Here is a 72089-nt window from a genome sequence, read left to right as displayed (position 1 = left end):
ATCCTGCTAATTTGAAACCCCACCAGTTTAAAGACAAATCCCCAGACTCCACGTAGCTGCTGATGAGCACGGGGACAGAGATGGACTTGAAGGTTCCGATTTCTGCCTCTACCAAATACGAGCAGGTAGATCTTTTTCTCTCCTGACTCTCCTTCCTCTTCATATTCTAATTGTAGCCTCTGTGCAAAGCAGGCATATTTATTGCCTTCCAAATACATATTGTTGCCCAAAGTAGTTACTAGCCAAATTTAATTTAAATTCAGTGAAAAGACAGAGTGTTACAGATGTGAAATGCAGAGACTTTGTGGGGCACACATGCTCAGACTAATTAACAGCCATATGCATTCCTGGACAATTGACTGGGAAGTCAAAAGACCCAGGAGTTAAGGTCTAAGCCCAAGCAGGTTGGAAAAAAATGGTTCACTGCCCAAAGACAGGCAAATGTGTCTTCCGAGAAAGTGAGGAACATAGGCAGAGATCGAAGCTTACTATAGGTGAAGGCAGTCTTTTGGACTCAGATTTGTCCAGATCCAGGGTAGCTCTGCCCACTCACAATCTTGGTAGCTTTTTAAAATGGGATGGTTGCCTCAACTCATGGCATAGTTCCTTCTCATAGTGGAGTGAGCCTAGCAGAGGGCCACCGAGATGATGAGGAACTAGAAATATATGACATACAGAGAGGCTGAGAGAGTTGGGTTTGTTCTGCCTTAAAAAGAGAAGGGTTGGGGTGGGATCTTATTTTTTCCTTGAATCACCTGATGGAAGGATGATGCCAGACTCTTCTCAGAGGATCACAATGAAAAGATGAGATGTGATGGACACAAGCTGGGTAAAAGGAAAATTAGATGTAGAAATTAGATATAAAGAAAAACTTTTTCAGCATGAAAAGCCTCAAACTCTAGGACAAGGTCCCAAAGAGGTTGTGAGATCTCCATCTTTGAAGATACTCAAAACTCAGTTGGACAGGGCCTGGAGCAGACATCTCTGAGTTAGTCCTGCTTTGAGGAGTGGCTGGAGCAGAGACCTCCAGAGATTCCTTGCACCTTTTTTATTCTACAATTTTAAGATGCAAGCTAAGACTCTCCACTCTTGATCTTCTGGCATCTTCCCACAGTTCCTCCCCATTGGCACAGCAGAACAGAAAAATTCTTCTCCAGCTTTTGGGAAAAAGTCCTAGAGCAGCTGAGTGACCTGTAGTACAGAAGACACATGATGACTGCCAAGAGAGGACAAACTGCGAACACCTGGTCCGGCAGGCTGTTTGCTTACAGCTAGCTGCTGATTACATTAACTCAACAGTGAAGCCAATCTCATACTTTGATGCCCTAGGACATTCTTCCTTGTTAATAGCCTCAGGTGACGATAGCAATGAAGGTAATAAAATATGTGTTAAATTAGTTGAGTTTGTAGGTAACTTCTGTCCTCCATATTTTTTGGCATATTTATGCTCTTCAGATTTTCTCCATGGTGCATTTGCAGTAGCAAAACAACAACAGCTTCCGGCTTCTTTAAGGAAAGCATTCTGACAATTTTGGGGTATTGCATGCAACAGGTTAAGCAGTCCAAGTCTCCCACAGGTAGGTAGAAGCCAAACAATCACTGTTGTGCTTAGGGTGCAATGTCCATGCAGGGAAATAGATAATACATGGGGAATTACAGACAGAAGGGCAGTTCATTTGCTAAATACCACAAAGAATTTGTACAGCCAGAGGTGGAAGTACATTATGATCAGAAAGGTATCTACTGCACAACTGAATGACAGCAAAGGGGTACCAGAGCAGAAGAAGGAAAGAAGCATTATTTTTATTACAGCAACATCATGATGTCCAGCTCTGTGTCATATCTTACTGCTTCATGTGAATCTCATCTCAGTAAAACTTCTGATGTCTTTCAAGGGTAAGAGCTGTTGAGGAAAGAGGGGTTGCTGGAGACAGAGCTGCTGGTGGGGCAGACTGCAGGACACATAAACCGTATCTCTGACCTACAGAGGATGTACACTGCAGGACTGGATTCAGTTCTTCTTGACCAGAAAGTAGATGAGATGACACAAGCTCATAGGAGCTGACGAGATGTATGAAAGTTTACATATGCAGAGAAACCAGCGATCACAAAGCTGTACCATCAATCATAGCATCTAGAAAATGGGATGAAGTAGAGCAGCAGGTGAACTGTTATTGGGGATCAGGTACTCCTTCCAGTGGGAGGCTCAGCACAAGGCAAGATGTTGTTCAGGGCTTCTTTAATCAGGTCCCAGTTCCACTGAGGAAGCGTGTCTGGTTAAGACTCCAGGATAGCACTGCAGGTATATGTCCTGGGAAAACCACATCCAACCAACAGGCAGAAGCCAATTTTAGGCTGCTAATGTCCAAAAAATGCCTGAGGGAGGAAGTCAAGTGGGTAATTTCCTTTGCAAAGGGTGGTAAGTCCCTCTTACCAGTTCAAGACCCAAATCTGTCATCCTAATAGAAAAGGTAGAGTGGGTCAGTGAAAGACTAAATCAGGCTAATACAGGGTCATCTTCAGCACCAGACTTCAGCTTTAATGAAATAAGAGACAATGATTTGGAGTCCAGAGGTACTGCCAACACCAGCCTATGTTTTAATTTATAAGATATAAAAAGAAATATTAAATAGATAACAATTTTTCACCATGCATAACAGCTTGATGCTGCCCACTGAGCTATTTGAAATGTCCCTGTTATACATGAGCATAGAGATCTTACATTTTTCAGGCATACTAATAAGGCAGTTGCTCTGCACAGAGTAACATGCAGGTTTACAGCACAATTTGAAATTGTGTCATTGGACTGAAAAGCTATTGAGGTCTTCTTTCCCCCTCAGAGACAAAATGTTCTGTTCCCATAGCCAGATGAATGTGCTGGCTGATGGCAGCTCTGTAGCCCAGGTAGTTAAATGGGTGCTTGTTTAGTCGTAGCCTCTGATACTGTCAAATGCCACTTGCAAACACCGATGTTTGGAGCCTGCTGTTCATAATTAGGACTGAAAAGTAACCTGATGCATTATTGATTGGTTGAGTTTACAGAGAGGCTTTTGTTTCCCAGTCCTCTTAAAGAAGAGTGACTTAAATGTTTTGGGATTTGGTTTTGGTTTGGTTTGGTTTTTTAATCCATTTAACAGAGTGATGCTTCTGTGGTTTTAATTTGCAACTAATAGTTAATTAGACTAAACTTCAATGGACATTTATTTTGTCTATTTATTTTGCGATTTTTTTGCTTATTTTGCTTATTTGTTCAAGTGTGTGCATGTGTGTGTGAGTTGCTGCTTTTCTGTTGGTATTGTGATCAATTCACAACCTACCCCTGGTGCCTTATGGGCCATCTCTCCACCACAGACTGCTACTCAAGAAAGACCAGCTGTTCTGTCCTCCCATTGCTTTTAGTTTTTGGACATCTCAGAGTCTAATAATGATACTTTATATGTCAGCTTTCATGACTTAACTTGCGAATCATTTTAGTGAAAGCTGAAGGAGCCTGTAAGAGTCAGAAGTATGAGTTGCTGGAGGGATGTGAGAGCAGGAGCGAGGGATGAATAGCATAGAGGGGAACACAGGAGCACTACAAGGGTATTGCCCCCAAGACAATGGTGGATAATATGGAAAAGTCATCAGCAAATGTAGCTGGCCCTGAGGGGCCCCTTGAGTTCACCATGGCCTAGGAATGAAAGAGAGTTGCTGAATGGTTCCAGTAAGGAAGAAGTGAATATGTAAATATTTAAATATTGCAATAAATATATAAATACTGAAGAAGACTGGTAAACATGAAAAAAATCCTGAGGAATTGCTTGCAAAAATCTCTTTTAGGTCCAGGTAAAGACTGCTAACAAAGGAACTCCTTTGGCACATTTTTCTGCCTTCATTTATGAGTATGTGTGAATCTCTCTAAGGTTTGTATGAATTAAATGATTGAGGGATCACTGCTCAGGCATGTATTTTGAAAGTGTCATGGACTAGAACCTTTCGACTGATGCTTCCCACTGCTCTTGATTCTGATGTCTGTGTCCATGCTATGTCTGAATACTAACCCTTTTCTTTTGTCACATGTGTCTTCTTGCAGGCATATATGCTGAAGTCATTTGAAATGAATGATCTGCCCAAGGCAGTGCCTTTCGGTTTGCCTTATCAAGACTTCAGAAAAGATATGTCGGACTACTGGGAAAAGCCTAAGGTATCCCAGTGGATAAAGAAAGTTGATTTCTCAAATGTTGTTTTGACTGCCCCTTGCAAACCTCTGGAATCTTATCTGGAAATAAATGGAAAAGAGGAGGAGGAGGAAGAAGACAATGAGGAAGAAGACGAGGAGGAGGAAGAGGAGGAAGGGGATGAGACTGATATGCACAATGGTTCCAGCAGTGGCCTGAGTCAAAAAAGCACAGAGCACAGCCAGGAGTGTGCACCCTCCACATTCCTGGCTGATGACCAGAAGGGATCCAAGGGTCGCGCTTCCACTGCTGGTGGGGACCTGGAGCTGGAGGAAGGCTCCAAAACACTAGTGCTATTTTCGCCAGGTGATCTGAAAGAGTCTCCAGAGACCACAGACTTGGTTCCAGAAGTTGATCTGGGCACTCTTGCTGCACTGACTCCTCAGAGTGAGCGGCCACAGCCTATGGGTAGCCAACTGGATGTATCCAAGCCAGGGACCCTCTCTTCAGTCCTTAAATCTGAACCAAAGCCCCCCGTGACAGTGGCTACAGCTTCCTCCCCCTTTACCAAAGTTGAGTGCACATTTGTTCATATTGCTGAAAAGACCCACTTACATGTCATGTCTTCCAGTGGCGAGCTGGTGAGGCATGAGGAGAACTGCCCTCCGGGCCAGTTTGAGGAGGTCATTATTGAAGAAGAGCTGGAGGACAACCTGGTGCAGATAGAGAATGAAAGTATACATTCAGGACTGGAAGGGGCACAGACAGAGAGCTCTGCGCTTTCAGCTAATCACATTGAAACCACCTCAGAAACAGCAGAGGAGCAGCTGGCCCTTCCCAATGCTGAAGCAAAGCCTCTCAAAGACAAGCCAGAGCTCTCTGACAAAGTGTCACTCTCGCTGGATTTGGATGAGCCTGGTAAGGTGGTGACAAGGGATCCTGACCTTGAGAAGTCAGCACTGGTGGCAGAACACCAGAAACGAGCAGAGATCCTCTTCAACACACAGCATAAAGGCCCCAGGAGGCCTCTTGGTTCCAGGTATAGAAGTCGAATACCCATTTTGTTCTCTGAGGAGGACACTGGCTCAGACCTTTCAACATCGCTTTCTGCCAAAGAGAGGCTTTATAAGAGGGCAAAGCAACCTGACTTGGCTCGCTTCGTGATGGAGAGGAGGCAAAACCGCCTTTTTCGGCTGGCCTCAGGGGCCTCCTCCTCAGCGTCCTCCAGCGATGAGAGGCAGCGGGCTTCAGAAACCCTCTCAGCCACTGGTTCTGAGGAGGACACACATGACTCTGATGACTCAGTCCCAAGGAAGGCTGGGAAAGAGAAGGCTGCCCCCCTGTGGAAAGAAGAAAGACCCATAAGCACAAAGAGCAGAATTCCTCGGCCCATCACACCAGTGAAAACAACGCTAGAGGCGGCAAAGTCTGAGAGCTCCATGGCTTTTGCAATGGCCATGCTATGTAGCTCCCCACAGGATGCAGCTCTTGCCTACAGGTAAGACCAAAATGCTGAGCAATGCAAAATGTTGGACTTGTTAAGGAGGTGCAGCCAGGACTTTGCTCACCTCCTACTGTTTTACCTTTCACTTGGGTTGAATGAGTGGTCCATCCCTGTTTCCTACAGTAATTTCAGCTCACTGATGTGTGAAATTGCCACCTCTCTGCCTTCTTTGGCTCAGTCTGGCCAAAGGGCCAAAGCCCTCTTCTCTTGCCCTGGCTTTGAGACCTTCTTCCATTCCACAAGCTCGTTCATTTGGTCTGATCCTGCTAATAGCAGAGCCCTCCCATGTTGAGCTCTCAGTTTTGCAGCATACTTGGCACAGTTGTGACTGACCTGGCTATTGTGATTAGAGCTCCAAGGGCTGCAAGGTTGCCAGTTGTGATTGCCTCAGAAGATGGCCAGCATGCAAAGAGGTGGAGAGAGGGAGATGTACGTGCATGGGCTCTGTCAGTGACCCAGAACAGCGCGGACCACCTCCACATGGTCTGAGTTCCTACATATCCCTGTGTCTTGGGATTTTTTTGTAGGTACTTTGTTCTCTATCACGTAAGCACAGACATATAAGGGGAAGTGGGCCTTCTGAATTCTACAGTGTTTGGTTTTTCTTCCTGAACTTGGGTCTGGAGGTCCAGCCCAGGAGCAGAGATGTTGATGTGGCTCTGCCACAGGTCCAGCAAATTCTGCTCTTTCAGAGGTGTGGGGTGAAAGGCGGGCATCCCTGTGGGTTGGTTTATCTACCAGTAGTTACTGTCAGAGGCCAGCTGGTGCAATCCAGCTCATCCCCACATTCCCAGATTGTACCTCCTACCTTGAAAGAAGTTGCTACATCCATGCTGCATGTCAAGAAGAGTCACAGATATGTGCTATTGGCCAAACCATGCCTGTGCATTGTCTCAGGGAGCACTAGAGCATCGGGGCCAACACTAGTTAACAGCACGAGTGTTCAAACCAGTGCCCTGTCTTGTCCACAGCAAAACTCCTGTCATCCTGGTGCTGGAGACTTCTTATAATTGCTCAGCAACATTCATGCCGAACTTACCAGGAGCCCTAAGCCCCTTGCAGAAATTCCCTTTCATCCTCCCTTTTCTCTTCCTCTGCAGGCTTCAGGCACAGAGACCACCTGGAAGTGTCCCAAACCAGCGGCGAACTACACAGACACAAAGTCGGCTTCCTCCTTCGCTGAGCTCCACTTCTCTTCCTCCACGGAGCAGCTCATGGAGGTCCAGCTGTGGATCTCCCCTCAGAGCCCCTCAGAGCCCTGTCCTTCCTTCAAGAAACCCCAGTGCTTTCTCCCAGAAGCCTGCTGCCACCTTGGAGGGAAAATCCTTCTCCCTGCCAAAAGCATAAGCCAGGGACTGCTCTCCAGCGCGTTTCTCCTTCCCCCTCAGCGTGCAGCTCAGGCCCTGGGGCTGACAGGGGATTCCCTGACCTCTCCTGGTGTGGCCAAAAAGCAACAAAGAGCAAAAACCCAGACTCAGAGTCCAGCAACCAAAGGAAAGCAAGTGTCCCTGGAGAGTAAGGCTGCTGCCAGATAATGGTCTTCTTCTACCAGCCCTGGGTAACTTCAGCATATAGTATACAGCTGAGATGCTGCAGCACAGCCTTCCGTGCTGGACCCACGAGTGTATAGCAGTAGCTGTAGTTCAATGCTTCACCCTGTTATACATGAGCATAGAGATCTTATATTTTTCAGGCTGTCGAGGGTTAAGATTGCGAGGTGACAGTAAAACCCTGGCAGATGTATTTTGCCATTCACTGAATACTTAAACCTTATCAATACAATCTATCAACACAATCTAATTAATCACTACTACTATATATATGTACACATATGTACATATATACACAGGAGTAATTAATCTTAATCAGTGGACCATCCTTTGAAAAGTTCATTAAGTTCATTTTGTCACAACAGTCTCCCAGGGCAGGAAAAATGGTACAAGTGCATTTCATGACCACTGTTTATGGGTTAAAGACATCAACTTCGAGGAAGTTGTCAGGCGCCACTCGAAGAAGCTAGCTCTTGTTTCATCATCACTGTCTTGATCTGAAAGACACTTATTAAATACTGTTAGTACGACAATTCACATCATGCAGTTCAGTATTGCATATTTTCACCTAAACTCAAATCCCCTTGAGGTACACACCGAACTTCTCCATCCTTAAGCATCACCCATCAGGTGCTGCCAGGTCCCTGGGCAAAAAAAATCCCACTAATGGGCTTGCCTTTGCCTGAGGCAGGAGTAACCCAGACTGCCTTTCCTAACAAATTTTTCATGTGTACTACAGGGACTTTATCTCCTTCTACAGTCCGTAGAATTTCTGACTGGGCAGGCCCGGCTCGATTGGTTGATCCCCTGGTGTTGACCAACCAAGTGGCTTTTGCTAAATGTGAATCCCAGTTTTTAAAGGTTCCACCACCAAGTGCCTTTAGTGTAGTTTTTAGCAAACCATTGTACCTTTCAATTTTCCCAGAGGCTGGTGCATGATATGGAATATGATATACCCACTCAATACCATGTTCTTTGGCCCAATTGTCTATAAGACTGTTTTTGAAATGAGTACCATTGTCTAATTCAATTCTTTCTGGCGTACCATGTCGCCAAAGGACTTGCTTTTCAAGGCCCAAGATAGTATTTCGGGCTGTAGCATGAGGTACGGCATATGTTTCCAACCATCCAGTGGTTGCTTCCACCATTGTAAGTACATAACACTTACCTTGACGTGTTTGTGGAAGTGTAATATAATCAATTTGCCAAGCTTCTCCATACTTATACTTTAACCATCGCCCCCCATACCATACAGGCTTTAACCGTTTTGCTTGTTTGATTTTGGCGCAAGTTTCACATTCATGAATAACCTGTGAAATAGTGTCCATAGTTAAATCCACCCCTCGATCGCGAGCCCATTTATATGTTGCATCTCTACCTTGATGCCCTGAAGCATCATGGGCCCACCGAGCTAGGAAAAGTTCACCTTTATGTTGCCAGTCCAAGTCCACCTCAGCTACTTTAATTTTAGCAGCTTGATCTGCTTGTTGGTTGTTTAGGTGTTCCTCGGTGGCTCGACTTTTAGGCACATGAGCATCTACATGCCGAACTTTCACAGGCAGGCTCTCTAGCCGAGCAGCAATGTCTTGCCACAGTGTGGCAGCCCAAATGGGTTTACCTCTGTGCTGCCAGTTGTTTTTCTTCCATTGCTGTAGCCACCCCCACAAGGCATTTGCTACCATCCATGAGTCAGTATAGAGATAAAGTATTGGCCACTTCTCTCGTTCAGCAATGTCCAAAGCCAGCTGGATGGCTTTCACTTCTGCAAACTGACTAGATTCACCTTGTCCTTCAGTGGCTTCTGTAACTTGTCGTGTGGGACTCCACACAGCAGCTTTCCACCTTCGATGTTTTCCTACAAGACGACAGGATCCATCTGTGAACAGTGCATACTGCTTATCAGTCTCTGAAAGAGTATTATACGGTGGTGCTTCTTCAGCACGTTTTACTTCCTCCTCATCTGGAGACATCCCAAAGTCTTTGCTTTCTGGCCAGTCTGTAATCACTTCTAAGATCCCTGGGCGATTGGGACTTCCAATTCGAGCTCGTTGCGTGATCAATGCAATCCATTTACTCCACGTAACTTCGGTTGCATGATGTGGAGAGGGAACCGTCCCTTTGAACATCCAGCTCAGCACCGGCAGTTGAGGTGCTAGGAGGAGCTGTGCTTCAGTACCAATCACTTCTGAAGCAGCTCGAACTCCTTCGTATGCTGCTAGTATCTCTTTTTCAGTTGGAGTATAGTTGGCCTCAGATCCTTTATATCCTCGACTCCAAAAACCTAAGGGTCGACCTCGAGTTTCTCCTGGTGCTTTCTGCCAAAGGCTCCAGGTAAGTCCATTATCTCCGGCTGCAGTGTAGAGCACATTTTTAACTTCTAGTCCCGTCCGAACTGGTCCAAGGGCCACTGCATGAGTTATCTCACGCTTAATTTGTTCAAAGGCTCGTCGTTGTTCAGGGCCCCACTCAAACTGGTTCTTTTTACGAGTCACTCGATAAAGAGGGCTCACAGTCTGGCTGTAATCAGGAATATGCATTCTCCAAAAACCTACAACACCCAAGAAAGTCTGTGTCTCCTTTTTATTAGTAGGTGGAGACATTGCAGCAATTTTGTTGATCACATCCATTGGGATCTGACGACGGCCATCTTGCCATTTTATTCCTAAAAACTGGATTTCTCGTGCAGGTCCCTTGACCTTGCTTCGTTTTATGGCAAAACCAGCATCCAAAAGAATCTGAATTATTCTCTCACCTTTCTCGAAGACTTCTTTTGCTGTGTCGCCCCATATGATGATGTCATCAATATACTGCAAGTGTTCTGGAGCTTTACCTTGCTCCAGCGTGGTCTGGATCAGTCCATGGCAGATGGTAGGACTGTGTTTCCACCCCTGGGGCAAGCAATTCCACGTGTACTGGATGCCTCTCCAGGTGAAAGCAAACTGCGGCCTGCACTCTGCTGCTACAGGAATAGAGAAAAATGCATTAGCAATGTCAATTGTAGCATACCACTTAGCTGCCTTTGACTCCAGTTCAAATTGCAGTTCTAGCATGTCAGGCACAGCAGCACTCAGTGGTGGCGTAACTTCATTCAGGCCACGATAGTCCACAGTTAGTCTCCACTCGTCACTAGACTTACACACTGGCCAGATTGGGCTGTTAAAAGGTGAGCGAGTCTTACTGATCACACCCTGGCTTTCCAATTGACGGATCAACTTCTGGATAGGAATCAAAGAGTCTCGATTGGTGCGATATTGCCGGCGATGCACTGTCGTGGTAGCAGTTGGCACCTGCTGATCGTCAACCATCAGCAGTCCTACAACAGAAGGATCATCTGAAAGACCAGGCAAATCAGACAGCTGTTCAATTTTCTCAGTGTCCACAGCTGCTATATCAAATGCCCACCTATACCCTTTTGGGTCCTTAAAATACCCTCTCTTGAGGTAGTCTATGCCAAGGATGCACGGAGCATCTGGGCCAGTCACAATGGGATGCTTTTGCCAGTTTTTTCCAGTTAGGCTCATTTCAGCCTCTACAACAGTCAGTTCCTGAGATCCCCCAGTTACTCCAACAATATTGATGGATTGCGTTCCTTTATAATTAGAAGGAATTATTGTGCACTGTGCACCAGTGTCCACTAAAGCTTTGTACTCCTGGGGCTGTGTTGTACCAGGCCATCGTATTTGTACAGTCCAATAAACTCTGTTATCCCTTTCCTCCACCTGGTTGGAGGCCGGGCACCTCTAATTTCTGTTTTGCACAGTCTCTGGGTGTGAATTAGAGGTTCCTTCAAGAGCATCAGAATCTCTTCTGCTCCTTTTGTAAACTGGAGCAGCCACCTTCCTAGGAGTTTTTCCTTTGATCTCACGTACTCGTTCTTGAAGTTCTGAGGTAGGTCTTCCATGCCACTTATTCATGTTTTCTCCCTGCTCATGCAGGAAGAACCACAGTGAACCTCTTTTTGTGGGCTGCCTCTGTCCTCTCTCTCGAGATTGGAAACGCCTTTTCCTAACAGCTGAAACATAGGTTTGTGCAGGTCGTGAATGGTATGTGTCCTCTCTGAGTTATTTGATTTCTTGCAATAGCTTTTCAAACCGGTCATCAGATTTTTCACACAGTTTCTCCACAGCAGAGACACAAGCCCGTAGAGAACCAGCAAGGCTGTCCTCAAAGTCACGGAGCTGCTCAATCACTTCAGTAATATCTTGTCCAACTCTAGATGACCAGAGCATTCCTGCCAATGACTTAGCATATGCAGGTGATGCACTTTGTACAAATATGCGCCACAGAGGTCGTGAACAATTGATTCTATCTGGGTCTGTTCCCTCTTGGCTGTTTGGTCCAAAATAGATGATCTCTCGCACAGCTAGTTCTCTCAGGAACTGAATACCTTTCTCCATAGTATTCCATTTCCCTAACTTGGATATACAATCTTCCTTGTAGGGAAATCTTACTTTCATAGCTGCCAGGAGTCGGGTCCAGAGAGTAGTGGCGTTAGACTCTCTTGAAATTGCCCTATCAATGGTGGAATCTCTTGACAGAGATCCCAGCTGCCTGGCTTCACCACCTTCCAGTTCAATTGTATCTGCCCCATTGTCCCAGCATCGGAGCAGCCAGGTTAAAATATTCTCGCCTTCACGACAACTAAAGTCTTTTCGCAGATCTCTCAGCTCACCTGGAGAAAAGGACTGAGTGGTGGTCACTTCATCTCCTCTCTGTCCTGATGGTGCCCCTTGGGTTGATGTTGGCCCTGTGCCATCATCTGCTGCACGAGTGGTCTTTCTAGTGACTTTCTTACAACCAGCAACTGATGCTGATATGGGTTTACCATCATTTGATTCATTTCCAGAGTCTGAATGACTGTCACAGTGATCGCTATGGTTACAGCGGCAACAGTGCCCAGTGTGTGAAGAAGCGGGGGCTGCCTGTAAGCTGGAGAAGTATTGTTATCACTAGCGACTTTGGCAGAAGTACTCTGTGTAGGAGCTGTAACTTCAGCCTGCGAAGGCGCCGGGGGGGGGGGCAGCTTTCGCTGTTTTGCTCTTTCTCGAGCGGCTCGGAGTGCTTTTTACTAAAGCTTCTGAAGACACACTGCAAATCTCAGGACAACAAAGAGACGCAAACCTCCTGTTGAACGCCATTTCTCTTAACAGAAGCACAAACTGACACACATTCAGCAAACCAGATAACACCATCACAGTTCTATCAAAACTCCAAGGATATTCAAAATTCTCTAAAACATTTGCGAACTGTCCTAGCAAAAAAACCGAAAGTATTGTTAGTCAGCCTTTCTAAAGATTCGCTTGACCAATTAGCAAGCACAGGGCCTTACTGCTCTTTAATCTCTCCTGGAGGCTTTTCAAGGTAAATCAGAAGCGAGTAGAAATTCATTAGCGGCTGCAGTATAATGAAATAAACCAGTGACAAACCACACAGTATCATCATGAGCATTGTCCAGTTCCTTGTTGTTATATAATGAATACTTCGATTTAAAAAGAAGGCCCAACACAGGTATGGAATCAGTGAGCACAATGTAGAAAATAACTGATACAACTTATGCCATAACATCATTAAATCAGTGGAATTCACTTTGCCTTAATACCACTAAATAATATCCAAAGCAAACAGACGCGCGAGTCTCACAACTCTATGAGTTGGCACCGTGCCAAGAAAATTGAAAGGTACATCTGAGCAGTAGAAAAGCCAAAAATCTCCAAATTTACCCCTTTCTGTGCCTCACGTTGGGCACCAATTATCTGTCAAGGGTTAAGATTGCGGGGTGACAATAAAACCCTGGCAGATGTATTGTTGACCCCTTCTTCCCCCCCCACTTCCCCTTTTTGCCCCTCCCTCTCCCCCCTTCCACTCAGGACAGGTGATCGGGAGAGAAAAAGAAGGACAGAGAGAAGATAGTTGAAAAAATTTAAAGATATTTTACTAATGCTACTAATAAGAATAGAGAAAATAATACAAAATATACAAAACCAATCTTGAAAGTCTCAGCAACTGCAGAGCTGGCACCCAAAGTCCTGGATTAGACTCCACAGCCAACCAAAGCTGGATTCAGTCTCTCACTCGGCCTCAGTTCGCAGGGACGACTAGCAAGGTCCTCTCCTAATGTCAGCCATAGGGAAAAAGGGACGAGATCCTTGTGATCTCCCATTTTATATGAAGTATTCACGTGAATGGAATGTTATACACAGTTGGTCAGTTTTTTTTCTCGTCACCCCTCTCGCGAGATGTCCATCCATGCTTATCAAGGTTTTACCAAAACATGTGTCTGGTTCTCCAGGAAAATGCAGTTAATATGAAGGCTTTAGCTGACGGGAAAATTCACGGAAAGAGAAACTTGTTTTTAACAAAACCAGGACATCCAGTAAGGAAGAAGTGAATATGTAAATATTTAAATATTGCAATAAATATATAAATACTGAAGAAGACTGGTAAACATGAAAAAAATCCTGAGGAATTGCTTGCAAAAATCTCTTTTAGGTCCAGGTAAAGACTGCTAACAAAGGAACTCCTTTGGCACATTTTTCTGCCTTCATTTATGAGTATGTGTGAATCTCTCTAAGGTTTGTATGAATTAAATGATTGAGGGATCACTGCTCAGGCATGTATTTTGAAAGTGTCATGGACTAGAACCTTTCGACTGATGCTTCCCACTGCTCTTGATTCTGATGTCTGTGTCCATGCTATGTCTGAATACTAACCCTTTTCTTTTGTCACATGTGTCTTCTTGCAGGCATATATGCTGAAGTCATTTGAAATGAATGATCTGCCCAAGGCAGTGCCTTTCGGTTTGCCTTATCAAGACTTCAGAAAAGATATGTCGGACTACTGGGAAAAGCCTAAGGTATCCCAGCGGATAAAGAAAGTTGATTTCTCAAATGTCTGCAACCTTATCTGGAAATAAATGGAAAAGAGGAGGAGGAGGAAGAAGACAATGAGGAAGAAGACGAGGAGGAGGAAGAGGAGGAAGGGGATGAGATTGATATGCACAATGGTTCCAGCAGTGGCCTGAGTCAAAAAAGCACAGAGCGCAGCCAGGAGTGTGCACCCTCCACACTCCTGGCTGATGACCAGAAGGGATCCAAGGGTCGTGCTTCCACTGCTGGTGGGGACCTGGAGCTGGAGGAAGGCTCCAAAACACTAGTGCTATTTTCGCCCGGTGATCTGAAAGAGTCTCCAGCGACCACAGACTTGGCTCCAGAAGTTGATCTGGGCACTCTTGCTGCACTGACTCCTCAGAGTGAGCGGCCACAGCCTATGGATAGCCAACTGGATGTATCCAAGCCAGGGACCCACTCTTCAGTCCTTAAATCTGAACCAAAGCCCCCCGTGACAGTTGAACCAAAGTTCAACGCACATTTGTTCATATTGCTGAAAAGACCCACTTACATGTCATGTCTTCCAGTGGTGAGCTGATGAGGCATGAGGAGAACTGCCCTCCGGGCCAGTTTGAGGAGGTCATTATTGAAGAAGAGCTGGAGGACAACCTGGTGCAGATAGAGAATGAAAGCATACATTCAGGACTGGAAGGGGCACAGACAGAGAGCTCTGCGCTTTCGGCTAATCACATTGAAACCACCTCAGAAACAGCAGGGGAGCAGCTGCCCCTTCCCTATGCTGAAGCAAAGCCTCTCAAAGACAAGCCAGAGCTCTCTGACAAAGTGTCACTCTCGCTGGATTTGGATGAGCCTGGTAAGGTGGTGACAAGGGATCCTGACCTTGAGAAGTCAGCACTGGTGGCAGAACACCTGAAACGAGCAGAGATCCTCTTCAACACACAGCATAAAGGCCCCAGGAGGCCTCTTGGTTCCAGGTATAGAAGTCGAATACCCATTTTGTTCTCTGAGGAGGACACTGGCTCAGACCTTTCAACATCACTTTCTGCCAAAGAGAGGCTTTATAAGAGGGCAAAGCAACCTGACTTGGCTCGCTTCGTGATGGAGAAGAGGCAAAACCGCCTTCTTCGGCTGGCCTCAGAGGCCTCCTCCTCAGCGTCCTCCAGCGATGAGAGGCAGCGGGCTTCAGAAACCCTCTCAGCCACTGGTTCTGAGGAGGACACACATGACTCTGATGACTCAGTCCCAAGGAAGGCTGGGAAAGAGAAGGCTGCCCCCCTGGGGAAAGAAGAAAGACCCATAAGCACAAAGAGCAGAATTCCTCGGCCCATCACACCAGTGAAAACAACGCTAGAGGCGGCAAAGTCTGAGAGCTCCATGGCTTTTGCAATGGCCATGCTATGTAGCTCCCCACAGGATGCGGCTCTTGCCTACAGGTAAGACCAAAATGCTGAGCAATGCAAAATGTTGGACTTGTTAAGGAGGTGCAGCCAGGACTTTGCTCACCTCCTACTGCTTTACCTTTCACTTGGGTTGAATGAGCGGTCCATCCCTGTTTCCTACAGTAATTTCAGCTCACTGATGTGTGAAATTGCCACCTCTCTGCCTTCTTTGGCTCAGTCTGGCCGAAGTGCCAAAGCCCTCTTCTCTTGCCCTGGCTTTGAGGCCTTCTTCCGTTCCACAAGCTCGTTCATTTGGTCTGATCCTGCTAATAGCAGAGCCCTCCCATGTTGAGCTCTCAGTTTTGCAGCATACTTGGCACGGTTGTGACTGACCTGGCTATTGTGATTAGAGCTCCAAGGGCTGCAAGGTTGCCAGTTGTGATTGCCTCAGAAGATGGCCAGCATGCAAAGAGGTGGAGAGAGGGAGATGTATGTGCATGGCCTCTGTCAGTGACCCAGAACAGCGCGGACCACCTCCACATGGTCCGAGTTCCTACATATCCCTGTGTCTTGGGATTTTTTTGTAGGTACTTTGTTCTCTATCAAGTAAGCACAGACATATAAGGGGAAGTGGGCCTTCTGAATTCTGCAGTGTTTGGCTTTTCTTCCTGAACTTGGGTCTGGAGGTCCAGCCCAGGAGCAGAGATGCTGATGTGGCTCTGCCACAGGTCCAGCAAATTCTGCTCTTTCAGAGGTGTGGGGTGAAAGGAGGGCATCCCTGTGGGTTGGTTTATCTACCAGTAGTTACTGTCAGAGGCCAGCTGGTGCAATCCAGCTCATCCCCACATTCCCAGATTGTACCTGCCACCTTGAAAGAAGTTGCTACATCCATGCTGCATGTCAAGAAGAGTCACAGATATGTGCTATTGGCCAAACCATGCCTGTGCATTGTCTCAGAGAGCACTAGAGCATCGGGGCCAACACTAGTTAACAGCACGAGTGTTCAAACCAGTGCCCTGTCTTGTCCACAGCAAAACTCCTGTCATCCTGGTACTGGAGACTTCTTATAATTGCTCAGCAACATTCATGCCAAACCTACCAGGAGCCCTAAGCCCCTTGCAGAAATTCCCTTTCATCCTCCCTTTTCTCTTCCTCTGCAGGCTTCAGGCACAGAGACCACCTGGAAGTGTCCCAAACCAGCGGCGAGCTACACAGACACAAAGTCGGCTTCCTCCTTAGCTGAGCTCCACTTCTCTTCCTCCACGGAGCAGCTCATGGAGGTCCAGCTGTGGATCTCCCCTCAGAGCCCCTCAGAGCCCTGTCCTTCCTTCAAGAAACCCCAGTGCTTTCTCCCAGAAGCCTGCTGCCACCTTGGAGGGAAAATCCTTCTCCCTGCCAAAAGCATAAGCCAGGGACTGCTCTCCAGCGCGTTTCTCCTTCCCCCTCAGCGTGCAGCTCAGGCCCTGCGGCTGACAGGGGATTCCCTGACCTCTCCTGGTGTGGCCAAAAAGCAACAAAGAGCAAAAACCCAGACTCAGAGTCCAGCAACCAAAGGAAAGCAAGTGTCCCTGGAGAGTAAGGCTGCTGCCAGATAATGGTCTTCTTCTGCCAGCCCTGGGTAACTTCAGCATATAGTATACAGCTGAGATGCTGCAGCACAGCCTTCCGTGCTGGACCCACGAGTGTATAGCAGTAGCTGTAGTTCAATGCTTCACACACTCTCACCCCACACAGTTGTGATCAGCTCCCGAGGGTCTGAGAGCATCTGAGCCACAGAACCTTCTTCAAGGGAGACATCCAGCCTGCAGCTCACGCTTGCTAATGCACAGCACCAAGCAGCAACCCAGGCAGCCTGCCTAGTGCCTAAGTCCCCTTCGTCCCCAGGCATTCCCCTCTCTCTAGCAATACCAGTCACCAACACCAACCCTGACTTTGGAAAGAGGAGCAGAGATGATGAGAGGAAGGTCTGCTGGACAGGAAGGCTCCTGTTCTGCAGGCAGATCTCTCCTCTCTTGTGTCTGGGAAAATGCTAGCCTTGGCCTCCACCATCTACCTGAGTGCTGGCTCACTTCCTGTCACCTGTGTTAGCAAAGGATTGTCACCAGCTTAGCCAAGAAGGATGAATGCATCCTTGTGTGCTGAGATAAGAGCAGGGGCAGGCTGGAGCAGGGGGTCTTCTTTCCAGGGATGCCTCTGCAGGTGTGAATAGGAGACAGGCAGGTCTTGCTACCTGCTCCAGTGTGTCCCACAGAGGAGGCCATCTGGCATTTCTGCTCAGCGACACGGCTGCTCTTTCAGTAGATTCCTCTGTGGTGAATAGTTAGATAGTAGTAGGGCGGTATGGGCAGCTTGCTGGGAAATCAAGAGTGCTTGCTAATTGATGTAGAAGGGAGCACACTGCAGCTGCTTCTGTCTCCAACACCAAACTGTGATCTGTGGAGACCATACCTCCCAACATGCGTGGTTCCTCTCGAGCCGAGTGTGGTTGGTGCCATAGGACTATAGTCCACCAAACACAGCTCCATGCTGAAGATGCAAATAGTCACTGGATGCCTTTGGCTTAGGTGCCCCTTGCACCTAAATTCCTTGTGCTATTATTGTCATGATCTTGGTGTTTGTGAATTTTGGCACTGTGGTTTCAGCCACAGCTCCCCTGCAGGGAAGGGTGGGAAATTATCCTGTAGCACAGGCAAAAGCTGCTGCTTTCTGAGGAGGTTTGCTAGCATGCCATGGGAACCTTGTGCGTTTCTGTCTAAGAGTACAGTGGACTGAGTTGTGGAGGTCACGTTTATGTGTTTCCCAGTGCTCAGCTCTTCCACACAACAATGGGAGTGTAAAAGCAAGGGCTGTATTCTTCAAGTAATATTATCAGAGCAGAAGCTTAGTGTTCCGCTAGAAATAAATTAACCAAGGTTTTAGCCCCCGGACTAATTAGGAATGTTTGAAAATGAAAGCCAGCGTGACTAATACCTGTCTGAGCTTAGTGAGATCTTGTAGCCACAAAATTTTCTCAATGTCTTGCAGGGGTAAACACTCCAGACCCAAATACTTTGGATTCCGCACCATTGACTTGCCTAAAAGATGTTTTGCATGAGGCAGAACAAAAATACGACTGTTCTGTACACCCATCCCCACAGCTGCATATTTACTCTTTGCAGACAACAAAGCTTGATAGGGGTGTCTGGACAATAATAACCTTGATTCATTTGAACATATATACAAAGAGTCACACTGATGGCCATTGAATCTGAGGAATCCTGAAGTTGTTTACATCTACAGGAACTGTTTGGGAAAGGAGCATGAGAGCTGTGATGGGGTGGCTGCGAGAACAGGGTACTCTGTGGACATCTGAACAGATTCCAGAAAGCCAGTGAATTATTTCCAGCACAGAAAACATCATCTGTTCCTAGTGTTGTTTGACAGGGCTGGGCTAATGGTGCAGCTGGCTCCACAGAGATCTGGGCCTGGCATGAGTTGTCTCTCCTTGTGGTTGTGCTACCAGCCTCATTGATCCAGCACAGTCCTGCATCCCTGCTGTCCCTGGCACAGAGGGGAGCAGGAGAGTGTGTCAAAAGCAGCATGCTCCCTCAGTTATTTCTGATGAGAAAGAGCTGTAATGGAAGTGAAAGCTGACTGACTGCAGCAATGATTCCTCCCCAGACAGCCTGTGCAGGAGGTACCAGGTGCTGTTACTACTGAAAGGCTTCTAAGAGTAATTCTTGCAGGGCCTGACTGTCCTCCTGTGTCCCACAGGCTTGGGTGTGCAGACCTGCTCTCCTTCCCAGTAGCAAGTGATGCTGTGATCCTGGTTGGGTGTCACATTGCCTCTTTCATTCCTTCACTGACGTTATTTTTACAGGAGTTTCAGTGCTGGGCTCTTCCAGTCAAGTGGATTTCAAGAATTTGGTAACAAGAGGTGTCCCACACAGCTGCATTTTTCTGGCAGACGTGGTCAGAGGGATGCTTGCAAGCCCCCTGTTAACAGCCCTGTTAGTGTGCTGCAGCAGGTGATGTCTGGATCCTTATTTCAGGTATCAGCAGAGGGACACAGGAAAGCCCCTGCCATGTGGGTACTGCTCTGGATCTCCTCCCTGGCTCTGATTTTCAAGGTTCTGCCCTTCAGTTGCTCAGTGGTGAGTGTGAACTCACGGTACGCCTGAGATCAGGGTGCACAGCACACCCTGCTTGCAGAAGTTCCCATTCCTCTTGCGTTTCTCTCTGGAGGGATTTTCTGGCAGGCATGTGGACCAGCAGTGATGCTCTCTGTTAACATAACTGTATAAACTGGCCTGCAAAAGGGTCAACAACTCCTCCAGGTCCTCTCTTCTTCTTACCCCACCTTGCAGGGAGGCTTGGAGGACACCTGCCCTAGTTGGAGAAAACATGGGAGATCATTTTTAGGGACAGCAGGGGACAAGGCCTGTGCATCAAAACCTGGGTTAAGTGGTTGAGGTATGCCAGACAATTCAGTATGGCATCACAGGACGTGGTGGGCTGTCACATCACAGAAATGCAGGAGATGCAAAACCCTGCTGTTCCCTGCCCATGAAACATAGTGTGCAAGCTCCGTCAAGCCTTGAGGAAACACAAGGCTGCTCAAACATTGCTGTTGGTGCCTAGCTGCATCCTTGCTTCACTGCAAAGAAGAGAAGATCAAAGAGAAAACTGAGCTGAGCAAAGCAGGTGAAATGGCTAGGAGGAATAAAGAAAACTGGGGTAAGAGGAAGAGAAGCAGACTTCTCAGCACTTTTCCATGTTTGCAGGAATTTCTGTGAAGAGCCTGACGCTACGTGTGTTCCCCATGAGTGTGTTTGCTGCAGAATCTGTCATGACCAACTGCAGATGCTTGTGCTCATGTGCGTTTTGAAGTGACCCCTGAGACAGGCTGCCACCGTGCCTGCGTCTGTGCGTACATGTACATGGGTGGTAGGAACAGAGAGGAGGAGCACTGTAGGGTCGTGTGTTGGGAGCAGAAGTGTCTTTGGGACTGCCAGGTATCATGAGATACTGCAAATGCTCTGTTGAGATGAGAGTCTTTGTGTTTCAGTAGCAAACATTTCTGAGTCAGTTTTCTTTGGAGTATGTGAGAGGCAGTAGACTTTGCTAGCCTTTTCTAAGTAAAGACTATCATATGTATTATTATAACAATATAAATAGTGCTCATTATATACATATGCCCTAGCACCGCTAGGCTAGTTTCACAAAGCACCTGGGAGTTTGCAACCACCTTTGATTCTGTCTGTTTGCCAGCTACTCAGTTGCATGCAAAGGAGTGAGCTGGGCTCCTGTACAGGCGCTTTTCCTTTTCTACGGGTCCCGGTTGGGTGCCCATGGCCTCACTGTGTGCCAGCTCCCATGGTCTCCTGCAGAACCCTGAATGGTTGTATTGCCCTCCTTCAGCCTGTCGCTGTGCTCCAAGGGGCTGGGACCATGCTGATTGTAACAGCAGAGCCAGTTGGCCTGAAGGCAGGTTGGCAGTATCTCCATGTGCATTGGGGTTGGTATCTTTGTGAGGCCAGAGAATAGCCCTGGTTGCAACACTGTGGTGAACCGTGACCCCAAGCATAGCCAGGATCCCAGGAAATAACAGTGGTTTGTACACCATGACTGTCCTCTCCTCTGGTCCCTAATTTTACCTCCTCAAGTAGATCTTGTCTTCGAAGTCACTGTGTACTCCCTGCAGGTCAGTCCCTTTCTGGCTGGGGGCTTGAAGCCCTCCTGGTTTTCTACAAAGCTTGAGGCAAACTTGTCCACCAACTCATGCAGCAGACCCTCTATCATGCAGACTGGTGCTCTAGGTTATAAGGAAGAACATTATCCCTTTTATTTTTGGAGCTGCAAATGTCTGGTAAGCAGGTTTGAAGTATGTATTGATGATGCCCTCTGTGGTAAAAGGAGGAAGGGAGCTGCCACAACAAATCCAGAGGTGGGTTCCTGTTAGGTACCAAGCTGAGAACTCGTCTTAGCTGTTAAACTAGAGGAGGCTGCAGGGATGAGGTCTGACATGGGGTCGCTGCAAGGTGAGGCTTTGTTGGGCTCTTTTGATCCGTGTCAGACTCTGTCAATCTTTGTCAAGATCTGTCAGGTATTCTTGCCCTTATTCAGGAGTTGTCGGACTCTGTCGGGCTTTTTCAGGTCTATCGGGCTCTGTTAGGCCATGTCAGGATTTGTAGGGCTCTGTCAGGTTTTGTCGGGCCCTGTTAGGTATTTACAAGATCTGTCAGGCTCCATTTGGCATTGTTGGGCTCTTTCAATCTTTGTTTGGCCCTACGGGGCTCCATTATGCTGTACTGAAATTCCAGCTTTGTGGCACTTTGTCCTCCTCTGTATGGCCCTGGCGGACTCTTTTGTTCACTGTCATGCACTGTTGGCATTTGTCGGGGCCTGTCGAATTTTCTCGGGCTCTATCAAACCCTCTTGGGCTCTGTTTGGCTCTGGCAGGCTTTGTCAGGCTCTGTCTGGCTTTGTCAGGCTCTGTCTGGCTTTGTCATGCTCCATAAGTGCTGCAAGGACTGGATGCTCTTGCAAGGCTTGTATTCACACTATTATCGCATATTCATTTTAATTTGGGGCAATTTCTAACATAGAAAGCATCTACTTTAAAAAGAATTGCATAAATCTAGGGTAAGGTTGATTTAGTTATTTCATGGTCTTTGCTGCCATCTAGCATCTTTTAGAGTACATGCAGTCTGTTTCAAGCGGAGCTTCGCGGGGGTTCTTTTCATTTGCCTGATGATTGACCTCTCCATGTTGGCAGCTCCCATCGGAAGCGCAACTAGTACACACATTAAGTAAATCATTAGTTTCTTACTTACAATACATTTATTAATTTCTACTAAAACATAATATAAGCAATCTGCTTCGATACAACTTAATCTTCTGTCTCTAGCTCGTCATGCAGGAGGATCTAAAATTTGAAAAATATCCCTAGAAGAGGCTTTCTTAAAAAGCTAATGCTTATGTGACTGCACGTATGCAAGTTCATGTGTCTGTGAGTATACAGAGGTCAGCGTATGAATTTGAATGCTCACAAAAAGGCAAAGTGGTCCACTTTTCGTTGCGTGTGCACACGGGATTACTTTGTCACTTCAGAAGAGCGACAACCTGTGCATATGCAAAACTCCGTGTTGAAACACGTCTGCATGTGTTTTCGTAAACAATACAGTGTGCATGTTTAGAGAGTGGCATATATTCAGACGTGCCTACAGGCACACTTCTGAAAGCCCAGCACACAAGGGCTGAATGTCTGTACAAGCACTTGCACCAGTGTGCACGATCACAAATTTAGATGGAAGCATTTAATCTCACTGAAGCACCAATGTTTGCCTTCAACTATACTTCAGAAACAAAGTTGTGAACAGATGCTCTGCTCTTTATTCTCTGTCCAGTATGTTTTCTTGTATTTCTCTTTTCGATTGCTGGCTTAGCATTTTTGGTTTTTTTTTTTTTTATGACTACGTACACCAAAAGACCGAGATAGCGTAGGAAAATTTGCCATCTACCTTCTTCAGTGTTGGAACCTAGTGGCTGTCCCTTCTCTTTGTTCACGTGCACACATAGGATTCCTCACCCAAAAACATGCAGAAACCTTTCCACAAGTATCCAGTAAGTGCACCCACCACACCATGAATGCATACACAGCTAGAGAAAAGCACGCACATTTTCACACACTGACATATTAAGAATACCTGTGGCCACATACATGCACACTTCCGCAAGCACGCCCTCTCGCATCTATTTACAGGAGGACGTACATGAAAAATGCACTTTCATGCTTGAGGGTAAACACGTCTGTTGATGGCTGGGATAGTGCACACAAGTTTAAATGGCTGCATGAGAATTCACTTTTGGAGGGTACCTGAGATATGAGCACGTTCTTGAACGACCCTGTGTGTGGAAGCATCTGTGCTTATAAATGCTTGTCTGTCCACATGCATGTGCCTTGTTGTAGGTTCCTTTTATGTTTAAGCTTGAGTGGGTGTACTGCGGAGCTGTTTGTTGGAAAGGTTCCACGTATGTCTAGTTGCACAGTCCTGCATTTCTCCTGTGGACAGATGCAAGGGAGCTCTGCTAGTACAGAATCAGAGACAGACATCGGCAGAACTGAATGCTGTGCCATGGTACTTCTCTCCCATGGCAAACACTTCACTGTCACCCAAGGAAATATGCTTAGCAATCAATCTACAAGAGAAATGAAAAAAAACCTTGTCATAACGAGCAAGAGCAGCAGAGCATCCCTTCACAAGCTTGTCCCGATATATAGCTGAGAGCAAACACTTGTGTGCTTGTGTGAGAGCCAGTGTCTTTCTTGTCACTGTCTGGTAGTTTTGCACAGTTACAGGTGGTGGCACTACTATTAACATCTAGGATACCTGCAGGCTTGAACCAGTGCAGGTAGAGACAGTGTCCCTGACAGCTGGTGTGCAGAAGCACCTGCCGAACCTATCCTTGTCTCCTCACGCATGTGAGTACATGTCTTTCTCTCCACACACATGGGTGTTAATTTCATTGCCTATGTGCATCTGCACTGGTGTTGGGCTCAACTCAGTGCGTTTGTTGACACTCTGTGTGTGTTGGTTGTGCCTGTGTGCAACAGAACAATCATGACACCTCAAGCGAACAGAGAAAATGGGAATCATCTAGGTAGAGGCAACAAAAGCAAAACAAGGCAGATTTGAAGTGTGTTTGATGTAGACGGTTTCCCTGCGCTGACTTTTCACAGTTATACCAGAAAAAATCTGAGAGGTAGATCTACCCGGGAAACGCTTCCAAAGAGGTCATTTAGCGAAAGACCAGCAGAGCCTGTGTGAAATGGCTGCATGTGTAGCCATTCGTGTATCAAACATCTGCATAGAAATGTGTCAGTCTGCACAGACATACATGTGATTGTACGATTATACACGATGGTAGGGGTGCAAACTTTTGGACATGGTCCTGTGTTTGTACACGCTTGTGAGACCTTCCATGGGGTGTATAGGCTTGTGCGTTTTTTTTGGAATGTTTTTTATATAAGAGCTGTAGCATATGCACAACTGTGAGTTTTTAGGGAGGAATTTCTGCATATATGGAGCTGACCTCTCCCCTGCTTGCATGTGGACACAGAAGCAATATGAATGGAAGCTGCTAAAGCAATGTAGACTGTTGATGAGGTACAAAGGACTAACCCATCATTAACCAATGACAAGATAAATGCTTTGTAACCACCTGCCTAACGAAGGGATATTTTTCAAATTTTAGATCCTCCCGTGTGACAAGCTGGACACAGAAGATTAAGTTGTATAGAAGCAGGGTTCTTAGCTTATGTTTGACTAGAAATTAAGAGATGTATTTTATGTAATGAACTAATCATTTACTCCATGTGTGTACCAGTTGCGCTTCAGAGGAGAACTGCTAACGTGGATCATCAGACGGATGAAAAGAGACAGAATCTCCGCCGAAACAGACCGCATGTTCTACAATTGACGCTAGATGGAAGTAAAGACCGTGAAATAACTAAACCTGTCTAACCCCGTGATACAGGGAATTCACCATTAATTAACTAACAATTAACTTACTAACATTAAAGACACTTAGACAGTTAACCCTTTAACCTACATCACTATTGCCTAGCCTTGCTTAGTTTTGTATAACTTATTGTACGAGAAACAGGACTTCCCTGGTGCCTTGCAAAGGTAATATTCCTTGGGTGCCTCCTTGGTGCATCCTTGGGTGAAGAAGATAGAAACTTGGGCACAGGACAGGAGATACGCCAGTTTTAACCAACTCAGCAGTCTGAGACCTAACCAAGTCATCACACTGGACCAAAGGTGAATGTGTACAGAGAAAGTACAGGGGAAGTACAGGGGAAGTGTGCCTTCTGAATTCTGCAGTGTTTGGCTTTTCTTCCTGAACTTGGGTCTGGAGGTCCAGCCCAGGAGCAGAGATGCTGATGTGGCTCTGCCACAGGTCTAGCAAATTCTGCTCTTTCAGAGGTGTGGGGTGAAAGGAGGGCATCCCTGTGGGTTGGTTTATCTACCAGTAGTTACTGTCAGAGGCCAGCTGGTGCAATCCAGCTCATCCCCACATTCCCAGATTGTACCTCCTACCTTGAAAGAAGTTGCTACATCCATGCTGCCTAAATATATTGTTGCTAAACTTGAACCAGGGTTTGGCATCAAATATAGTCTTAGTTCCCGGAAGTCTGAATGTTTGGTTGAGGGTTGTGAGTTGAGCTAGCAAAAATAGGAGCTAAGACCCCAGTAAACACAAAAATATTTATGCATCCTGTCCCCATGGAATGGGATATTAACCTAGCTTGATGCTACAAACATATTTGAGTTTCCTTGAAGAGACCTTGTGTCTGATTCAGATTACCTTGTGTGTAACTATGCCTGTATTTCTATGCCTGTGACCCTGTTAATGTGATCAACACAAGCATATTTCACACGAAGCTCCATGTAGTGGATTTGCTTGCCTTATCTAAGTAAAGAATAAAAAGTATCATATATATTATTATAACAATATTTTATATATTAGATATTATTATTATTATAACAATATAAGTAGTGCTCATTATATATAGTGGCTAAAGGCTGAAAACGATCCTGCGACCTTCAAAGAAGTGTCCTGATGCTGTGTGACTTCTGATGTGTGCAGGACTGATGGCTGTATACAATGGATGTGGATGTAGGAACAGGGTACCTGTACAAAGCCCAAGAGAGCCTGAAAAGTATTGACAGAACCCGACTAAGCCCAACAGTGCCTGACAAAGCTTGACAGGGCCCAGCCAGAGCCAGACAAATCCTGACAGAGCCCGGCAGATGTCCACAAAGCCATACAGAGCTAGACAAACCCGACAGAGTGTGACAGGGCCTGACAGAGTACTACAGAGCCCAACAAAGCTGGACAGAGTCCCACATTGCCAAACAGAGCCTGACAAAACATGACAGGTCCTAACAGAACCGTACAGAGTTGGACAGAGCCTGAGAGAGTCTGACAGAGACAGACAAAGCTTGACTGAGCCAGCTGGAACCTGACTAAGCCTGAAAGAGGCCAGCAAACCCAACAGAGATCGAAAAAGCCTTACAATTTTTGACAAATCTGACAAAGCCCTACAGAGCCCGACACAGACAGACAGATCCACACATGACTCATAAAAGCCCAAGAGTACTTGACAGGACCCAACAAGGACTGACAAGGTCAGACAAATCACAAAAAAACCCGAAAGTGCTCGACAGGGCCTGACAGGGGCCGACAAATCCTAACAGAGACCTACAAATCCCAAAAGAGCTTGACAGAGCCTGAAAGGGCCTGAATGAGATGGCTCTTTATGGCTTTGTGGAGATCTGTCAGTCTCTGTTGGGCTCTGTCAGGATTTGTCTGGCTCTGTCGGCACCTGTCAAGCTTTGTCAGGCACTGTTGGACTTAGTCAGGTCTTGTCAATACCTGTCAAGCTGTATCAGACTTTGTTGGCCTCTTTTGATCCGTGTTGAACTCAGTCAGGCTTTGTTGGGCTCTGTTGGGCTTTCTTGCCTTTATTCAGGCTTTGTTGGGCTCTGTCGGGCTTTCTCGGGATCTTATCGGGCTCTGCCAGGCCATGTCAGGATTTGTTGGATTTTGTCGGGCTCTATTGAATATTATGCAGCTCTGTCAGGCCTCACTGAGTGCTGTTGGGCTCCTTGAAGCTTTGTTGGGCCCTGTCAGGCTCTGTCAGGTTCTGTTGGGATCTGTAAGGCACTGTCAAGCTGTGTCAGGCCCTGTCATGCTCTGTAATGCTTTGTTGAGCTCTGTCGTGCTTTGTCAGGCTTTGCCAGACTCCGTTGTTTGCTGTCAAGCGCTGTCAGGATTTGTCGGGCCCTGTCAAGTTCTGTTGGGTTCTTTCAGGCTCTGTTGGGCTCTGTTGGGCCCTTTGAGACTGTGTTGAGCTCTGCCAGGCTTTCTCAGATTCCGTTGGGCTCTCTAAATCTTGGGTGAGGTCTATTGGTCTCTCTCAGGCTTTGTTGGGCTCTGTCATGCCGTGGCAGGTTCTCTCAGTTTCTGGTAGGCTCTGTTAGACCCTGTTGTGCTCTTTCAGACCCTATCAGGCTCTTTCGGGCCCTGTCAATTCCTGCCAGGTTCTGTTGGACTCTTTCAATCTCTCTCTGGCCCTTTTGGGCTCTGTTAGGCTCTGTGGAGATCTATAAGTCTCTGCCAACCTGGGTCAGGCCCTGTCAGGCTCTGTAATGCTTTGCTGAGCTCTTTTAGTGTCTGTTGCACTTTCTCAGTGTCTGTCAGGCGCTGTTGGGATTTGTCAGGGCCTGTCGAGTTTTCTCAGGCTCTGTCAAGCCCTCTTAGGCTCTGTTGGGCTCTGGCAGGCTTTGTCAGGCTCTGTCTGGCTTTGTCATGCTCCATAAGTGCTCCAAGGACTTGACGCTCTTTGTGGATGTCTGTTGCACTCAGTCGGGATTTCTCATGCTCTGTCAAGATCTGGCTGGCTCTGTCAGGACTTGTCGGGCTCTTTTAGGCTTTGTTAGGGTCTTTCAATGCGTGTAGGGCTCTATCAGGCATTGTTGAGATTTGTCGAGCTCTGTGTGGCTTTGTCAAGATCCATCGGTCTCTCTCAGGCTCTGTCAGGTTCTGTCAAGCTCCTTTGGGCACTTTCTGCCCTACCAGGCTTTTTCACGCTCTGTAAAGCCCTGTCATGCTCCATCAGGCCTTGTCAGGCTCTGCCGGATTCTGTCTGGCTTTGTCGGGCTCCATCTGGCTCAGTCAGGCTTTGTTGGTATCTGTTGGACCCTATCGTGCTCTGTCAGGCCATTTTTGACAATGTGGGTCTCCGTCCGGCTTTGTTGGACTCTGTAGTGCTCTGTCAGACCCTGTCACACTCTGTCAGATTTTGTCTTCCTCTTTAAGGCATTGCAGGGATGTGTCTATCTCTGTTGGGCACAGTAAGGATTTGTCTGGCTCTGTTGGCCCCTGTCAAGCTTTGTCAGGCACTGTTGGACTTAGTCGGGCCTTGTCAAGCTCTCTGAGGCTTTGTTGGGCTCTTTTGATCCGTGTCAGACTCTGTCAGTCTTTGTCAAGATCTGTCAGGTATTCTTGCCCTTATTCAGGAGTTGTCAGGCTCTGTCGGGCTTTCTCGGGTCTATCGGGCTCTGTTAGGCCATGTCAGGATTTGTAGGGCTCTGTCAGGTTTTGTCGGGCCCTGTTAGGTATTTACAAGATCTGTCAGGCTCCATTTGGCATTGTTGGGCTCTTTCAATCTTTGTTTGGCCCTACGGGGCTCCATTATGCTGTACTGAACTTCCAGCTTTGTGGCACTTTGTCCTCCTCTGTATGGCCCTGGCGGACTCTTTTGTTCACTGTCATGCACTGTCAGCATTTGTCAGGACCTGTTGAATTTTCTCGGGCTCTATCAAACCCTCTGGGGCTCTGTTTGGCTCTGGCAGGCTTTGTCAGGCTCTGTCTGGCTTTGTCACGCTCCATAAGTGCTGCAAGGACTGGACGCTCTTGTGATGCTTGTATTCACACAATTATTGCATATTCATTTTAATTTGGGGCAATTTTTAACATACAAAGCATCTACAGTAAGAAAGAATTACATAAACCAGGTGAAGTGCAGAAATGACCTTACAACCCTAGCAGCTGCAGCTGGCCCACAAACAGACAGCAGCTCCCACTCAGGTACTTTTCCCACTGCGGAAACTCTGGCCACGCATGAGACGTCTCTCTACAGTTTACTGGCTCCCCGCCACATGCAATTAAATGCAATTTTATTACAACATACCTTAACTGCTGTCGTGGCCAGGGGTCTTTTGTCTGCTCCCACAATGAACAACAGAGGTGGAGATCTTTCAAAAAACACTTTGGGGCACGCCTAAGACGACCTCCTCAGTTGTCCAAGCAGCCAAGCACAATGCCCTCCTGGCTGGCTCACCAAAATGAGGCGTGGAAATGACCTTACAACCCTTGAGGTTGTAAGGAAGGTATGTATTTTACAACGTCATACACACACAGGGAATAGCTTCACTCAAAACGCGTGTGTGTTTTACAGTAGTTGTGAGCTTGGTTGAATACAGTGAAGTGTTACATACTCATGAAAGTTTTTAGGAACACCTATACATACTTATAACCTATCCCCAAGAAGGCGGTTCATATTACAATGAGTTCCAGGAGACCATATCCACAGTCTACACCTCCGTCTCCCCCTGGTTGGAGTTGCCCAATGATGGTGAACCCAGGATCACTTTCTCTGTACACATTCACCTTTGGTCCAGTGTGATGACTTGGTTAGGTCTCAGACTGCTGAGTTGGTTAAAACTGGCGTATCTCCTGTCCTGTGCCCAAGTTTCTATCTTCTTCACCCAAGGATGCACCAAGGAGGCACCCAAGGAATATTACCTTTGCAAGGCACCAGGGAAGTCCTGTTTCTCGTACAATAAGTTATACAAAACTAAGCAAGGCTAGGCAATAGTGATGTAGGTTAAAGGGTTAACTGTCTAAGTGTCTTTAATGTTAGTAAGTTAATTGTTAGTTAATTAATGGTGAATTCCCTGTATCACGGGGTTAGACAGGTTTAGTTATTTCACGGTCTTTACTTCCATCTAGCGTCAATTGTAGAACATGCGGTCTGTTTCGGCGGAGATTCTGTCTCTTTTCATCCGTCTGATGATCCACGTTAGCAGTTCTCCTCTGAAGCGCAACTGGTACACACATGGAGTAAATGATTAGTTCATTACATAAAATACATCTCTTAATTTCTAGTCAAACATAAGCTAAGAACCCTGCTTCTATACAACTTAATCTTCTGTGTCCAGCTTGTCACACGGGAGGATCTAAAATTTGAAAAATATCCCTTCGTTAGGCAGGTGGTTACAAAGCATTTATCTTGTCATTGGTTAATGATGGGTTAGTCCTTTGTACCTCATCAACAGTCTACATTGCTTTAGCAGCTTCCATTCATATTGCTTCTGTGTCCACATGCAAGCAGGGGAGAGGTCAGCTCCATATATGCAGAAATTCCTCCCTAAAAACTCACAGTTGTGCATATGCTACAGCTCTTATATAAAAAACATTCCAAAAAAAACGCACAAGCCTATACACCCCATGGAAGGTCTCACAAGCGTGTACAAACACAGGACCATGTCCAAAAGTTTGCACCCCTACCATCGTGTATAATCGTACAATCACATGTATGTCTGTGCAGACTGACACATTTCTATGCAGATGTTTGATACACGAATGGCTACACATGCAGCCATTTCACACAGGCTCTGCTGGTCTTTCGCTAAATGACCTCTTTGGAAGCGTTTCCCGGGTAGATCTACCTCTCAGATTTTTTCTGGTATAACTGTGAAAAGTCAGCGCAGGGAAACCGTCTACATCAAACACACTTCAAATCTGCCTTGTTTTGCTTTTGTTGCCTCTACCTAGATGATTCCCATTTTCTCTGTTCGCTTGAGGTGTCATGATTGTTCTGTTGCACACAGGCACAACCAACACACACAGAGTGTCAACAAACGCACTGAGTTGAGCCCAACACCAGTGCAGATGCACATAGGCAATGAAATTAACACCCATGTGTGTGGAGAGAAAGACATGTACTCACATGCGTGAGGAGACAAGGATAGGTTCGGCAGGTGCTTCTGCACACCAGCTGTCAGGGACACTGTCTCTACCTGCACTGGTTCAAGCCTGCAGGTATCCTAGATGTTAATAGTAGTGCCACCACCTGTAACTGTGCAAAACTACCAGACAGTGACAAGAAAGACACTGGCTCTCACACAAGCACACAAGTGTTTGCTCTCAGCTATATATCGGGACAAGCTTGTGAAGGGATGCTCTGCTGCTCTTGCTCGTTATGACAAGGTTTTTTTTCATTTCTCTTGTAGATTGATTGCTAAGCATATTTCCTTGGGTGACACTGAAGTGTTTGCCATGGGAGAGAAGTACCATGGCACAGCATTCAGTTCTGCCGATGTCTGTCTCTGATTCTGTACTAGCAGAGCTCCCTTGCATCTGGCCACAGGAGAAATGCAGGACTGTGCAACTAGACATACGTGGAACCTTTCCAACAAACAGCTCCGCAGTACACCCACTCAAGCTTAAACATAAAAGGAACCTACAACAAGGCACATGCATGTGGACAGACAAGCATTTATAAGCACAGATGCTTCCACACACAGGGTCGTTCAAGAACGTGCTCATATCTCAGGTACCCTCCAAAAGTGAATTCTCGTGCAGCCATTTAAACTTGTGTGCACTATCCCAGCCATCAACAGACGTGTTTACCCTCAAGCATGAAAGTGCATTTTTCATGTACGTCCTCCTGTAAATAGATGCGAGAGGGTGTGCTTGCGGAAGTGTGCATGTATGTGGCCACAGGTATTCTTAATATGTCAGTGTGTGAAAATGTGCGTGCTTTTCTCTAGCTGTGTATGCATTCATGGTGTGGTGGGTGCACTTACTGGATACTTGTGGAAAGGTTTCTGCATGTTTTTGGGTGAGGAATCCTATGTGTGCACGTGAACAAAGAGAAGGGACAGCCACTAGGTTCCAACACTGAAGAAGGTAGATGGCAAATTTTCCTACGCTATCTCGGTCTTTTGGTGTACGTAGTCATAAAAAAAAAAAAAACCAAAAATGCTAAGCCAGCAATCGAAAAGAGAAATACAAGAAAACATACTGGACAGAGAATAAAGAGCAGAGCATCTGTTCACAACTTTGTTTCTGAAGTATAGTTGAAGGCAAACATTGGTGCTTCAGTGAGATTAAATGCTTCCATCTAAATTTGTGATCGTGCACACTGGTGCAAGTGCTTGTACAGACATTCAGCCCTTGTGTGCTGGGCTTTCAGAAGTGTGCCTGTAGGCACGTCTGAATATATGCCACTCTCTAAACATGCACACTGTATTGTTTACGAAAACACATGCAGACGTGTTTCAACACGGAGTTTTGCATGTGCACAGGTTGTCGCTCTTCTGAAGTGACAAAGTAATCCCGTGTGCACACGCAACGAAAAGTGGACCACTTTGCCTTTTTGTGAGCATTCAAATTCATACGCTGACCTCTGTATACTCACAGACACATGAACTTGCATACGTGCAGTCACATAAGCACTAGCTTTTTAAGAAAGCCTCTTCTAGGGATATTTTTCAAATTTTAGATCCTCCTGCATGACGAGCTAGAGACAGAAGATTAAGTTGTATCGAAGCAGATTGCTTATATTATGTTTTAGTAGAAATTAATAAATGTATTGTAAGTAAGAAACTAATGATTTACTTAATGTGTGTACTAGTTGCGCTTCCGATGGGAGCTGCCAACATGGAGAGGTCAATCATCAGGCAAATGAAAAGAACCCCCGCGAAGCTCCGCTTGAAACAGACTGCATGTACTCTAAAAGATGCTAGATGGCAGCAAAGACCATGAAATAACTAAATCAACCTTACCCTAGATTTATGCAATTCTTTTTAAAGTAGATGCTTTCTATGTTAGAAATTGCCCCAAATTAAAATGAATATGCGATAATAGTGTGAATACAAGCCTTGCAAGAGCATCCAGTCCTTGCAGCACTTATGGAGCATGACAAAGCCAGACAGAGCCTGACAAAGCCAGACAGAGCCTGACAAAGCCTGCCAGAGCCAAACAGAGCCCAAGAGGGTTTGATAGAGCCCGAGAAAATTCGACAGGCCCCGACAAATGCCAACAGTGCATGACAGTGAACAAAAGAGTCCGCCAGGGCCATACAGAGGAGGACAAAGTGCCACAAAACCGGAAGTTCAGTACAGCATAATGGAGCCCCGTAGGGCCAAACAAAGATTGAAAGAGCCCAACAATGCCAAATGGAGCCTGACAGATCTTGTAAATACCTAACAGGGCCCGACAAAACCTGACAGAGCCCTACAAATCCTGACATGGCCTAACAGAGCCCGATAGACCTGAAAAAGCCCGCCAGAGCCTGACAACTCCTGAATAAGGGCAAGAATACCTGACAGATCTTGACAAAGATTGACAGAGTCTGACACGGATCAAAAGAGCCCAACAAAGCCTCACCTTGCAGCGACCCCATGTCAGACCTCATCCCTGCAGCCTCCTCTAGTTTAACAGCTAAGACGAGTTCTCAGCTTGGTACCTAACAGGAACCCACCTCTGGATTTGTTGTGGCAGCTCCCTTCCTCCTTTTACCACAGAGGGCATCATCAATACATACTTCAAACCTGCTTACCAGACATTTGCAGCTCCAAAAATAAAAGGGATAATGTTCTTCCTTATAACCTAGAGCACCAGTCTGCATGATAGAGGGTCTGCTGCATGAGTTGGTGGACAAGTTTGCCTCAAGCTTTGTAGAAAACCAGGAGGGCTTCAAGCCCCCAGCCAGAAAGGGACTGACCTGCAGGGAGTACACAGTGACTTCGAAGACAAGATCTACTTGAGGAGGTAAAATTAGGGACCAGAGGAGAGGACAGTCATGGTGTACAAACCACTGTTATTTCCTGGGATCCTGGCTATGCTTGGGGTCACGGTTCACCACAGTGTTGCAACCAGGGCTATTCTCTGGCCTCACAAAGATACCAACCCCAATGCACATGGAGATACTGCCAACCTGCCTTCAGGCCAACTGGCTCTGCTGTTACAATCAGCATGGTCCCAGCCCCTTGGAGCACAGCGACAGGCTGAAGGAGGGCAATACAACCATTCAGGGTTCTGCAGGAGACCATGGGAGCTGGCACACAGTGAGGCCATGGGCACCCAACCGGGACCCGTAGAAAAGGAAAAGCGCCTGTACAGGAGCCCAGCTCACTCCTTTGCATGCAACTGAGTAGCTGGCAAACAGACAGAATCAAAGGTGGTTGCAAACTCCCAGGTGCTTTGTGAAACTAGCCTAGCGGTGCTAGGGCATATGTATATAATGAGCACTATTTATATTGTTATAATAATACATATGATAGTCTTTACTTAGAAAAGGCTAGCAAAGTCTACTGCCTCTCACATACTCCAAAGAAAACTGACTCAGAAATGTTTGCTACTGAAACACAAAGACTCTCATCTCAACAGAGCATTTGCAGTATCTCATGATACCTGGCAGTCCCAAAGACACTTCTGCTCCCAACACACGACCCTACAGTGCTCCTCCTCTCTGTTCCTACCACCCATGTACATGTATGCACAGACGCAGGCACGGTGGCAGCCTGTCTCAGGGGTCACTTCAAAACGCACATGAGCACAAGCATCTGCAGTTGGTCATGACAGATTCTGCAGCAAACACACTCATGGGGAACACACGTAGCGTCAGGCTCTTCACAGAAATTCCTGCAAACATGGAAAAGTGCTGAGAAGTCTGCTTCTCTTCCTCTTACCCCAGTTTTCTTTATTCCTCCTAGCCATTTCACCTGCTTTGCTCAGCTCAGTTTTCTCTTTGATCTTCTCTTCTTTGCAGTGAAGCAAGGATGCAGCTAGGCACCAACAGCAATGTTTGAGCAGCCTTGTGTTTCCTCAAGGCTTGACGGAGCTTGCACACTATGTTTCATGGGCAGGGAACAGCAGGGTTTTGCATCTCCTGCATTTCTGTGATGTGACAGCCCACCAAGTCCTGTGATGCCATACTGAATTGTCTGGCATACCTCAACCACTTAACCCAGGTTTTGATGCACAGGCCTTGTCCCCTGCTGTCCCTAAAAATGATCTCCCATGTTTTCTCCAACTAGGGCAGGTGTCCTCCAAGCCTCCCTGCAAGGTGGGGTAAGAAGAAGAGAGGACCTGGAGGAGTTGTTGACCCTTTTGCAGGCCAGTTTATACAGTTATGTTAACAGAGAGCATCACTGCTGGTCCACATGCCTGCCAGAAAATCCCTCCAGAGAGAAACGCAAGAGGAATGGGAACTTCTGCAAGCAGGGTGTGCTGTGCACCCTGATCTCAGGCGTACCGTGAGTTCACACTCACCACTGAGCAACTGAAGGGCAGAACCTTGAAAATCAGAGCCAGGGAGGAGATCCAGAGCAGTACCCACATGGCAGGGGCTTTCCTGTGTCCCTCTGCTGATACCTGAAATAAGGATCCAGACATCACCTGCTGCAGCACACTAACAGGGCTGTTAACAGGGGGCTTGCAAGCATCCCTCTGACCACGTCTGCCAGAAAAATGCAGCTGTGTGGGACACCTCTTGTTACCAAATTCTTGAAATCCACTTGACTGGAAGAGCCCAGCACTGAAACTCCTGTAAAAATAACGTCAGTGAAGGAATGAAAGAGGCAATGTGACACCCAACCAGGATCACAGCATCACTTGCTACTGGGAAGGAGAGCAGGTCTGCACACCCAAGCCTGTGGGACACAGGAGGACAGTCAGGCCCTGCAAGAATTACTCTTAGAAGCCTTTCAGTAGTAACAGCACCTGGTACCTCCTGCACAGGCTGTCTGGGGAGGAATCATTGCTGCAGTCAGTCAGCTTTCACTTCCATTACAGCTCTTTCTCATCAGAAATAACTGAGGGAGCACGCTGCTTTTGACACACTCTCCTGCTCCCCTCTGTGCCAGGGACAGCAGGGATGCAGGACTGTGCTGGATCAATGAGGCTGGTAGCACAACCACAAGGAGAGACAACTCATGCCAGGCCCAGATCTCTGTGGAGCCAGCTGCACCATTAGCCCAGCCCTGTCAAACAACACTAGGAACAGATGATGTTTTCTGTGCTGGAAATAATTCACTGGCTTTCTGGAATCTGTTCAGATGTCCACAGAGTACCCTGTTCTCGCAGCCACCCCATCACAGCTCTCATGCTCCTTTCCAGAACAGTTCCTGTAGATGTAAACAACTTCAGGATTCCTCAGATTCAATGGCCATCAGTGTGACTCTTTGTATATATGTTCAAATGAATCAAGGTTATTATTGTCCAGACACCCCTATCAAGCTTTGTTGTCTGCAAAGAGTAAATATGCAGCTGTGGGGATGGGTGTACAGAACAGTCGTATTTTTGTTCTGCCTCATGCAAAACATCTTTTAGGCAAGTCAATGGTGCGGGATCCAAAGTATTTGGGTCTGGAGTGTTTACCCCTGCAAGACATTGAGAAAATTTTGTGGCTACAAGATCTCACTAAGCTCAGACAGGTATTAGTCACGCTGGCTTTCATTTTCAAACATTCCTAATTAGTCCGGGGGCTAAAACCTTGGTTAATTTATTTCTAGCGGAACACTAAGCTTCTGCTCTGATAATATTACTTGAAGAATACAGCCCTTGCTTTTACACTCCCATTGTTGTGTGGAAGAGCTGAGCACTGGGAAACACATAAACGTGACCTCCACAACTCAGTCCACTGTACTCTTAGACAGAAACGCACAAGGTTCCCATGGCATGCTAGCAAACCTCCTCAGAAAGCAGCAGCTTTTGCCTGTGCTACAGGATAATTTCCCACCCTTCCCTGCAGGGGAGCTGTGGCTGAAACCACAGTGCCAAAATTCACAAACACCAAGATCATGACAATAATAGCACAAGGAATTTAGGTGCAAGGGGCACCTAAGCCAAAGGCATCCAGTGACTATTTGCATCTTCAGCATGGAGCTGTGTTTGGTGGACTATAGTCCTATGGCACCAACCACACTCGGCTCGAGAGGAACCACGCATGTTGGGAGGTATGGTCTCCACAGATCACAGTTTGGTATTGGAGACAGAAGCAGCTGCAGTGTGCTCCCTTCTACATCAATTAGCAAGCACTCTTGATTTCCCAGCAAGCTGCCCATACCGCCCTACTACTATCTAACTATTCACCACAGAGGAATCTACTGAAAGAGCAGCCGTGTCGCTGAGCAGAAATGCCAGATGGCCTCCTCTGTGGGACACACTGGAGCAGGTAGCAAGACCTGCCTGTCTCCTATTCACACCTGCAGAGGCATCCCTGGAAAGAAGACCCCCTGCTTCAGCCTGCCCCTGCTCTTATCTCAGCACACAAGGATGCATTCATCCTTCTTGGCTAAGCTGGTGACAATCCTTTGCTAACACAGGTGACAGGAAGTGAGCCAGCACTCAGGTAGATGGTGGAGGCCAAGGCTAGCATTTTCCCAGACACAAGAGAGGAGAGATCTGCCTGCAGAACAGGAGCCTTCCTGTCCAGCAGACCTTCCTCTCATCATCTCTGCTCCTCTTTCCAAAGTCAGGGTTGGTGTTGGTGACTGGTATTGCTAGAGAGAGGGGAATGCCTGGGGACGAAGGGGACTTAGGCACTAGGCAGGCTGCCTGGGTTGCTGCTTGGTGCTGTGCATTAGCAAGCGTGAGCTGCAGGCTGGATGTCTCCCTTGAAGAAGGTTCTGTGGCTCAGATGCTCTCAGACCCTCGGGAGCTGATCACAACTGTGTGGGGTGAGAGTGTGTGAAGCATTGAACTACAGCTACTGCTATACACTCGTGGGTCCAGCACGGAAGGCTGTGCTGCAGCATCTCAGCTGTATACTATATGCTGAAGTTACCCAGGGCTGGCAGAAGAAGACCATTATCTGGCAGCAGCCTTACTCTCCAGGGACACTTGCTTTCCTTTGGTTGCTGGACTCTGAGTCTGGGTTTTTGCTCTTTGTTGCTTTTTGGCCACACCAGGAGAGGTCAGGGAATCCCCTGTCAGCCGCAGGGCCTGAGCTGCACGCTGAGGGGGAAGGAGAAACGCGCTGGAGAGCAGTCCCTGGCTTATGCTTTTGGCAGGGAGAAGGATTTTCCCTCCAAGGTGGCAGCAGGCTTCTGGGAGAAAGCACTGGGGTTTCTTGAAGGAAGGACAGGGCTCTGAGGGGCTCTGAGGGGAGATCCACAGCTGGACCTCCATGAGCTGCTCCGTGGAGGAAGAGAAGTGGAGCTCAGCGAAGGAGGAAGCCGACTTTGTGTCTGTGTAGTTCGCCGCTGGTTTGGGACACTTCCAGGTGGTCTCTGTGCCTGAAGCCTGCAGAGGAAGAGAAAAGGGAGGATGAAAGGGAATTTCTGCAAGGGGCTTAGGGCTCCTGGCAAGTTTGGCATGAATGTTGCTGAGCAATTATAAGAAGTCTCCAGCACCAGGATGACAGGAGTTTTGCTGTGGACAAGACAGGGCACTGGTTTGAACACTCGTGCTGTTAACTAGTGTTGGCCCCGATGCTCTAGTGCTCCCTGAGACAATGCACAGGCATGGTTTGGCCAATAGCACATATCTGTGACTCTTCTTGACATGCAGCATGGATGTAGCAACTTCTTTCAAGGTAGGAGGTACAATCTGGGAATGTGGGGATGAGCTGGATTGCACCAGCTGGCCTCTGACAGTAACTACTGGTAGATAAACCAACCCACAGGGATGCCCGCCTTTCACCCCACACCTCTGAAAGAGCAGAATTTGCTGGACCTGTGGCAGAGCCACATCAGCATCTCTGCTCCTGGGCTGGACCTCCAGACCCAAGTTCAGGAAGAAAAACCAAACACTGTAGAATTCAGAAGGCCCACTTCCCCTTATATGTCTGTGCTTACGTGATAGAGAACAAAGTACCTACAAAAAAATCCCAAGACACAGGGATATGTAGGAACTCAGACCATGTGGAGGTGGTCCGCGCTGTTCTGGGTCACTGACAGAGCCCATGCACGTACATCTCCCTCTCTCCACCTCTTTGCATGCTGGCCATCTTCTGAGGCAATCACAACTGGCAACCTTGCAGCCCTTGGAGCTCTAATCACAATAGCCAGGTCAGTCACAACTGTGCCAAGTATGCTGCAAAACTGAGAGCTCAACATGGGAGGGCTCTGCTATTAGCAGGATCAGACCAAATGAACGAGCTTGTGGAATGGAAGAAGGCCTCAAAGCCAGGGCAAGAGAAGAGGGCTTTGGCCCTTTGGCCAGACTGAGCCAAAGAAGGCAGAGAGGTGGCAATTTCACACATCAGTGAGCTGAAATTACTGTAGGAAACAGGGATGGACCGCTCATTCAACCCAAGTGAAAGGTAAAGCAGTAGGAGGTGAGCAAAGTCCTGGCTGCACCTCCTTAACAAGTCCAACATTTTGCATTGCTCAGCATTTTGGTCTTACCTGTAGGCAAGAGCCGCATCCTGTGGGGAGCTACATAGCATGGCCATTGCAACAGCCATGGAGCTCTCAGACTTTGCCGCCTCTAGCGTTGTTTTCACTGGTGTGATGGGCCGAGGAATTCTGCTCTTTGTGCTTATGGGTCTTTCTTCTTTCCCCAGGGGGGCAGCCTTCTCTTTCCCAGCCTTCCTTGGGACTGAGTCATCAGAGTCATGTGTGTCCTCCTCAGAACCAGTGGCTGAGAGGGTTTCTGAAGCCCGCTGCCTCTCGTCGCTGGAGGATGCTGAGGAGGAGGCCCCTGAGGCCAGCCGAAGAAGGCGGTTTTGCCTCTTCTCCGTCACGAAGCGAGCCAAGTCAGGTTGCTTTGCCCTCTTATAAAGCCTCTCTTTGGCAGAAAGTGATGTTGAAAGGTCTGAGCCAGTGTCCTCCTCAGAGAACAAAATGGGTATTCGACTTCTATACCTGGAACCAAGAGGCCTCCTGGGGCCTTTATGCTGTGTGTTGAAGAGGATCTCTGCTCGTTTCAGGTGTTCTGCCACCAGTGCTGACTTCTCAAGGTCAGGATCCCTTGTCACCACCTTACCAGGCTCATCCAAATCCAGCGAGAGTGACACTTTGTCAGAGAGCTCTGGCTTGTCTTTGAGAGGCTTTGCTTCAGCATTGGGAAGGGCCAGCTGCTCCCCTGCTGTTTCTGAGGTGGTTTCAATGTGATTAGCTGAAAGCGCAGAGCTCTCTGTCTGTGCCCCTTCCAGTCCTGAATGTATGCTTTCATTCTCTATCTGCACCAGGTTGTCCTCCAGCTCTTCTTCAATAATGACCTCCTCAAACTGGCCCGGAGGGCAGTTCTCCTCATGCCTCATCAGCTCACCACTGGAAGACATGACATGTAAGTGGGTCTTTTCAGCAATATGAACAAATGTGCGCTCAACTTTGGTAAAGGAGGAGGAAGCTGTAGCCACTGTCACGGGGGGCTTTGGTTCAGATTTAAGGACTGAAGAGAGGGTCCCTGGCTCGGATACATCCAGTTGGCTACCCATAGGCTGTGGCCGCTCACTCTGAGGAGTCAGTGCAGCAAGAGTGCCCAGATCAACTTCTGGAACCAAGTCTGTGGTCACTGGAGACTCTTTCAGATCACCGGGCGAAAATAGCACTAGTGTTTTGGAGCCTTCCTCCAGCTCCAGGTCCCCACCAGCAGTGGAAGCACGACCCTTGGATCCCTTCTGGTCATCAGCCAGGAGTGTGGAGGGTGCACACTCCTGGCTGCGCTCTGTGCTTTTTTGACTCAGGCCACTGCTGGAACCATTGTGCATATCAATCTCATCCCCTTCCTCCTCTTCCTCCTCCTCGTCTTCTTCCTCATTGTCTTCTTCCTCCTCCTCCTCTTTTCCATTTATTTCCAGATAAGGTTGCAGACATTTGAGAAATCAACTTTCTTTATCCGCTGGGATACCTTAGGCTTTTCCCAGTAGTCCGACATATCTTTTCTGAAGTCTTGATAAGGCAAACCGAAAGGCACTGCCTTGGGCAGATCATTCATTTCAAATGACTTCAGCATATATGCCTGCAAGAAGACACATGTGACAAAAGAAAAAGGTTAGTATTCAGACATAGCATGGACACAGACATCAGAATCAAGAGCAGTGGGAAGCATCAGTCGAAAGGTTCTAGTCCATGACACTTTCAAAATACATGCCTGAGCAGTGATCCCTCAATCATTTAATTCATACAAACCTTAGAGAGATTCACACATACTCATAAATGAAGGCAGAAAAATGTGCCAAAGGAGTTCCTTTGTTAGCAGCCTTTACCTGGACCTAAAAGAGATTTTTGCAAGCATTTCCTCAGGATTTTTTTCATGTTTACCAGTCTTCTTCAGTATTTATATATATGTATTGCAATATTTAAATATTTACATATTCACTTCTTCCTTACTGGAACCATTCAGCAACTCTCTTTCATTCCTAGGCCATGGTGAACTCAAGGGGCCCCTCAGGGCCAGCTACATTTGCTGATGACTTTTCCATATTATCCACCATTGTCTTGGGGGCAATACCCTTTTAGTGCTCCTGTGTTCCCCTCTATGCTATTCATCCCTCGCTCCTGCTCTCACATCCCTCCAGCAACTCATACTTCTGACTCTTACAGGCTCCTTCAGCTTTCACTAAAATGATTAGCAAGTTAAGTCATGAAAGCTGACATATAAAGTATCATTATTAGACTCTGAGATGTCCAAAAATTAAAAGCAATGGGAGCACAGAACAGATGGTCATTCTTGAGTAGCAGTCTGTGGTGGAGATATGGCCCATAAGGCACCAAAGGTAGGTTGTGAAATGATACAATACCAACAGAAAAGCAGCAACTCACACACACATGCACACACTTGAACAAATAAGCAAAATAAGCAAAAAAATCGCAAAATAAATAGACAAAATAAATGTCCATTGAAGTTTAGTCTAATTAACTATTAGTTGCAAATTAAAACCACAGAAGCATCAGTTTCTACATCCCAGTGATGCTGCAAATACTGCAAAAATCAGCAAAGGTGCAATCTCCACGGAATTACAGAATATTTGGGGTTCAAAGGGACCTCTGGAGATCATCTAGTCCAACCCACCTGCTAAAGCAGATTCAGCCAGAGCAGATCACACAGGAATGTGTCCAGGTGGGTTTTGAATGTCTCCAGAGAAGGAGATTCCACAACCTCTCTGGGCAGCCTGTTGCAGTGCTCTGTCACCCTCAAAGGAAAGAAGTTTCTCCTCATGTTTACATGGAACCTTCTATGTTTCAATCTGTGCCTGTTGCCCCTCATCCTATTGTTGGGCACAACTGCAAAGAGTCTGGTCCTATCCTCTTGACACTCATCCTGGAAATACTTATGAGTCTAAATAAGGTCCCCTCTAAGCCTTCTTTTCTCCAGACTGAACAGACCCAGATCTCTCAGCCATTCCTCATAAGAAAGATGCTCCAGACTCCTAACAATCTTTGTAGCTCTCTGGTGGACTCCCTGCAGTAATTCCTTGTCCTTCTTAAACTGGGAAGCCCAGAACTGGCCACGGTACTGCAGATGCGGCCTCACCAGGACAGAGTAGAGGGGGAGGAGAACCTCCCCTGACCTGCTGGCAACACTTGTCACAGCAAGTTTACAACCATGCACTAGAAGTTCCCAGGTCCCCTTGTCACCAAGAATGTAGCCAGATGTGTTCTTCTCAGACAGCAGCACAGAGCAGACTCATGCTGGTGGGTTCAAGAGCAGTACCAACATCCAGATTGTTAATGCGCTCCTCTGTATCCTGCCTCATGCCAAGTCACGCACACTCTGCCCAGGTCCCTTTAGCAATATGGAGTGATGACAGCACTTGCCATGCCTGTATGGCTTTCTGGTGGTCTTACAGCTCTTGAATGCATAGAGAAAAGACCCTATAGCTTGTCTGTGCCTACACCCCCACAGCAGAGCAGTCTGTGGCACCGCACAGAGTGGGCCTGGCATTCACCAGAAAAGTCTGCCGTCTCCAGAAGCTCTGCACTGACATGGGGGAAAGGGAACAGTTTCTCAGGTGAGCCTAATCAATTTTCTCTTAGACTGTAGAATTTCAGATTATCATTTTTCTCCCATCTCTTGGTTTTAAACATTTTAAATGCAATAATTTGTGAAACAAAACCAAAACCAAAGCAAACCAAACCAAAACAACAAAACTAAAAAAAACCCAAACCAAACAACAAAAAAAAAACACCTGGTACAAGAAAAAGATCACAATATTTGGCTAACATAAAACTAGGAAATACTGCATCCGTTCCATCTACCATTCTGTTTCAGACCTTGTTCTGAATCATCTCTCAGCCAGTGGCATCCATGCATCATCCATGTGCCAGTGGCATGGATGGCTCTATGGTATCCATGCATCCTTCCGCAGTGTTTCAAAGATGCACATGTCCCACATACCAACAGTCTTACAGAAGCAAACCAAAATGCGCTTTAAGGTGTTTATCACAGAGGAGATGGGCTTTGGACCCTGCTAGAGGCAGACTCGTAAGAATCCTGACTCTCCATACAATTCCCAGGAGAAAAAAGAGACTCACACACTGTACAATCCTGTAAGTCAGAGACCACAACCAAATCCCAGCTCTTCCTCCCAGGCCGTCACCTGCCTGCACAAACTGCTTTCTGTCTGTGAGGAGTTGGGGTCTTGTACTTCTTCTGCAAGCGGGAAGGTTTCCAGCACCCTTTCCACAGGTACCAGAGCCTTTGCATGCACCTACTGCCTGCAGCCTCCCTCTCCAGCCCCTTTCAGAAAAACACTGAATTAGTAACTGTGCAATTCACACCAAAGCAGGCAGGGTCTGTCACCATGTCTCCTCTTCCAACCTGATGCCAGACAGACCAACAGCAATAGGGGTTGGACCACATGCCGCTCTTCAGTGGCGACTGCTTTCAGATGTGAGTCACAATGAAAGCAGCACGGTCGGATCCACTGAGCAGCCCAGGCAGGAGAATGTTACTTGCAGAACAACCACAATTTTGCATCTGCTTCCCTGGGGTTTCGGGGAGTGGAGGGACTGGAAGTTTACCAGATGTTCTTAAATGCCTTGTCAAATGGCTGATGGGAGACAGCCATCCAACCACCCTGTGCAGACCATGCTGCCAGCCAGTGGAGGATGCTCAGTGGAAGAAACCAAGAGAAATGTGATAAATTGTTTCTGCTGTGTTCATAGGTGTTGAATTGTACTAGCTTAAGTTTAGCCAGTTTGGATGCTGGTAACCATCAAGGCAGAGCTCTAAAAACTTTCATAAGTTCGGGCTAGTTGCAACCTGCTGCTGTGATATGACTGGGTTCAAGTGAAATTGATACTAGCCTAAATTTATGTAAATTGATCTCAGAGCGTGGCCTTCCCAAAGTACATTAAACACATCTCCAACAGTCACAGAACTTTGTTTCTATTTCCAGATCTGTCTTAACTGTGAGTTTTCAGCGATCACATTAGTAAACAATAATAAAACTCTCTCTGTTCTACCAGAGCTCTTTCATATTCCTACATACATGGATTTAAAAAAGGCACAAAATCCATTGCACAGCTTCTGTTCTTCTGTTTGTTTGTTTGTTTTTGATTACATTGCCTGTTCATTGTAGTTTCAAGTGTAGGATTTTACAGTACTATGTACTATGCAGCATATGTATAGTACTATGCAGCATTTACAGCATGGTCTACATACAGGTAATCAATGCATGCATTTATACAGGAGACAGAATTAAAATTCTCTCTCAGTATTTCTATATACACAATCGTACAGTGTTTTTCTTCTGAAAAAAGCTTTAAATTGGTCTTGCATGCTCAGTGTGCAAAAAGAATTAATGCAAGCATATATTACAGTGTTATTGCAGTACAAAAAGGGGTTGACCTTAGGCTCTAAAGGGATTAGATACAGGAAGAATAAAAAGACTCAAGGAAAATAAGCTTTGGATCCCTTTAGTAAACTACATCCTTCCAAATGACTCCCTACTCAGCATTGCCTTTAAACCTACAGCAGGCTGCTTCTGCTCCATCTCCCTGCTGCCCTCCCCTGAGACAAACTTCCACTGGTTCTTCAAATCTTCTGCCTCTAACAAACTGATGAGGACTTCTAGCAACTTGAGGAAGCCCTTCTGCTGTGCCTCCCAAGCCTGAAGACCTGCTTGAAAGGGACGTTCCTGAGATCCTCTGCTTCAAGCAAACTCAACTCTCAGCAGATGAAGTTTCTCAAGCAAGCCAGGAAGTACAACAGGTTATCTACAGCTTTTGTCTCCTCTCAGTAGAAATTACTACAGAAACCCACATTCAGCTCCTACTTGAATAGCGATTGGATAAATATGGTTTGGACTACCTCCTGTTTAGCAGCAACAGAAGTCTAACAGGTAACACAAGGTAATGCAAAGGAAGGATATGCTCGTCCCTGAGATTCTTCATGGGAGCTGGAAAGCCTGAGAAGCGGAAATCAAGTTCCCAATATGTTCCATTGGGAATGTGAAGAGGCCTTAGTCCTGAGAGATGCAGATGACACACACACAGCAAGAGCCGTAGTTCGGTCTTGCGTGTAGCAGCTTTGATTTGGATACTATCAGGACCTTAGCATATCCTGGAAGTGACATTGTCCTCTGCCAACATAGACTAAGCTTGTTTCGGACTGGGAAATCTGGCAGGATTGACAACAGTGAATGGAAAAAAACCTATAATCTGAGCTTCTGAAGAAGCTCTTTCTTCAAACCAGTTTTAGATGAGGTAAAAGTACCGGGGGTCTTAGAGCTGCCACACTTGCTTACAGGATCTCTGTTGTTCCAATAATCAGCACCATAAATGTCAGAGAGATGTTCTTCTTTCCAACATCTTACCATCAAACACTGCATAGCCTTTCCCTCTTTTTTTTTTTTTTTTTTTTTCAACCGAGGTCAATAGGACAGCCCAGTCCTATGCTGGTTAAGTGTCCCTCCCTATTTGTGCTTTTACATGTTGTTAGGTTTATGCCAGTTTTCCTAGTGTCTTGACCAGAAGCAAGAGCTCTGTAAGGGTAGTATACCTGCCACTTAGCTTCCCACCTCTGCACCCATGACTGTCTCCAGCAAGAGTCAATGCAGAGCTCCTTCTCTGAGCAGACATGAACAAAGTGGAAGAAAATGATAATCCAAAAATTGTTCTAGTCCCTAATAGTAAAGGCAACTTAATAGCAGCAAGAAAGAAGAAGCAGCAGCAGATTCTGAAAGCTAAACATCTTCCTTAGTCATAAAAATAACCAGAACTCAGCAGTGCTGAATAAGAACCTGATCTGGCTTTTTTTTTTTTTTTTCAGGAATGACCAAGCTGAAGGGGCAAGAGCCCCACAGAAATCCTCCTTATCTGACTTGTTCAGAGGAAATCTGCCATTACTGTGTTCCACATTGCCAGATCATTAATTGCACTCATAATTAAACTGAGAAACTTGTTGGAGTTGTTGGAGGAAGCCCTGGGGATTCTTATGAGGCAGGTGCACTAGGTGAGGTAACCAACTTGGAACACTTTGCATATGAAAAAAAACCCTTCAAACATAAAACCATTTTCTTTTCAAACACTAAAAGACATGCAAGTGAATGTAAAATGCGGATTGCTTCCAATCCCCAGATTACACGGTTAGCAGCTTGTTCAAAATGTACATTCATTGTAACATCATTTTTTCAATACAAAGGAGTTGCAATACATCAGATAATACTTAGAAACATTTCCCAGAAATTAATCTTTGCACTTTCCCAAGGAACTGCAAATGTGTGTGTTATAGCAAACCAAACACAAAACATATGATATAAAAATGCAACAAAAAGGAAGGTAGTACTGCAGTGATCAGCCTTTACACATTTTATTTAATGTTTTAACATTACCCAAAATAGGCGTTTGCATACTAATAAGTTATGTCCTAAGTGGCAGCACCGTTCCTATCGCCAGAATACTCTGCCACCAGCAGATGGTGAATGGAGGGATAGGTATGCTACAAGACACTGAATTAAGAAAAGTGGGCTGGGCCAGGTTGCCAAAATGAGATCTGCAACATGCAAAGGATGCCAGGTGTGCCATTTGAACCAGACAACATGATAATTTCTGTAACTGATTGAGATTTGTTCTTTGCAATAGCCTTTTGAGTACTTGGATGTGTGCAAAGTGGCCCTTTACCGGCACAGAAAGGTTTCTTTAAGGCATGACCATGCATGGCCATTTGTATTTCATGTGTGGGTCATGGACACATCTAAACACACATACAACAAGCATCCTGACACCACCCTGGGGACAACAGTGAAACCAGGAAACACATCTGGCTTACTTTGGTCAGCTTCTCCAGAAACTATCATCTCCTCCAGTCACTCCAGGGAAGGGCTGGCAACTACAAGGGAAGTGGGTCAAGAAGAAAAGCACACCATGTTCTCCAGCTGAGAAATATCCAGGGCAATTTATTCACTATAAACACTAACAGGATCCATGATTTCCAAGGCTTCAGACCTTGTCTGCCAGGAAATGCAATTTTATTTTCTTCAGCTAGCCTCTTTGAAGCCATCTGTTACTGCCAAGCAGAGATATATATGACAATGATCTCCAAATATTTCTTTCCCATTTGTCACAAAAGGAAAAACAGAAAAGGTAAAATAAAAATAATAGCTTCTCTTTTGAGTAGATTGGGATAAAAGAGCCCTTTCTTATTCAATGTGAGAGTTGCAAAATAGTCTCAGCGCCAGGTAAAGTTCTGAGAGTGGCGTGAATAAATCTCCACTGACAACCATTAATTAAATGTGTCATTCATCTAACCCAGCAGTTTGCAATAAAAATAAATTAAGTCATTGACACAGTATTATGTTGCTGTAATATGAATGTAGCCTAAGGAGGAGATGCTAAACCCTCTGGACAAATACAGTGAGTATCTGTCATCAGTCCCTCCAGATGAGCAGTAGAAAATCACCTTCTATTTTCAGGAATAATCTTGTACCACTGCCAAGCACTTAAAAATTCCATATATACACATTATGGAAGATTAATCGATGGAGACGTGAGAGGGAAGGACATTAGAAAATAGGAAAAGGATTGGATATATCATTTCATGCTTTCTGATCTTCAGTCTCATAGTGCATCCTATTGTTGAGCTATTTTACAAGACTAAACTAGCAATGTTTATATTTTCTTGCCTTAATTTATTTACATAGAATCACAGCATCAGATTCAAATAGTGCATTTTTACATGAGAGAGCAAGTGAAGTTCCTGGTGATTTGCAGTGAAAGAAATACCTGTATGACGTTTGTTTTATTTGGTATATAGGTCCCACCCACTGTCCTGACAATTTCCAGATCATGAAATAATATTCTGCCTCCTGAAATTCTCTCAGTACAATCAAACTCTCATATCTGGCCTCATCTTTACATGTTCTGAAAAGGCTTTGTTTGCCACTGACTTCCCCTATTGGTCCCGCATGTCAAACAGGAGAGAAGTGACTCACAGAAAAATAAAGCACACAAACTCACAACAAGAGAAGTGGTGTTTAACCAGCTGTTTACATGGTTTGCAATCACAGATGGCAGCTGTGTATTAACTGAAAGAGCATTGCCAGTTCTCTACATTCAGCTGCTCATGGACACAATAATTTTGAGGAGTTTGAAGTCCTAAGGATTCCAGGATTTGAAACTTGTGAAACTGTCCTGAAAATGGATGGTATCTTCCACTGTCATCTTTGAAACCAAACTGCCTTTAAACAACGTGATCACTATTCCTCACACAGACTCCATGTAGAGCTGAGACTGCTCCAAGTGCCAAAATGTGCCATTTTCCACTGTATCCTCCAAGGAAATCAGAGGGAGGGAAAGCAAGAGGCTGATCAAAGTTCTACAGGGACTGTATGGTGCAATAAATGGCTATGAAGTTGGTGAAGGTTTTGGAGGGGAAGCCATATGAGGAACAGCTGAAGTCACTTGGTTTGTTCAGCCTGCAGAAGAGAAGACTAAGAGGAGACCTCATCACTGCCTACAGCTTCCTCACAAGGGGAGGAGGAGAAGCAGGCACTGAACTCTTCTCTTTAGTGACCAATGACAGAACCCGAGGGAATGACAGGAAGATATGCCAGGGGAGATTTAGACTGGACATTAGGAAAAGGTTCTTCACCCAGAGGGTGGTGGAGCACTGTGGCAGGCTCCTCAGGGAGGTGTCACGGCCCCAAGCCTGACAGTGTTCAAGAAGAGGCTGGACAACACCCTCAGACACATGGTGTGAACTGTGGGGTTGTCCTATGCAGGGACAGGAGTTGGACTCAATGATCCTTACGGGTCCCTTCCAACTCAGGACATTCTATGATTCTATGAACGTGAGATATGCAATGCATAGGAAACTGGTGCAGGAAGCAAGCCTCGTGTATTCTTGGAAACAGCAAAGGCAGGAGGTAATGCGGGTACCGAGGGATGCAATAAGGATGTGAGGGATAAGACATCATGAATGGCAATGGAGGTGAACCTCAGGGGCAGGTCAATGTGTGGAGTGAGACACACACTGGCAAGTGGAGTAAAAATAATGTTGTGATATGGGGAAGGGCCAGGACAGGCAAAGGAGAACAAAGAGGCAACTAGATCTAAGAGATGTTCTCAAGCACCGAGGTTAGGATGAGGGGGTTCTGCTTTCTTGCCACATTGTATGTGGAGCCTACCAACATAAGCTAATTGGGTGGCAGCTGAGCAGCAATATCTCTGCTCATGGATATGATCCCAAAGCTAGATGTCAGCCATTCCTGGAGTGAGCTGCCTTACCTCAAATCCAGTCTAGAGCCTAGCTGTCCAAGCACAGCTTCTTCATCCTGGGCTGGCAAGATGGCAACTGCCAACATCCTTCACAGCTCAGGTTGTGCCTACTGCCTCAATGCACTGGAAGGGAAAAGCTGCCCTTAAACTCCCACCCTCAGCTGAGTACCTAGTAACTGAAAAGCAGCTAGAGAAGCTTCCTATATACTCCTCAAAAGCCATTTGGACACAGGATTTGAGAGGTGGGTTGATCTGCCTCTGTTCTTGGGGACTCTTCAAGAATCACCACATGGACTACAGGGAAAGAGCTGAAGGACAGGTCTGGGAGTCCAAATCTGTCACATGAAAGGAAAGCAACAGTGCAGGTTGGAAGCCTCTAGGAACCACCAAGACTTAGCCCAACAAATACAACCTTTGAACCAGTTCGTCCCCTTCAGAGCAACAGAACTGCAGCAGCCTTGACCACCACAATGTCCAGATTGAGACTCACAACCAAGAGAAAGAGTGGAAGAGCAAGAGAAGCTTTTCATTATGAAGAGGTAGCGCAGGGCTGGGGTTATATCATCTATATGGCTGTCTGACAGGGCATTTCTATTCTATTTTGTCATCAAAAATGACTTCACACAGTGAAAGAGGAGAAGCAACAAAACTCTTCCACTTACCTGCCCCTCAAAACTGGCAAAAAAGTATGAGAATGGCAGACAAAGTCAGGTTCATATTAGGGTCTTCGTCAACATGGGTATATCAGCAGGATACTCCTAATGCAGATGCGCTGGCATCTGCAAAATTGCACCTTTGTCATTATAGCCTATCTTCACCCATCCCCCTCCCACCAAAATGTTCTATACTGAAAGTGAATGTGTGCTAGCGTAACTACATTTACCCCAGCCGTGCCAGCTTAATCCACATTTTCACAGAAATCACCTCTCTGTAGCTTCTTCCGGTGGAAAGGAGGCCAGGGAGAGTGATACATTGGAAACATCTCCCATTCTGCAAAGAAAGTGAAAGGAGCCAAGAGACCAAGATATAAAAATATGGCTTTTGTATGTATATACAACTGATATGCATTTGCTCACTGAAGTAGAACAGGAGATCTCAGCAACAGATACCTGTGCTGATGCTAATGATCTCTGTATCATAAAGGAGTGGCAGATGCTCATTTCAATCCTCATTTTGCATTCTGACAAGAACAAGTGCTATGTACAATGGGAAGTAAAGACAGGAACATCTCTTTCAGGATACAAACCCTGTTCTTGGACCCTTCTGATAAACACAATATGTCTACGAGTCTGATGCTGAAATTTTATTTCACTAGTATTGATTTACACTGACTTACCCCAGCAGAAGCACTTCAGGAACCTTCCCAAACATAAAAGGAACTAGTGCAACTAATGTTTCAGCCCATAACCCCATGACAATTTTTCCTGTTGACAGCCATCCATGGGTTGTTTTTTTCCCTGCTGACCCTGGCTTGCCAGTGTTTTTGGTTATGCAAATGGAGGATGAACCAAAGCAGGAGATGAATCAAAGCTGAAAACAACTTTCCTTCTCCCTGTGCAGGTCCATGCAGCCATATGAACATTGGGAAAGGGCTGGATGGGATGGGGTGGAGGTAGGAGGGCACCTCTTAGAGAACCAACACTTTTGTTCTCCTACCTTAACCACGAAAGCATAGCCTTCAATGGGAAATGACTGATTGCTACTTCCTTGCTACTTCCTTTTTTTTTTTTTTTTTTTTTTTTACAACTGATTTTTGACACATTTACATTTATATTTGCAGTCATTATAAATGAAACACAATAAATGCAATATAAATGTAATCTACAGAGTTCTTTTAGAATTGCACTGTAACTAGTTTTAATATTAATTTATTACTTTTCCATATCTATAAGAAAGATAGCTATTTTCACATTTATTTAATTTGCCAACTGTTCCTCAACAATATGTGGATTCCACAGTAATCATTACAGCATTAGAGGAAGATGTTAAAAAAGTCTGCAAATTGACTATTGTAACATCAGGATTCCAGCCCTTAGCACCAATTAATTTGTTCAGAATTGAATTGTGAAAGCCATATTGACCATGAAATAAAACTTTCCATTAAACCTAGGTGACAGCAACATGTCCAGTTATTTTGGTATACAGCCCAAATTGGATAGTTTAACAGGATGGCTTTAGAAATCAATATCCCACCTTACAGAATCTGAATGACAAAGAATTCAGTGTCTTTTAATAATGTATTTCAGCTGTTTACCACCCACTTACATCTTTAAAACAAGCATCCTAATTCTAGTTTGACCTTTGTGTCCTGGTTTTGTTAAAAACAAGTTTCTCTTTCAGTGAATTTTTGCCTGTCAGCTAAAGCCTTCATATTAACTGCATTTTCCTGGAGAACCAGACACATGTTTTGGTAAACCTAGCAATGGAATGCAAACTTATTGATAAGCATGGATGGACATCTCGCGAGAGGGGTGACGAGAAACAAGTGACCAAGAAACTGACCAACTGTGTATAACATTCCATTCAGGTGAATACTTCGTATAAAATGGGAGATCACAAGGATCTCGGCCCTTTTTTTCCCTTTTTTCCTCTTGTTCTTATGGCCGACATTAGGAGAGGACCTTGCTAGTCGTCCCTGCGAACTGAGACCTAGTGAGAGACTGAATCCAGCTCTGGTTGGCTGTGGAGTCTAATCCAGGACTTTGGGTGCCGGCTCTGCAGTTGCTGAGGCTTTCAAGATTGGTTTTGTATATTTTGTATTATTTTCTCTATTTTTATTAGTAGCATTAGTAAAACATCTTTAATTTTTTCCAGCTCTCTTCTCTCTGTTCTTCTTTTCCTCCCAATCGCCTCTCCTTAGTGGAAAGGGGGGAGAGGGAGGGGCAAAGAGGGGAAGTGGGGGGGGAAGAGGGGGTTAACAATACATCTGCCAGGGTTTTATTGTCACCCCACAGTCTTAACCCTCGACAGAAAATTGGCGCCCGACACGTGGCACGAGAAAGGGGTAAATTTGGAGATTTTTTGGCTTTTCTACTGCTCTGACATACCTTTCAATTTTCTTGGCATGGTGCCAACTCATAGAGTTGTGAGACTCGCGCGTCTGTTTGCTTTGGATATTATTTGGTTGTATTAAGGCAAAGTGAATTACACTGATTTAAAGATGTTATGACATAAGTTGTATCAGTTATTTTCCACATTGTGCTCACTGATTCCATATCTGTGTTGGGCCTTCTTTTTAAATTGAAGTATTCATTATATAACAAGAAGGAACTGGACAATGGTCATGATCATACTGTGTGGTTTGTCACTGGTTTGTTTCATTATACTGCAGCCACTAATGAATTTCTACTCGCTTCTGCTTTACCTTGAAAAGCCTCCAGGAGAGATTAAAGAGCAGTACGGCTCTGTGTTTGCTAATTGGTCAAGCGAATCTTTAGAAAGGCTGACTAACAATACTTTCATTTTTTTTGCTAGGACAGTTTGCAAATGTTTTAGAGAATTTTGAATATCCTTGGAGTTTTGATAGAACTATGATGGTGTTATCTGGTTTGCTGAAAGTGTGTCAGTTTGTGCTTCTGTTAAGAGAAATGGCGTTCAACAGGAGGTTTGCGTCTCTTTGTAGTCCTGAGATTTGCGGTGCGTCTTCGGAAGCTTTAGTAAAAAGCACTCCGAGCCACTCGAGAAAGAGCAAAACAGCGAAAGCAACCACTGCCCCCCCAACGGCGGCTTCGCAGGCTGAAGCTACAGCTCCTCCGCAGAGTTCCTCTGCCAAGGTCGCTGCTCATAACATTAATTCTGCAGCCTCAAAGGCAGCCCCCCCTTCCTCACACACTGGGCACTCTTGCTGCTGTAACCATAGCGATCACTGTGACAGTCATTCAGACTCTGGAAATGAATCAAATGATGGTAAACCCATATCAGCATCAGTTGCTGGTTGTAAGAAAGTCACTAGAAAGACTACCCGTGCAGCAGATGATGGCACAGGGCCAACATCAACCCAAGGGGCACCATCAGGACAGGGAGGAGATGAAGTGACCACCACTCGGTCCTTTTCTCCAGGTGAGCTGAGAGATCTGCGAAAAGACTTTAGTTGTCGTGAAGGCGAGAATATTTTAACCTGGCTGCTCCGATGCTGGGACAATGGGGCAGATACAATTGAACTGGAAGGTGGTGAAGCCAGGCAGCTGGGATCTCTGTCAAGAGATTCCACCATTGATAGGGCAATTTCAAGAGAGTCTAACGCCACTACTCTCTGGACCCGACTCCTGGCAGCTATGAAAGTAAGATTTCCCTACAAGGAAGATTGTATATCCAAGTTAGGGAAATGGAATACTATGGAGAAAGGTATTCAGTTCCTGAGAGAATTAGCTGTGCAAGAGATCATCTATTTTGGACCAAACAGCCAAGAGGGAACAGACCCAGATAGAATCAATTGTTCACGACCTCTGTGGCGCAAATTTGTACAAAGTGCATCACCTGCATATGCTAAGTCATTGGCAGGAATGCTCTGGTCATCTAGAGGTGGACAAGATATTACTGAAGTGATTGAGCAGCTCCGTGACTTTGAGGACGGCCTTGCTGGTTCTCTACGGGCTTGTGTCTCTGCTGTGGAGAAACTGTGTGAAAAATCTGATGACCGGTTTGAAAAGCTATTGCAAGAAATCAAATAACTCAGAGAAGACACGTACCATTCACGACCTGCACAAACCTATGTTTCAGCTGTTAGGAAAAGGCATTTCCAATCTCGAGAGAGAGGACAGAGGCAGCCCACAAAAAGAGATTCACTGTGGTTCTTCCTACATGAGCAGGGAGAAAATATGAATAAGTGGCATGGAAGACCTACCTCAGAACTTCAAGAACGAGTACGTGAGATCAAAGGAAAAACTCCTAGGAAGGTGGCTGCTCCAGTTTACAAAAGGAGCAGAAGAGATTCTGATGCTCTTGAAGGAACCTCTAATTCACACCCAGAGACTGTGCAAAACAGAAATTAGAGGTGCCCTGCCTCCAACCAGGTGGAGGAAAGGGATAACAGAGTTTATTGGACTGTACAAATACGATGGCCTGGTACAACACACCCCCAGGAGTACAAAGCTTTAGTGGACACTGGTGCTCAGTGCACAATAATTCCTTCTAATTATAAAGGAACGCAATCCATCAATATTGTTGGAGTGACTGGGGGATCCCAGGAACTGACTGTTGTAGAGGCTGAAATGAGCCTAACTGGAAAAAACTGGGAAAAGCATCCCATTGTGACTGGTCCAGATGCTCCGTGCATCCTTGGCATAGACTACCTCAAGAGAGGGTATTTTAAGGACCCAAAAGGGTATAGGTGGGCATTTAGTATAGCAGCTGTGGACACTGAGAAAATTGAACAGCTGTCTGATTTGCCTGGTCTTTCAGATGATCCTTCTGTTGTAGGACTGCTGATGGTTGACGATCAGCAAGTGCCAACTGCTACCACGACAGTGCATCGCCGGCAACTATCTTCTCTCTGTTCTTCTTTTCCTCCCAATTGCCTCTCCTTAGTGGAAAGGGGAGAGAGGGAGGGGCAAAAAGGGGAAGTGGGGGAGTTAACAATACATCTGCCAGGGTCTTATTGTCACCCTGCAATCTTAACCCTCTACACCTTTGTTACTTTCTCTTCCAGCAACTAGACCCATATCTTTGCCTGGCAGATTAAAAAATGGTCTTGCTCTCTTCAGGTAACTCTTAACACCAGCCATGTCACTTTCTAGTTTTGTCTTTAATGACAGACTGCATTTCTTCACGCTCATTCTACAAGGCAGGTTTTACAGAATCAAAAAATTTTTGCATCACTTCTCCTTTTTTAGGTTTTGAAAATATTTTTTAAAAAATTTCCATACAAGACTTGGATACGATGCCTGGTAGAGAGCTCACCAGTATAAAAGATCTCCTCTCTGCTCATATCTTAATTTTCCTGCTTGTACATATATATATATATTTGTTTTGTTTTGTTTTGTTTTGTTTTGTTTTGGCTTTAGCAACATAATGAGAACTTACATGCAGGTAATTTTTTCCAGTAACTCCCACTTCATTTTGGGAGACAGCACCTCCCAGGGCACAGTTTCTCCCACTCTGAGCATGTGACCCATATTCTTCGTATTCAAAACATGACCTTGTCCCTGGCTAAATGCAATAATCAGTTTGAATGCATGCAACTCATCAAATGATCCAGACCTTTATGCAGAGCTGGCCTGCATTATTTTATGAAGCCACCCATTTTCCTGCCACTACGAACTTTCTCCTTAGTGATTTCTTTTCTCTTCTTGACAACCATTAAAGGCACAGAATAGTGCTGAGCTAAGGGCAGGAGATCAGGAGTCCTAATGAGAAACATCACCACTTCTGAGAGATAGCAACATATAAGCATATTTTGTTTGGTTAGTTGGTTTTCAACTTATTAATAACTTTAACTAGAAGAAAGTCTTAGTGAAGTCAATATAAATCAACCATCTTTATCAATCAGACTTTCAAACTTAGAAGAGTTTCAAGCTTACTTGGCAAGAACAGTTTTATATATAGACACAATGAGTAGCATTAGATTACTGCCCTTTAAATTTTATGTATGGAGCAACTTATCAGCTAGTCATTGTTTTTGTCTAAGGGGCAGCTTAGAGTTTGTTGCCTTTTCTCGCTAGTGAAACTAAAAATGGATTTTTAAAAAATAAAACAACAGAAATCTTCATTCCTTAAAATTTATCAGGAGAAGTGAACACTAGTGTTTTGGAGACTACGAACTAAAAGTTATTAAATTTACTGATTTTAAATCTGCTTCTTTCACAAACTCCATTTTCTCTGGAATCTGCTGTTCTATTTAAGTCCCTACTGAGCATGGAAAAAATAACATTAGAGCAGAGTCTACTCAAGGAAATCATTCCTTCTCATGTCGCTTTGAGAAAGGCAAAGCCCTGCTCTTTCTGGTGTGTGGGAATTGCGGAAGATGGAGCGAGGAGGAGAAATATAAACACACTCAAGTGACCTGCAGCTGGGGTATAAAGAAAGCACATACATCACGCTAATTGTTTTGGTGATCTTGTGTGCTTGACAAGTAGAAACTCTGTATTAGATAACACAGGCCTGAGAGAAACCCTGTGGCACCTTATAATGTCTGAGATTCCTGCATTGTTTTGAGAAAGAGCAGAGCACAGCAAGAGGCTGTGTCTGCTCTCAGCCTTGAAATATAGGCAAGCGCAGCCGGTCTAGTGATCTTCTAGCTGGGCTGAATCACTGCTGCGTCTGCATCCTTGCTTGTCTCACCTCTGCATGGGAGCTTAGGTGCCACTTCGGAGATCCTCCAGCAGAGAAGTAACTAAAATAAAGCTTGCTCTTTACAATTGTATTCATGGCCTCTGGCTCTTCTTGCAACGTGCCTGTGCACACACTGGTTTCTGTGCTTGACAAGAGAAGAACTGCCAAATAAGACTAGGCTACTGGTAAATTCAGTCATATTTCTGGCAATGCCCAGTGGGTTTTTTAAAAATAAAACTGATCAACAAATTGCAGGTAAAAATTCTGGCTGGGCAGTAAAGTGCCCTGTTCACTCATGTTCTTGCAGCAAATCAAAATAAATTTAAATTCAAGAATGACTGTGGGAAGAGACCAGTCATGCCTACGCTGAACCTTCTCAATGAGGGTGTGTTGCCCTGTCCATCTCCATCCCTCTACCCAGCAGGATGCTCTGTGGCACGACTGTGCCTGAGCACATCTTGCGGCACACAGACCCACCAGGCCAGGTCCTACGAGCTTCGGCCAGCACCACCCATCCTGTCAGGGGCTTGCACTGTCTGGGGTTGCTTACAGAAGGGTGAATCCAAGATTAAGGGAGCCTCAGGCAGGGTAGATGTACCTACAGAAGTCAGTATTTGGAAGGAAGACTGTAACTCCACTGGAAATACCATACTTATGCAGTAACACCTCCATGTCACAACTTTCTTCTAACACCCATACTTATCCCATGCCATTTTCTCATTTGCCTGAGCTTTCTGTATGTTTTCTTGTCTGTATCCTCTGCTTATATGCTTCCTGCAGAATTTTTTATTTTGGACTTGCACTTTCCTAAAGCCCTGAGCACCAGCAATGACCCCTTCTTCTTTAACCTTAACATCCATACTGCCTCTTCTCCCAGAAAACTGGTCCTAAGGCTCATTTCAGTAGAAAATGGTTACTACATTCACTTAATTACAGGTCTTCATACAGCCTGGTGTTTTACACTGCAGCTATACTGAGAAGGGCAATATAGCCCTGCAATCTGGGGAAATAAGGATACTTATAACAATTTATATTAACTTTGATCTCCCTTTTCCTCTGAGACTCAAGTCAGTTTTAGACAGGGGCTCTGTATACTAACTGCTTATTTAGGCCACTTATTTCTCAAGTGAGATCTGTTATCACAGGCATTTCCAAGCAAGGCCATGATGCAGGGCTCCTCTGCCATTGAAAATCTGCAGGTGCCTAAAATTTCTGGAATTTAGAAACAAAAGAATATACGTCTGGATCGGTAAGAAAATCCTTGCTATCCAGCTTAGGAGTGGAGAGCAGACAAATGGGTCCACTGTCACATAACAGAGGCAAAACCAGAGAGACAGAAATTTGTGGTGACTGTATGGAAACCAAACTGCAACAAAAAGCAAGGAGATTTCCAAAGCCAAAGCAACAAAGAGATACATGATCATAACTCCATAAGAGGGACAAATCCTGAGGTCCTGCCTCAGGTGAGCTTCCAGTAGGAGTCTGCCTATTTCTACATGGAGTAAAACTGCCTACAGATTTGGCCCAGAGTAAGACACCAACAAAGATGCTTGAACCAATTTGCCCAGTGAAGGTAACGCTTGCTGATACCTCCACAGTCTCTCCACTCCAGTCATAATTTGACAATGTTTGTGGCTTGATTGCACGTGTTCGGCAAGGCAGCCCTGCACTTTCTACCCCAAGGTTGCAGGACATGCAAGCGAGTCTCTGAGAAGAGCCCTGGCATTCAGCTCTTTCATATATATCACATGTTCACCATCTGTGTTCTCATCTTCGACCATGCTCCTGCCTCTCACCCAGGTTGCTGGGAGGTTTAGAAAACCAGATGTTTTCAGTCTCTGTGGGGTTTGGCTGCCAGGGCTTTGGAAGTAACAGTACCTTAGGCCGGTGTTGTCTGGGATTCAGTATTGCATTAAGTGGTGACACACTGTGGGCAGGTGGGGATCTATTATTGCATTGTGGAGGCTGCCGCTTCCCTGAACAGGCTATGTTTTGTGTGTGAAGCGGGCCCACACCTGCTGGAGCTGGGACCTGGAAATGCGAAGGACGGAAGGCATGAGTCTGTGGTTTCCTGCCGTGAGGGGCATGTGCCTGCGGTGGGGCATGCGCACGGGGCTGCTCTCCGCCGAACGGCTGCGCTGTATGAAAGTGCCACCAGAGTGGGGGTAGTGTTCTGTCTCCAGAGTTGAGGAGGAAAAAATGGAGGACGCCAGTCTTCTCAGGGGGCTGTACCTCGGGAGGGAGTGCTGAGAAGGCCTGTCCTCCTCCAACTGAAAAAGACCAAGAAGAGTGGAGGAAAAGGTGTCAGGCAAAGACTTGACTCGCCCCTGGTTTGTGATGCGCATGCTGCAGGCATCTTCGCCAGCAGATGTAAAATGCCTAAGTGGGGCTTACTTACTGCTCTGCATCTGTAAATTCCCAGGGCACGTATGGGCACCATAGGAGTCTGCCATTACAGGAGGCCTGCCCTGCTCTCCCCAGCCACATGCAGACACAAGCGACACCAGCAGTGTCAAGCTCTGCTATGTCAGTCCCCTTCTCTATCTCTTCAGGCTACCTGCCTCACCTCTCTGTTCCTCTGGCATCACTCATCTGGACACATCATTCAGCTACTCATACATCTTGCAAACAGGTAACAGTCAAAGTCTGTACACACCTGGAAACCAGGTGTAAGAGAAATGGTGAAACAGCTGGTGCTAAAATGATTATGTGTATTTAAAAGTGAACGATTCTTAGTTGGTTTTTTTTTTTTTTTTTTCAATAAGTCTTATAAAACTTGCTCCAGAGATTTGGGAAGGTAACTTCGGGAGCTGTTGGTGGACTTTTCTTTTCTGACACTTAAACTGCTGGTCCCCTGATACACTTTTATATTGAGTACCTGCTTCTAGTTTTGATAAGCAGGGGAAAGGCAGCAGCTGGAAAGGCTGGCAGAGTATAATTCTTCTTTCAGTGAGAAATACAAAACACAGAGCCACAGGAGGACATGAGGAGAAGATGCATTCTTAGGTCCCTTTTCTGTTTCTGTGATCATGGGATGGCCAGGAGAACAAGGAAAATATACTCACAGAGCACAACTTGTGCAAGGATGAGATTGCAGTCCCTACCTTCCTACATACTGACTAGAAGACAGAGACGTTACAGGAATGACTTCAGATTCTTCACCCTGAAAATGCTAAGTCCTTCCTCTTCTTTCTGCCTCTGCTATGAAACTAGCACTTTCACAGGGGTCAGCAACCTCAGTTTCCAAAAACAGATCATTTTTCCTAGAATTACCTTTTTGCTTTCAAATCCATTCCCTTCCTTGTGCTGCGTTTTCTGGTGTTTTGTTTTTTTTTTTCAGGCAGTCTCTGTAGGTTTCAAAATGTAACTGGGAAATGTGAAAAGGCAATATTGTATTTTCTTCATCCAAAACAGTTCTCCTTATCTTACTAGAGATGTTGCCTTTGCAAATGATATGAGAAAAAGAACTGAACTTCATCCAGTCTCATCTCTTTCCTGTCACCTTCAATATCTCTGCAGTGCTTTGAGGCAGGTATCTTATCTTCCTAAGTTTGTGGTGGGCATTAAACGTGAAGAGCAATTATTTACAGTCCTAAATGTACTGCATTTCACTGCATAGGTCAGACTCTCAGATAATAATAATGATGTAATACTGTTATACAAAGTATTTGAGAGAGACAAAGAAATTCTAGACAGCGGCTATAATTTGTCATAAAGCAAATAATCTCTCCATAGATGCTGTAGAAATTCAGTCCTGGGTATACTGTTTGGAGGCTGCACAGCTAAGTATACCAGAATTGTTCTTATTACTTTTTGCTCCATGTTTGGGCTCAGCATACTTCATGATTTCCAATGTATCATCTCAACATGGTAAAGACTTCTCAGATCAAAATTAATCACTCCAGCTACCCAGATGGACCTCCTTCACAGCACAGTACCAAGGGCCTTGCCCAGGCCACGAAGGGGCAGATCGCAATGCTCCATCAGCAAGCGCACTTAGGTATTGCTGCCTCTTGGCTGAAGCTCAGGTTACAGACATGCTTAAATTGCACAGTCGACGCTGGAGGTGCTGTGCCCTTCTATCCCTCTGCCCTTGGCAGAAATCAGGTTGGACCACCTTCCATCAGGCCTATCCTGCTCTGTTTGGACAGGAGCAGCATGGGAAGTCCTGGAAAAATGTGATGTTGATAGAGCTCAATAGATGTAAAAGATTTAAAATGTAATTAGGAATTTCTACTGAGCTTGAAGTTCCGATTGTTATGACCTGTATATATATACGGATCATACATAAGAATTACTTCTCTTACAGTATCACTTTTTGTTGATCCTTTATTCCTAACACATGGATGGACAAGGACCCTGAATCTAAAAAGCCTAAGGGACAGAGGACAACTCTACACAGATCGTTCTCCATCAGCTGGCAAGCTCTTCTCACATGGATGGAAGCTGGAAGAGCTGCATATCAAAGAATCACATAATCTACAACAGGCACCAAGTGCAGCTCAACAGGAAAGACACTGAGTGAGGGGCAATGAGAGTCTGTCTCCTTCTGCAAACGCCCATTTCTCACCACTGAGAAATGGTACCTCAGGTCTCCTCAGAGCAGCCCATGGACAATGGGACACCAAGACACATAGCACCTTTTCATATAGCATTTTTCCTGTTGCCTTCTTCCCCAGCCTGCCTCTTCTGCCCATGGTTATGAACCTGAGAGCCTGCTGTGTTTTGGTTCTATCCATTGCTTGATTATTTAGACACAATATATATTAATATACTATGATATATATATTTCTATACTATAAACATGTATAAATAATATTTATATACCCAGCTTTTCTTCTTTCTACCTTGGAGCCAGTGAATTTGTAGTTTCTGTCCTTTCCTCCTGTTGTCTTTCAGCACTCTGGGAGTGACAAGGATTTCCCTTATCACTGCTCCAGTGTCTGGGGACACAGAGGCCACCAGGCCCAAAATATAACCGAGAGAAAGCCCTGCTCAGCTTTCAGTCATCAGTGCAAATCAGAGTTCAGCCAGGTAAGAGACCTGGGCCAATCCAGGGCTCTACAACACATGAGAGAGAGGCTCTACAGATCACCCAAAATGCTTGAGCCCTGTCCTTGTTGTGAGGCAGCCCTCTCCTGTGTCTACGTGTCTTTTTCCAAGGAATAATCATCGCCAACTCAAACCAACAGAGGAAGAGAACAGCATCAATACTGTTGTCAATGAAGTGGACATCCTCTAACCAGCCGTGCTGCTCCCAAGGGTATTGGGCAACATCACAACTATAGCATCCCTCAGATGAGGCAATGATGAAGGTCAGGAGCGTGGGGGCACCCATGGGCTCAGCACCTGAACTGAGAATATTTTCTTGGCTCAGTGAGGGTCTCAGCACAGATTTTTATGGAAGAAAAACAGTGATTAGAGGTCAAGTTGGACTCCCAGGTGGAACACTGGAACAGGCTCCCCAGGGAGGTAGTCACGGCTCCAAACCTGACACTATTCAAGAAGTGATTGGACAATGCCCTTCGACATGTGGTGTCAATTTTGGGGTTGTCCAATGGAGGGACGGGACCTGGATGTGACGATCCTTGTGGGTCCCTTCCAACTCAGGACATTCTATGATTCTGTGATTCTATGATCTGTCCCAGGCAGCCTGTGCAATGTGCCTCTGACTGCCTCCTGCCTTACCCATGGCATTACCAACACAGGTCTTCATGCTGAGCATCCTTGCTTGATCTCTCAGCAGAGAAGTCAATGGCGGGGAATGGCTGGGAAGGGCTCATAAGCTCCTCAGCTCCTGCCCTCTCAGGGTCAAGACACGCACAACTTCAAATAACTCTATTTGTGGCACTCTCCTGGCTGTGGAAGGCTGTCTGTGGGATAAAAGAGGCCTAATGTGGGGAAATGCTGAGAGGGTTGGGACTGTTTAGTTTGGAGAAGGCTCATGGGGGTTCTCACCAACATTTATAAATACCTGATGGGAAAAAGAATATGGACCCAGACTCTTCTTAGTCGTGCCCAGTGAAAGGACAAGAAGAAATAGGCAGAAATTGAAATACAGGAAATTTCATTTAAACATAAGAAAAAGGTTTTTTACCATCAGTGTGATTAAACACTGCAACACGTTGCCCAGAGAGGTTGCGGAGTCACCATCCTCAGAGAGATTCTGATTGTACGCCCTCCTGAGCAATCCTGAGTGGGACTAGATGATCTCCAGAGGTCCCTTCCAACCTCAGCCATGCTGTGATTCTATGATAAGCCAGAGGTGACTGTCTTTTTGCCAGCAACAAGTAATGGGTTATATATTGGAGCCAGAGAATGGAGGAACAGAACAAAGCATGAGAGGAGGGATTACCCATTTGCTCTCGGTTTGTACTTTGCTGATACCAATGGATGATCACCAGTTTCTGGGAGACCAGAATGAGGTCCCAAATCAGTACAACAGGGCCTAGGACCTTAATCATGGTAGGTCTGCATTTAGTGATAATTTTAAAGGCTCAGTTCATATCCAAAGGTAAGGAAGATTTACTCACACACACACTATCTGTTCACAATTTCAATCAAACCCAGAGGAAGCCCAAGCCTGAGCTATAGGAAACATCTCTCATTGCTAGTGAGGCGTTCAGTATTTTCATTAGTTAATTCCTTGGTCAAATCATTAACATCCCAAACAACTGTCCCTCCAACTCTGCCGCACCTAAGGAGAACAGGCTGATGCTTTCCTTCAGGCACCAAGTAATTCTTCCTTTCGGAGTTGGCAGTTGGCTCTGTGACAGCAAATGGAAAAAGAGGAATGACACTGCAAAGCTGTGTATATAGAAGCAACTGAAGGGTCCAGAACTCAAAGGATGCACAACTGAATCCTGGCCAGCCAAAGAAGTCCAGTGTTGGTCTATATGTACAAAGTTAGGTCCAGGAGTAACCAGAGGGTGTTTCAAAATACAGGAGCAAAAAAATGTTCAGTCAGCTGGAGAGCCAAGGCTGTCTAATATATTAGCAGTAATCATCCACAATCCCATTAATTTACCTTTTTTGCCTGCTTTTTAAGTATCGCCGTGCAGGAATTAGCAGCCTTCATACTATGTCATACCCAACTCGCCCAGTCATTTCTTATAACTGTATTAGGTGCGGTGGCCAAGAAGGCATCTCCAGCCTTCTTTAGCTATGCTAAATACATCAGTGAAGTGTTCCTGCTGGTTCCTACGGCTGGTTCTTACCAGCTGGCTCTTGCTGTGTTCATCACAACTTGCAGATCTTGCACTGACCAGCCTAATAAGTGTTCAGACAGAGCAAAATCAGACATAGACCCTTTCAATTATGCTGATCTTGCCTGTGCAAGCTCCAGATATCTGTGTCATCCAACATCTTGGCTTCTTACAAGCAAACACCTCCACCTAGGAACCTTGCAACTGGATGCAGTCTTCCTGAGAAGCATGTACTACTATTATTCCATGCTCAGCAGGACAGTCCCACTGGAGCCTGCTATCAGTATTTCTGTCCTTCCTGTAAGTACTGCAGCCTCATACACCTCAGCAAGGAACACTTTGGTTTGATTCTTTTCATATAGTTTATTGCATCAGTCATGTTTTGCTGCCCAAATTAACAGCACTTTTTTCTTGTACCTCTCCAGGATCCAGAGAAGAGAAGAATCTGGTCAAGGCCTGAACAGAAGGATGCTCTCTTAACATGCTCCAGTCCAGTGAACACTCCTTTAGAGAATAAGCTCAAGAGAGAATAGGACATGGAATTACCAGCTTCCAGAGAGGAACAAGCAGGCTGCCCAAACGCCTGCCACAGGAGGATGTCACTGTGTTCATGACCCGAGACTTGTCTGCTCTTATGGATCCCACATTCATTAACCTACAAATACAAAAAGCCCTCGGGAGAACAATTTTATTGTCTCTTGAAGTAAACATTCTGGGACAGCCTTCTTCTGAACGTCTGAGAAACGAAGATTAGACATGACAGAGGAACTCGGAGCCCAACAGTATCTAATGTTTTTCCAGGTCATCTAATAAATTGCCTCCCACTACAGCCTGAAGTTCTTTGTATCTTCAGAGGACCACAGAAAAAAAGCAAAACCAAAAGAAAAAAGCCCTCTACAACTATCTGGAACAAACAGAGTAGGTAAAGAACATTTCTGTGAGTTCTGGTAACAACAATGTCAATCACAGAAGTAATGTTGATGTGATGTGTGTGCTGGTTCCTCTGAGCTTTTTATTAGGTATTTAGAGAAAAGTTTAATCTCAGGGAGTTATTTCATGATTTGCATTGCTGTGCCCAGTGCTGATGCGTGATTAGTATAGAGGGCAGACACTGCTGTTGCTGCTGAGAAACTATGTGGAGAAGATTGGCTGGCAACACTTGCATACAGCTAAGTGGTTATTAACAAAACACTGTGGTAGAGCAATAAGAGAACTGATTTAAGATACCTACAACCACAGCTGTGCTCTCCTCTTGTCACTGTGCCAAATCAGCTGAAAGATCTTGATAAGAGTGTGTCCTTTGTAGGGGATGTTACGAGCTATAGGGAGCACTTCTAAGATGTTCACAACATTTAGAAGCACTGTTAGAAGCAGTTTCACAAAAGCATCCATGCTTGAGTCACAGACTTCTCCAGTACAGCTGAGGTTTTCTAAGATGATGCTATGCTAGTCAACAAAATACAGACCCAGGGATCTTACCTGTCTCTGAGGACCAGTAGGTTCAGATTCTCATCTCCTTTGTCGGAAAGCTGGTGCTGAATGTAGGGGAGAGTGGGCTGGACTTCCCATCTGCTGTTCATGTTTACTGTCAGATACTGTTTGAGAAGGTCCTTCATGTCTGTGGGAACTGTCCTCCTCAGTCACAGGCTGCATACCCCGACCTCGTCCATCATGCGCCTTTGGCCTGACTGCAGCATCTCCTCCTAAGCGCTTTCTCTCCTCACCGTCTTCAATAGGTCTCAGTTCCTCAGGCTCCTCATCTGTGGTTCCAGAGGTGCTCGGCTCAGCACCTGGGTGAAAGTCCTTCAGCTCTGTCACCTTATCAATGATAACCCATTCCTTGCTATCAAAGTCCTCCTCCTCTGCAAGTGGTACTGAGCGGAAGGCATTGCTGAGGGCTTCATGTTCCACCGAAGCAGACACATCCATCCTACCACTTGCCTGCCAATCAGCCTGGCCAGTATCAATGGACAGCATCTGGGCTGGCTGGGAGGAGCATACAAGCCGTGATGGAGAGCCAGGTAAATCCATTCGAGATCTAAAGACAGAACATGAAGCCATTAGGTTGGAGCAAAAATATTTCTTTAGAATCTATATGGCAAAAAGATGTTCCCCCTAAAGTGCTTCAGTATGAGAGTCACATCGCCACCAGCTTTTGAACACAGGCTCTGCTGGTTTTGGCACTTTTCAGGCACAGTCCTGACTGCTGCGCACACTGCTGTTCATTCGCGACATCACCTACGAGGAAACATTTCTCCGGTCGATGTACCGCTCAGCTTTCTTCTCGTTTAACTGTGAAATGTCAGCGCGGGGAATCCGTCTCTGTCGAGCAAATGTCAATCCTGAATCGGTTTTGCTTTGTTGCTTCTACCTAGGAGATTTTCCTTTTCTCTGTTCTCTTGCGCACTTGTGACTGTGCTGAGTCTCACCGAAAAACATGCAGAAACCTTTCCATAAGCACCTAGGTATATGCGCCCACCACAAGGGGCACGCCTACGCAGCTAGAGAAAAGCACCTATCTTTTCACACACTGACATAATAAGCAAACACATGCACACTTCTGCAAGCACGCCCTCTCACTTCTATTTACAGGAGGACGTACGGCAAATGCACTTTCATGCTGGAGGGTAAACATGTCAGTTTAAGACTGAGAAACTACATGCACGTACACAGGGCTTCACATTTGGAGGGTAAGCGCAGATATGCCCTGTTGGGGATAAAACTGTGTGTGAAAGGCTTAGAAATGCTTGTCTGTCCACATGCGTGTGCCTTGTTGTGGGTTCCATTCACGTTTAAGTTTGAAGGAGTATACAGCTGTGGTGTTTGTTGGAAGGCTTCTGCGTCTGTCCAGTTGCACAGTCCTGCATTTCTCATGCGGACAGACGCAAGGGAGCTCTGCTAGGAAAGAATCAGCGAGAGACATAGGCAGAACTGAATGCTGAGCCATGGTACTTCTCATCCATGGCAAATGCTTCAGAGTCGCCCGAGGAAAGACACTTTGCAATCAATCTACAGGAGAAACCAAACAGAACATGGCAGAACGAGAAAGTGCAGCAGAGCATCTCTTCATAAGCCTGTCCCTGATCTATAGCTGAAGGCAAACACTTGTGTGCTTGTGTGAGAGGCAGTGTCTTTCCTGTCACTGTCTGGTAGTTTTGCACGGTCACACGTGGTGGCACGACTATCAGCGTCTAGGATGCCTGCAGACTTGAGCCGGTGCTTGTGAAGACAGTGTCCCTGAAAGTCTGTGTGCCTTAGTACCTGCTGAATCAATCCGTTTCTCCACGCACATCTGAGTACGTCTTTCTCTCCACACGCATGGGTGGTTATTTCAGCTCCTGTGTGCATCTGCACACAGGTGTTGAGCTCAAGTGAGTGTGTCTGTTGACACTTTGTGTGTGTTGGTTGCGCCTGTGTGCAACAGAACAATCATGACACCTCAAGCGAACAGAGAAAAAGGGAATCATCTAGGTAGAGGAGACAAAGGCAAACCAAGGCAAGATTGAAATGTGTTTGATGCAGACGGTTTCCCTGCGCTGACACTTCAGAGTTATACCAGAAAAAATCTGAGAGGTAGATCTACCCGAGAAACGATTCCAAAGAGGTCATTTAGTGAAAGAACAGCAGAGCCTGTGTGATATGGCTGCGCATGTAGCCATTCGCCTACCAAACGCAGGCTAAGAGCCCTTGCCATGGCTGTCTTCCGTAGCCCTTTTTACTCCAAGATGAGACTACATGGACAAGAGTTTCACATCATACTGATCGTTTCCTCACTCCAGCTACTCTGGTTACACACGTGTGGGCATTAGCACTGCCCTACGCTTGTGCAGTATTCGCTCTGATAGCAGGAAAGTGAGGACTCTGTGCGCTCTAAACGGTGACCATCTCTGTGCCTGCAATAATACGTATTAAAACGTGTCCGCATATGTTTAGGTAAACAATCGAGTGTGTGTTCAGACAGCGCAATATTTTCAGACATGCCCACAGACACGCTTCTGAAAGCCCCGCACCCAAGCACTGAAGGTTTGTACAACAACTTGCACCAGTGTGCGCAATCACAAACTTAGAGGGAAGTGTTTCAACTCACTGAAGCACCAAAGTGTTTGCCTTCACAAACAAGGGTGTGAACAGATGCTCTGCTATTTTTCCTCTGTGCGCTGTGCTTTGTTGTGTTTCTCTTTCCTATCGCAAGCTTAGCGGTTTTCTTTGTTTTACTAGGTCTACTGAAAGACAGAGATGGCGTAGGAAAATGTACCGTCTGCCTTCTTCAGTGCTGGAACCTGGTTGCTATCCCTTCTCTTTTTCCAGGTGCACACATAGGATTCCTCACCGAAAAACACACAGAAACCTTTCCACAAGCACCTAGGTACACGCGCCCACCACAAGCTGCACGCCTACGCAGCTAGAGAAAAGCACCTACCTTTTCACACACTGACATAATAAGCCAACGCATGCACACTTCTGCAAGCACGCCCTCTCACTTCTATTTACAGGAGGACGTACGGCAAATGCACTTTCATGCTGGAGGGTAAACACGTCGGTTTAAGACTGAGGCACTACACACACGTACACAGGGCTTCACATTTGGAGGGTAAGCGCAGATATGCTCCTGTTTGGGGATGAAACTGTGTGGGAAAGGCTTATAAAGGCTTGTCTGTCCACATGCGTGTGCCTTGTTGTGGGTTCCATTCACGTTTAAGCTTGAAGGAGTGTACAGCTGTGGTGTTTGTTGGAAGGCTTCTGCGTCTGTCCAGTTGCACAGTCCTGCATTTCTCATGTGGATAGACGCAAGGGAGCTCTGCTAGGAAAGAATCAACGAGAGACATTGTGGTTGGGTTTTGATAGATAAAGATCTGTTGCTGGATTAGTCAGGCTCAAAGGTATTTCAAGGCCGCTTCGAGAAGCTGAGTGCAGAGCCTGCTGTGAGAAAGAGGGGCTTTCCTCAATCAGCAGGGTCCTGGCGTGACGTGAATCATCGGACGTATCATCAGTGAGACTCCAGCGCACGGACCGCCCACGATACTCATTTAACAAATCCAGGCTTGGAGCGTGGACGCGTGATTAGAATATAGTCACGTATATAAGGAGACTTGTTTCTGTAATAAATGGCTTAGCGTGATTCACATTGAATCGACTTGTTTTGCTTAGTCCTTATCTCCCTCTACATATGGTGACCCCGACATGATACTCTGAATGGCGTACCACGAAAGATGGGGAAAAGCCTAGAGCGGCCCAGCCGGAGGCGGATCAGCTGGAATGAAAACCGGGCGGAGGCGTACGAATGTTCCGCATTTTGTTGAAGAAGTCACTGTAAATGGTGAGCGGCTGGGAGCGGGAGGAGGGAAGAGTGAAGCTATGGGGCAAAATATATCCTTTGAGGAAGAAGCCATAGTTAAACTCCTCCTGCCTATTCTCTCTATGAGAGGACTTAAATAAGAAGAAAGTAACATATGTGGACTATTAATTCGGTATAGAATTAATGGTTACTCGGGAGAAAACGGGAAGGCTTTTAAACGTTAACTTCGGGACGATAAAGGGCAGAAATTATGGAATAAGGTCAGCAATGGAGACGATAAAGCAACTAAATCACTAGTGACTAAATGGAAGCTTAAAATTTCCACCTTAAAAGTCTTTAAGGCTGAGTGGGCTACCGTTGCCAGAATTTTTCCAACGTTGCAGCCTGATAACAAACCTAAACATAACTGTGAAGTTTACCCGGATCGTGTCTTTTGACCCCCTCCCCACTCCATCCCCTGTTGTGCCGGCGGCACTGATACAGCAGTTTGTGGCGGGGGGAGGAAAATTACCGAGTGGATGGCCTTCCATACCATCACACGACCCTAAGGAGACCAAGCAGTCCAAGGAACTGGAGTCAGATAATTTGTCAAAAGAACTGTGTGAAATGTAACAGCTATAGATCATTTAGAACAGAACAATGGGGATTCGTTGAAGGGGGCAGGTATCCCAAAACTCCTGGAAGAGACACTAATTGACACACCGCAACTACAGACACGATAAGTTTCTGAAATCCTGAGACAGTCAACAGATCTGGCATATCAAGCTATGAGACAGGTGACTGAATCCAACAAAGCAGCCAAATCATTTACAACTATTCATCAGGGTCCCAATGAGAATTACATGCAATTTATTGACCATCTTCAAGACACCATCAATAAGCAGGCCGAAAACTTAGAAGCTAAGGAAGCACTACTCTTGAGATTAGCAGTAGAGAATGCTAATGTTTGCTATCAACGTGTTATTTGCGAGTTTTACAGTACACTTTATGTGCTCCTGTGTATTGCGTCTCTGAAAATCAAGCAGCTTGTCAGGAATGTGAGTTAATTGTTTTACTAGTTGTTTTTAAGTGCACTGTAAAACCTTCTCCCACTTTTCCCATTCTCACTGCAAGCAGCCCTGTGCCTTCCTCCCCCTTCCCCCCCCCACTCCTTCTCAAGGTTTTTACTTGCAAGATGGGGTCAGGAATAGTTGTTTTCAGTTGTGTTCCTAAAAAATGAGTATTAGGAGGTGTTTTAAAACTTAGGAAAGCACTCGGAATTATAAGGAAGGAGGATCTTGTAAAATATTGTAATCAATGGTGGCTGCAGTATAACTTAAGTTATTCGGAAAAGTGTCCAGAAAATAGAATCTTGTTGCAATTAATGTTGTTTTTGAGGCAAGAAGATCAGGACAAAATAAATCCCTACAAGAGATCATTAAAACTCGCAAAGTGCTTTGTTTTGGTTTGGTTTGCTTTGGTTTTGGTTTTGTTTCACAAATTATTGCATTTAAAATGTTTAAAACCAAGAGATGGGAGAAAAATGATAATCTGAAATTCTACAGTCTAAGAGAAAATTGATTAGGCTCACCTGAGAAACTGTTCCCTTTCCCCCATGTCAGTGCAGAGCTTCTGGAGACGGCAGGCTTTTCTGGTGAATGCCAGGCCCACTCTGTGCGGTGCCACAGACTGCTCTGCTGTGGGGGTGTAGGCACAGACAAGCTATAGGGTCTTTTCTCTATGTATTCAAGAGCTGTAAGATCACCAGAAAGCCATACAGGCATGGCAAGTGCTGTCATCACTCCATATTGCTAAAGGGACCTGGGCAGAGTGTGCGTGACTTGGCATGAGGCAGGACACAGAAGAGCACATTAACAGTCTGGATGCTGGTACTGCTCTTGAATTCACCAGCATGAGTCTGCTCTGTGCTGCTGTCTGAGAAGAACACATCTGGCTACATTCTTGGTGACAAGAGGACCTGGGAACTTCTAATGTATGGTTGTAAACTTGCTGTGGCAAGTGTTGCCAGCAGGTCAGGGGAGGTTCTCCTCCCCCTCTACTCTGTCCTAGTGAGGCCACATCTGCAGTACCGTGGCCAGTTCTGGGCTTCCCAGTTTAAGAAGGACAAGGAATTACTGCAGGGAGTCCACCAGAGAGCTACAAAGATTGTTAGGAGTCTGGAGCATCTTTCTTATGAGGAATGGCTAAGAGATCTGGGTCTGTTCAGTCTGGAGAAAAGAAGGCTTAGAGGGGACCTTATTTATACTCATAAATATTTCCAGGATGAGTGTCAAGAGGATAGGACCAGACTCTTTGCAGTTGTGCCCAACAATAGGATGAGGGGCAACAGGCACAGATTGAAACATAGAAGGTTCCATGTAAACATGAGGAGAAACTTCTTTCCTTTGAGGGTGACAGAGCACTGCAACAGGCTGCCCAGAGAGGTTGTGGAATCTCCTTCTCTGGAGACATTCAAAACCCACCTGGACACATTCCTGTGTGATCTGCTCTGGCTGAATCTGCTTTAGCAGGTGGGTTGGACTAGATGATCTCCAGAGGTCCCTTTGAACCCCAACTATTCTGTAATTCCATGGAGACTGCACCTTTGCTGATTTTTGCAGTATTTGCAGCATCACTGGGATGTAGAAACTTTCCAGCTGCCATATT

At 45.8% G+C, this 72089-nt stretch overlaps 2 protein-coding genes across 2 annotated transcripts; one reads left to right on the top strand and one right to left on the bottom strand.

Annotated features, from left to right (window-relative positions):
• Nucleotides 1–1368: 1368 nt before the first annotated feature.
• On the top strand, nucleotides 1369–7196 carry LOC308038718 (tau-tubulin kinase 1-like; the record flags this gene model as incomplete). The annotated part of the gene is given in 5 exon segments (XM_080341493.1): nucleotides 1369–1374; nucleotides 4073–5655; nucleotides 6762–6948; nucleotides 6950–7038; nucleotides 7040–7196. Coding segments are annotated over 5 exon segments (2022 nt in total).
• A 30676-nt stretch (nucleotides 7197–37872) lies between these two features.
• LOC308038717 (tau-tubulin kinase 1-like) lies at nucleotides 37873–71039 on the bottom strand (the record flags this gene model as incomplete). Its single annotated transcript, XM_080341492.1, is given in 8 exon segments — nucleotides 37873–38029; nucleotides 38031–38119; nucleotides 38121–38307; nucleotides 39414–40824; nucleotides 40827–40971; nucleotides 65627–65656; nucleotides 65660–66185; nucleotides 71014–71039. Coding segments are annotated over 8 exon segments (2571 nt in total).
• Nucleotides 71040–72089: the final 1050 nt, after the last annotated feature.

This window comes from Nesoenas mayeri (assembly GCF_963082525.1).
Source record: "Nesoenas mayeri genome assembly, chromosome: 3".
NCBI classification, from domain to species: domain Eukaryota; kingdom Metazoa; phylum Chordata; class Aves; order Columbiformes; family Columbidae; genus Nesoenas; species Nesoenas mayeri.
This window is presented reverse-complemented; position numbering and strand designations above follow the sequence as displayed.